The sequence below is a fragment of the Vidua chalybeata genome, chromosome W (genome assembly GCF_026979565.1).
Source record: "Vidua chalybeata isolate OUT-0048 chromosome W, bVidCha1 merged haplotype, whole genome shotgun sequence".
Lineage (NCBI taxonomy): Eukaryota > Metazoa > Chordata > Aves > Passeriformes > Viduidae > Vidua > Vidua chalybeata.
The window spans coordinates 457293-529381 of NC_071569.1; the positions used below are offsets into that span (position 1 = coordinate 457293).

The 72089-nt window shown below is 45.5% G+C and overlaps 1 pseudogene; it reads right to left on the minus strand.

Moving 5' to 3' along the window:
- Positions 1-8659: 8659 nt before the first annotated feature.
- On the minus strand, positions 8660-49833 carry LOC128802365 (uncharacterized; annotated as a pseudogene).
- Between the last annotated feature and the right edge of the window lie 22256 nt (positions 49834-72089).

Here is a 72089-nt window from a genome sequence, read left to right on the forward strand (position 1 = left end):
CGTGTTTTTCACACTCCAGCTTGGGCTTTGGCCCATACTTTCTACAGATGGTAGGTGCTGATAGTTGTCATGTTAGTAGCAAGGGTCTTCATCATACATTCATTGGATGTTATCCCAACTAAGCAGGCAGTTCAATTACCTCAAGCATAACTATATCACCTATTTCTCTACTATGTCTAAGTTTAGTTAATAGCAGAAATAAAATCTATATATTTTTAGTAAAGTTACTTTAACATTATACATATAGCATCCATTTAAATATTTGCAAAGGCCAATATTATAATATGTATTTATAACAGTTAAGTCTCAAATAACTGCTACAAATTAAGTTCAAAGTTTGTCTTGAATGTGAGCTAAAGAATCTTGAATTTACAACTTATCTAATTACTCTCAGTGAACTATGCAGTTTTGCTATGTTATTAATATGTAGGAAGATACCACATTTACACAAACACCTTTGGATTTTTCTGGTAACCACCCTGTTAAAAATTGCAAATCACAAGTTACTAAGATTAGAAGGCAAATTTTAACACTGGCTGGTGCCAGGTGGGGGGGGCACACCCCCTGCAGCAGCTTTTAACAATTGCCTGTAGGATAGATTTAAGTTTGACTTAATAAAAGTAATGGGATAGAAGCATTTAAGGCTAAAACAATTAAAATTTAGTTATATAGTACTAAATAGCTGTACTGAAAGATTCAAAACAAAATACATTGTTAAAAAAGGCAAGTAACTGGAAATACAACCGGTTTGACCAGGGCTAGGTGTCCCTTAGGGCTTTAGATCTGTCTCAAGTGTCGCTTTGATACCTGGGTTGCTCCTTCCAATGCTTGAAAGTGCTTTTCAGCAAGGGACCATTGTGGGGGTGTCAAGTGTCCCAATGAATCCTGTACAAAATTTGAATGCATGAAAGTTCCCCACTGTGTTAACACATCCCTCACCCACAAAACTAGGGGGACAGACAGCACAAAAGGTTTAATTGTGGCTATCCGTCCATCAGACTCTGTTATTTGTACTATGTGTTGGCTTTGCAAACCTTGATTACTCACACCCAGGCACGAGAGTACCTGCGGCACAGTCGTTAATGGCCAATAAAAGGCCCATTGGCTTTTTGACATAACAGTCGCATTTGCTCCTGTAGCAAGGAGCCCTGTTAGGACTATGTCTTTGTCTTTCAGCCACTTTGCATTGGCATGTGGGATGCTGAGATGTAATGCATTTTGTCAAAAAAATCTGCGGGACTCCTGTAGAACCAAAACCCCCCTCCCTCTGTTCAGCTATCAAGGGTGCCAATATAGGTGCTGCCAGGGAAAGTATGAGTTGGGCTATATGGCTCCTGGCCAGGACTATACAGGTGCGGGGACTGCTGGGCTCCAGGACGGTTTGGATGGGTGGTGATGAAGGATCTCTGAAGTCAGGTCTTTAGAACATGTGGTTTATTATAAAGGGTGAAGGGCCCTGCTTGGAGTTGCTAGCTGCAACTCGTGGCAGGCCCAGGGAGAGCGGGGGGAGAGAGCAAATTCCGGGTGAGCGTCCCAAGAGGAAGGTCCAAGAGGGCGTCCGGTCCCTCGGCCACACCTTATCAGGGGGCTTCAAGGTGGGCTGGAACAGGACTTGGGCCAATGGGGTTACAGATACCTGATACTTCAGGGGAGGGTTACAGGTGTGGAATGAACCATACATTGGGGGGTGAGAGAGAACATTCCATTTGACCTTTGGATCTATCTGTAGGTAAAGGGCATTGTTTCATCAGAAGGGGGGATTGCTTTCAACTTGGCTGTATTATTGTTTTCAAGTTGCTCAGTAATTAGGGTTTGGTATTTCAAATCTTGTTCTCATCTCAATATCTGTATTTTCTGACTGTTTTGCCAGGCCATCATATTTATAGGGCTTTCCTATTTCATCTTCCCCAACATCTCCCCTGTTCTGATGAACAGCTAAGATATTAGATACTGTCTTACTCATTATCTTCTGCACACACTGAAGTATACAGGGTACTGCTACTAAAACTACAATTATCACTATTAGAATAATCAAACCTACTTTACAGAGTTCCTTTAGCCAAGGTGCAAAGCTCCAACCATCAAACAAATTGTCTAGCCAGGATGGGTTATCTGTTGTAATTTGGTTAGCTAAATCCCTCAGATTTTGTAGCTGTTTATGAATGGAAACAGAATGATCAGACAGATTCATACAACATAATCCTTCAAAATCTTCACAGCCATGTCCATGTGCTAGTAAAAGAAAGTCAACAGCAGCTCTATTTTGTAAAGTGGCATGTTTCACTGCTTCTTCATCTGTTAGCAAATCACTGATTATAGTAGAGGTAGCATTTACTTCTTTACTGAGCCAACTCCCTAACTTGTTTAACTGTTTCAATGCAATCAAGGAACTTACCTGAGGTAGAAAAACACTTATGAGAGTTGATTTTCCTGAGTTCCAAGGGTGAAAATCACTATCACAGTCACTCTCATATTGATGTCCCCAGGAGGATCTAATCCTCCTGCTTTTCTTTTTGACTACCCTTTTTACACTAGGAGCAATTATTATAAGTTGCCCCATGGCACAAGGGCCACCATCTATTTTTGAAGGTATACCTTGCCAGGCCCTGTCTCCACAGATGAGCCAAATTCCTTTAGGAAATCGAATGGGAAGTTTGTTAAAACGATCTGCGTGAGGCTCATCATATATGAGAAGCTTAGTTCGATTGCACCAAGAAGTTATATTGCTATAAACTGGGTGATAAGGGGTAACGTTTAAATGAGGGCCGTCTTCACCTAGGAAATGAACGAAGTAGCAGGTGTCCATAGTTAATGAGCCTAGGATTTCTAGCTCTTGAAGGTCAGACTTATCAATTTTAGAATTATCAATATAAGTTTGGTGTCTCTGGCTAGGAGTTGGAGATACGTGATGATCGTCATATGGCCAGTATTTGTCAAGAGTAACATTATCAAAACCTTCTGGAAGAGGTACTCCAACTAAACAGGTTGAAAAAGGTTTTTCAGGGCTTGTGTCGGATAGACAGATGGTATCAGAGCCTGCAGACTTGGCTAAAGCAACCCAGACATTCGTCTTTGGTTGACTTACAGGTAAAGCTTCACTACAAAAACTAAAACAAAAGAACAAAAGCAACATGCACGCACGCAAACTATAAAACTTCATTCTTTTCTTGAGCTGTTCCTGGCAGATCACTTTCCCCTGATGATTCTGCGCAGCTCAGGTCTGGGTGCTTGCTTCTTGGTTTGTACTTGTGGAAGTACTGGCTGATGTGAGGGTGTCAGCGGGCTTCGATGTGTGGTAGGGCTTCACGTTCTTTGCTGGGACCCACTTAAGTCCTCCACCTGTGGAAACACACGCAAACCCCTTTCCCCATGTTATAAGATTGTATGGTCCTTCTATTTGTCCTGAATCTAAGTTTTTAATCAAAACTGGGGGGTGCTCTTTTAGTTTTGCTTTTTTGTTGTTCAAAAAATGTCTGTAAATGGGGGGGTCAGGCTCTTCTGCAGAGCTATTTAGAAAATTGTAAACATACAGAGCCTTATTCAGCCTCCTTTGAGGTGCAGCCTGGTCTTCTCCCCCTTTCTGTTGATCTAAAATGTGTTTCAAGGTTTGATGTGTTCTTTCTATTATACCTTGACTCGTGGGAGAGTAGGGAATGCCAAATGTATGGGAAACACCCCAGTCATTCAGGAACGCAGCTAATTCTTGTGAGGCATATGAAGGACCATTATCCGTTTTAATTTCTTGGGGGACACCCAAATAGGAGAAAGCTTGTGAAAAATGCTGGCAGACATGCTTAGCTGTTTCTCCTGTATGTACGGAGGCAAAAACTGCATTTGAAAATGTATCAATGGAGACATGGATATTTTTAAATTTCCCGAAAGAGGGGTACTTAGTAACATCTGTTTGCCATTTCTGTAAGCTCTCTAACCCTCGTGGGTTGGTGGCTCCTGAAGAAGGGAGAGGTTGAACATGCTGACAGTTTGGGCAAGCCCGTACAATATTTTGTGCTTGCTCTAAGGTAATGCGAAAATCTCGTTTGATTGCCTGTGCATTTTGGTGCAAAAATGCATGACTCAATTTGGCTTGTTCAATAATGTTAGGTAAAGTGGTTGCAGCAAGCACCGAGGTGGAATTTTCAATGCCTGCTGCACCTTCCTCATCAGACGTTGCTGATGCCAATGCATCAGCTCGTGCATTTCCCTCCGCCATGAATCCTGGAAGACCAGAATGAGCTCTGATGTGAGAAACAAAATAAGGATTAATTCTGTGTGATAAAGTTTGATAGAGACAGGTGAGCCAAAGACACAACTTGTCGTTGTTCACATCCTTTAGAACAGATCCTTCAATTCTCTTAATAATATTAGCAACGTATACCGAATCAGTGATCAAGTTGAAAGGTTCTGGAAAGAGCTGAAATGCTCTTACAACTGCTGCCAATTCGACAATCTGAGGGGAACCTTCAACTTTTTGAACATCCTGTTCCCAGGATTTAGTATTTTTATTTTGCCATGTAACAACCGAATTGTGCGTTCACCCTGACCCATCAGTGAAGATAGTGACTGCATCTAAGGGTTCTTCACTGATCAGGGGTTTTTCTTTGTAACATAATTTAGCTTTGATCATTTTGTGTGCTGGATAATGAATAGAGCAAGTGCCTGGGAAAGCAAGGCATACAGCAGATCTTCTGATTTTTGCATTGCCCAGTTAAAATAGGTTTTCTTCATGGGCAAATAGATAATTGCAAATTCATGACCTGCTATAGAAAGGAGCCTTGCTCTGCCTTTGATGATGATTTGAGGCATCATTTCTAGAGGTGTGAGGATTGTCTTTGGCGACCTGTAAGAAATAAAAACCCATTCAATTATTAGCAATGGATCTTTGTGAGAAGAATCTCATTGAAAAATGAGACCGCACAGTCTCAGCTTTTCTCCTAAAATCGCAAGGAAAAAGGGTTTATCAGGAGCACAGCGATGTGCCTGCCTGTTCTGCAGAGCATCAGTAATGTCTTCCAGGGCCTTGTAAGCCTCTGGAGTGAGGGATCTAGGGGATCTGATGTCATTGTCCCCTTTCAACAAATCAAAAAGTGGAGAAAGTTCATCAGCAGTGATTCCAAGGACAGGTCTAACCCAATTAATTTCCCCTAAAAGCTGTTGTAAGTCCTGCAAGGTGCAAACATCAGTTCGGATTTGTATCTTTTGAGGAGTAATATACTGTTCTGTTAGTTTCCAACCTAAATATTTCCAGGGAGCAGTCTCTTGTATTTTTGGTTCGGATATCACCAGTCCAGCCTTTTTGATTTCAGCAACAATACAATTACGAGTCTCTTCTGTTTGTTTTTGTGTTGGTGCTGCGATGAGCAAATCGTCCATGTAGTGGAGAATAACTGACTGTGGGAACTGTTCACGGACTGGAGACAGCGCGCAGGCCACAAAATATTGGCAGATAGTGGGCGAATTTTTTATTCCTTGTGGCAAAACTAACCAATGGTATCTCTGGAGTGGTTCTTGTAAGTTTGTGCTTGGAACGGAAAAGGGAAAACAAGGAGCGTCATCTGGATGCAGTGGGATGTTGAAGAAACAGTCTTTTAGGTCAATGATTACAAGTGGCCAGTTTCTCGGGATCATAGAAAGATTGGGCAGGCCAGGTTGGAGAGGCCCCATGTTCTCAATCACTGCGTTGATCTTTCTGAGATCATGTAACAATCGCCAGGTGTCAGAAGTTTTCTTATGGATCACAAACACAGGTGAATTCCAGGGGCTGTTAGTGGACTTAATGTGGCCTTTTTGCAGTTGTTCAGCCACTAGATTTTTGAGGGCACTCAGCTTATTGTCTGGCAGGGGCCACTGGTCGACCCAGACAGGGGTGTCAGTTTTCCAGGTCAGTTTTAGGCTGCTGAGTGCTTTAGTGGCCCCTACGAAAAACCCAGTTCAATCTTTGCTCCCCATTCAGAAAGTAAGTCCCTTCCCCACACTGTGATGGGTTTCTGCACTACATAGGGACGGATCGATGCTCTCTTCTTGTCAGGTCCTGTAATGTTGATTACAGATTCACTTTGCAAGCATGGAGTGACACCTCCAATGCCTGTGAGAGTACCTGGGGGAATGACCAACTTCCAGTCTGTTGGCCAACAGTAAGAAGAGATCACAGAAACATCTGCCCCCATATCAATCATCCCCTTGATGTAAACTCGAACCCCACCATTTGACAATTCACAAGTTAGCATTGGTCTTTGCTGACTTATGTGTTGAACCCATAGAACTTCAGGATTTTCAGAAGCAATTGGGAAACAGCGTGGTGGCATTTGATCCATAGTCCCCATAGGCAGTGCTATAGCAATAGCTATAGGGGTTCTAGGTGGAATATGCAATGGGGGGTAGCAGGCATTGGCTAGCACTAGTAATTCTTCATTGCAGTTAACAGACATTACACAAGGCAAAACAAGCAGTCCCAAGATGCTATTCCTTTCTTTACCAACAACTAAAAAGTCTTGTCTTTGTTGTGAAGGCCCAGTAATCCCTGTTGAAATATAGTCATAGCCATCATCCTTTAAAAAGGTTGTTGGCTTGGAGGTTGCCAGAGTGCACCAGGTCCCTGGGGGTAATAGGCTTGGATCATAACTTGGGATTGTGCTGGTGATGAAGCGAAGAGCTTTTGGGTCAGGATATTCACAAATCTTGCCTCGGGAGCTTGGGGTGCCACTACTTGTTTCATCGCTCGATGGCGCTGCGCGCTCACCTTGGAGTTTTTTAGATTATATTTCCTACTTATATCATGTCTGGATCGACACTGCCAGGCAAGATGCTTTCCCTTCTTGCAGATAGAGCAGCGATCGGTGGCTTGTGCACTTTGTGTGACCTCTGGGCAATCCCTCATTATGTGGCCAGGTTTCTTACAGAAGTAGCAAGGTCCTGGAGGTACAGCAGCTTGCATGACAGCCACAGTGTTGTGTCTTTGCTGGGAACTTAGATACAAGGCAGTTAGGATTTCAGTAAGTTTTTGGTCTCGTGCTTCTGCTTGTGCCGCCTGTGCTTCTGCTTGCGCTACCTGTGCTGTAAGAACCCTTTCAATTTTCTCTCCTAGAGTTTCTCCAAGTTCATTTACTCAAATTGTTGCTACGTGCTGTGGGCTCCCAATTTTGTTGCAGGCATCAATCATTTCAGGCACTGTAGGTCTTTCTTTTCCCAGGGCTTTGATAGCTCTCTTGCATTCTGCGTTTGCATTATTTTCAATGATGTCTCGTATCACTATTGGACGGGCTATATCATCGCCGCATTGTCTTTCTGCTGCTTGGATCACCGGGTCCACAAATGAGGTGAATGGTTCAGATGACTCTTGAATAATTAGATTGTAGGCTTTTTCAAAACTTCCTGCAGGCTGAACTTGCAAAAAAAGCTTTGCGAGCCATCTTTTTGATGTCATCTAACACCATTCTGGGTAAATTCACTTGATTTTCATTCTGGTCATCAGGTGGGTCACCTACTAGCTTAGACAAGGTCTGCATCAGTACATTGTCTATAAGTGTTTAGTAACCCTGTAAGCAGTCTCTTCCATTTGAGTTCCCATAGCATATACTGTGAATCTGTAAGAATTATACCAGCAAGATTTTTACAGTCATTTGGTGTGAGTGTATGTCCTTCCAGGGTACTTTTCAGCAGTTGTCTAAAATATGGAGAGCAGATACCACTGTCCTTTATTGCTTTTCGCAATTCTTTCACCTCACGAGATGGGATAGCTGTCCATGTTCTGGGACCACCGGCTTGCTGGCTGAATATCACAGGCATTGCTATAGGGTTTAGACTTTCCTCTTCGCAAATTTCACGTGTGATTTCATGCCAGTCTATCAGTTGAAGATTATCAAAACTTTTCTGGGGATTTTCTAAATTTGCGATTGATGGTGGTGACTTTTCAGGATTAAGAGGGTTGGCATTTGCAAATGCAAAACAGTTCTCTGTCTGTCCTGTATTTGTCAAAGTGGCTGTCACATTCGACCCTCCCCCTTCTCGTTGCACGGTTTGTGTGCTTGGTTGTGGTCCAGTCCTGCTTGGGTCGGGTGCAGGATGCGGCAGCAGCGGCAGGGACGCAGGGGGAGGAGGCACGGTACTCGGTGGCGATGGAGGCAGGTGAAGGGCGGCTAGAGGCTGCGGTTGCGCAGGAACTGCTGGTGGCTGTAGCGTTGGGGTTTCCAGAGGCTGTGCGAGGTGCGCTGCAGTGGGGGCTAATTGTGATGAGGCTGTAACAGGATCCGGCTGGGCTGGTGGTGTGGGCGGATGCACTTGTAGATTCGGTAAACCCGGAAGTTGTGGCGGCGCGGGCTGGTGTCCTGCGGCTGGAATTGGGAACGGTGGTGCTGGCATGGGAGGGCACAGTGATGTCGGCTGGGGGTAGACTGCAGCATGGAGCGTGTGGGAACCGGGAGGCTGCATCAAAAGCGTGGTGGAGGCGGCGTGGGGTGGCAGCGGTGTCGCGGTGTGAGGCAGGTCTTCTGAGGGTCGCAGGGACTGCGCATGCGGGGGGCGTGTCACGAGATCCGCGTGGTGAGGCATCATGGCGGCTGCCTCGGGGACCGCAGCAGGGACCGCGGCTGTGGCCATAGAAGGGAATGCCACGACGTCGTTGGCTGCAGGGGATGGCAGCGCTGCGCTGTGGAGCCCCGGAGCATCATTGCGCGATGGGGACGGATCGGGCTGTGGCGGTGCCGCAGTGCTCCGAGACGGCAGCGGCGCCGCAGACAGGAGTGCACTGGGAGGTGCAGGGGCGGAGGGCTGGGCTGCTGTCACGCGCCCGGTGGTGGCCGTGGCCCCCGGCGTAGCCGCAGTGGTGGCAGGAACGGGAGGGCTGGCTAGGGATCACCGCGGAGCAGGGACAGGGTGCAGAGGGCCAGCCGGCGTCTGTGCCGTGGAACTCAGCTGCTGGTAGCTCGCAAGCTGGGCTGGGGCAGGGGCCAGGGCCGGGCGGTCGGGGAGGCACGGGACCGTTGCACTGGGGTGTCGGAGGGGGGTGGTGACAATGGTGGGGAAGCCACAGCGCGGGAGGCACGGGGCGGCTTGGTGGGCTGGACCGCTCTGTCCCGCGGCGCAAACGATGCTGTGGCGGGACCGCGGCGTCCTTCTGGCGTGTTTGCAGGGGCGAAATCTGATGACTCGAGAGCGGGTGCTGCTGTTGTGGTCAGCACTGGAGATCCAGAATCGGCGAAAGCCAGTGGCGGCGAAAGAGCAGCGGGTGCAGACGAGATGCCAGGCACCGCCAGCGCTGCAGCGGCAAGGGGTACCTGCGCTGCTTGCAAAAGTGTGGCCGCCTGACTCTGCAGGAGGCCGGCAATGGCGGTGGCCACAGCCGCGCAAGACATGTCTGGAGGAGCGGCAGAACTCACGGGGGGGAGGGGGGGTACAGCCAGGGTCGCGGGGAAAGGGGGGCGGGGCCGCTGCAGTGCCAGCAGCAGGAGGTGTTACTGCGATTACATTGGTGGGTGGGCTCGCTGGGGCGGAAGCGGAGGAGGGGCCCGACATGATGGCTCTGGAGCGGGAGGGGCAAACCGCAGCAACCGGAACAGCAGGGGTGAACGGAATTGAGGGTGCGGGGATGGAGGGAGCGGTGGGAGGGGCCGCAGGGTCCGGTGGGGGGGCTGGGGCAACGGGTGCCGCGACCACGAGGGCGGGGGGAGGGGCCGCGGACGCCAAAGCCGCGTGGCGTGGGGGGGAGGCGGGGGGCGTGCCCCGCTGTGGACTCGCAGCAGCGTGGAGGGGATTTTCAGGGACAGCGTGGCCAGGCTGAGCGGCTGCAGCGGGCTTCTGCTGTGCAGCATACAGCTCAACCAAGACCCTGCACACCGGGAGAAGCTCAACGGCAGCCAAATCTCGGTGTGAAATATTATTAAAGAGTCTATTTCCAACTGAGTCCCAAAAGTCTCTGGTAAAGACGGCTGAACAGTCCGCATTCGGGAAGTTAACTAGAGTCCATTCTAAAAGGTTTTTTAGCTCTTGCTTAGGTAAAGTACTCTTACTGCAGCATAAAGAATGCTTAAGTTCCTTATAGAGCTCCCAATCAGGGGCAGAGTGGGATTGTCCCATTTTTACACCAGTGTAGCTCACCTCGATATCGCAGGGGCAGGGTCTTCACTCAGAACTCCGATGTGGGGGGCTGGCCAGGCACTCCAGTCGGCTCTCAGGACTCTGCTTGAGGTCCCCCTCAGAGCTCCGGTTTCAGGTGTCGCTCAGGAACGCCTTTCCGTGCTCGGGGCCTCCAGACTCCGCTCAGAGCTTCAGTGCGGGCAGTGCAGAGCAGTGCTCGCCCGTGCTCAGTGCACATGGCAGGGTGCCACAACGAGGTTCCTCAGAGAGCTCCAGGTAGCTGCCGCGCAGCAGCGGCCGCCTGTGCTCGAGGATTGCCAGGCGAATTCTTCCGAGAGCTCCAGGTACTCGCTACATGGTAACGAATCCCCATGCTCGAGGATTGCCTCGGCAAAGTTATAGAGCTCCGGTTTTCACGCTGCCCAGCAACGATACGCCGTGCTCACGACACCGATTAGGAGGCTACAACTGGTTATTTAGTTACTGTCCATGGAGAAGTCTCCCACAGGTAGAAAAGCTGAAGAGGCCTTCAGGCACATGTGGTTGCCGGTCTGTGGGGGTCGGTCTTCTGCGTTGGGCGCCAATCTGCAGGGACTGCTGGGCTCCAGGACGGTTTGGATGGGTGGTGATGAAGGATCTCTGAAGTCAGGTCTTTAGAACATGTGGTTTATTATAAAGGGTGAAGGGCCCTGCTTGAAGTTGCTAGCTGCAACTCGTGGCAGGCCCAGGGAGAGCGGGGGGAGAGAGAGAGCGAGTTCCAGGTGAGCGTCTCAAGAGGAAGGTCCAAGAGGGCGTCCGGTCCCTCGGCCACACCTTATCAGGGGGCTTCAAGGTGGGCTGGAACAGGACTTGGGCCAATGGGGTTACAGATACCTGATACTTCAGGGGAGGGTTACAGGTGTGGAATGAACCATACATTGGGGGGTGAGAGAGAACATTCCATTTGACCTTTGGATCTATCTGTAGGTAAAGGGCATTGTTTCATCAGAAGGGGGGATTGCTTTCAGCTTGGCTGTATTATTGTTTTCAAGTTGCTCAGTAATTAGGGTTTGGTATTTCAAATCTTGTTCTCATCTCAATATCTGTATTTTCTGACTGTTTTGCCAGGCCATCATATTTATAGGGCTTTCCTATTTCATCTTCCCCAACATACAGGGGTGCTCCAAGCCATGATCTTTATTTCCCCAACTGAATCAGAGTCAATAGCCCCAGGGACTACAAACAATCCTGTTATCAAAGTGGATGATCTGCCTATAATCAAAGCATGCATAAGTTGTCCCGGTAGTCCGAAAACTCCTGTGGGAAGCAAATTAACAGATGAATCAAGCAACCTTACTGTGTTGGAGGTTGCCAGGTCCATTCCTGCGCTGCCTGGGGTGGCTGGCTGTAGGTCAGTGATGGTTGTCTGGTGGGTGGGGGCAGGGCAGGTTGCAAGTTGCTGCGTCAACCGTGGGATTTGTGTCCTCACGCGTCGCCATCCCGTGTTGCGAGATAAGTTTCCCTGAAAAGGCTGGCCATTCTGGTGAAAGAGCGGCATAGATTAGCGAAGTGAGGGCCTTTCTGACAGCGAGGGCATATACCCGAGGCTTTGGGTTTTTGTGCTTTTTGGCAGTCTCTTTTAATGTGCCCAGATTCCCCACAGTCAAAACAAACCATCTACTTTCCAGGGGTCAATTTCAGAGCAGCAAAAGTGTCCGCTATGCCTTGACCCACGGCTTGATATGTGATTGCCGTGGTGTGTTGTAATGTTCCCAATCGGTTGCACACTTGTATCATTTGGAGTAAAGTGGCTTCAGGTTCAGAAGGCAGGGATTTCAAAAGGTGCCTACAATCTTCATTAGCATTTTCTACGGCAAATTTGAGGAGTATAACCTCTCTTGCTTGATAATTATCTTTGTCTCTCCAGTGTTTGTTTTAATCTGTCCACAAACTGCATATAGGGCTCTTGTGGACCTTTTTTGGTATTTATGAACGACTGTTGTGGGGTTTTGGCATCAGGAACCTTAAGGAATGCCAGGCGAGCTGCCTCTGTAATACCCTCTAGGGCTTGTCTTGGTAAGGTGGCTTGGCCATTAGGATCGGTATGCACACCCTCCCCTGCAAGGTGGTCAATAGTTAAGGCAGACAGGGGGTGGTTTGCGCACCCTGCATACGTTGTAATTAAATTCTCCAGTCCTTTCTTCCACTGCGCCATGAATATTGCATATTGTGTCGGTGTGAGCAACAGATTTGCCAAAAACTTAACATCATTAGGAGTCATGAGGTGAGTAGTAAAAGTTGCTCTTAATAAATTACTAAAGTAAGGGGACCCCAGTTCATATTCCGCCATGGTACGGTGCAGTTCCTTAATTTCCGAGTGACCTAGGGGCTCCCATTGTGGATTTCCCCCCCTCGGGCTGAGTCACATGGGGGCCATAAAGATTTCTGCCGCAGTATCAAAGTGTCTATCCTTAAGGGCTTTCTTTTTTATCCATAACCAATTATTATGCATATCCAAAGGGAATAAGTCTGGGTCTTTTTCGGGGCTGGGGTCGAAACGGTCTAGCTCCTCTTCACTGCTAGAGTCAGTGTCTGCTACATAAGTGATAAGTGTCCGATGGCTCTAGGATTGCTGACAGTGTGGCAGTAGGACTGGAGGTGGCAACCAGACTCTGTCCCTGGCCCTCATTGGGGAGGGCGTGCGGACGGGGGACATAGAGCAGGACCTGGGCAGGTTTCGATCCAGCATGGTTGCTGGGACCATCTCAGCAATAGCCTTGCAGGCTGCCTCGCTCCCTCCCTCTTTTTTAATTGTGTCCATGACCGCCCTCCAAGCAGGAAGCATTCGTAGCTCTGGCTCGTGGCCAGGCAGCATAGCCAGTTCATAGAGCTTTACACTGACCTTGTCCCAGAAGCAAAGAGTAAATATAGAAGAAGGGGTAGCGTCGGGGAGTATGCGTGATACCCACCGTAAAAGTGACTTAAGGTCCTGCTTTAAGATGGGGGGACGAGCATGGTTTCATAGACTTCTTTCTCATTGGACATGTTTTGTCCCATAGATTAGTTCCCCTGGTTAACCTGTCAGTCGCAGCAGACAGGTGATTGTGGGCCCCAAATGCAGATCTCTCACCATCACGATCAGTTTCAGGGACTCGCTGACTGCTGCCAGTCAAGACGGTCATTTTCCTCACACGGAGGTACAAATTATCAGCAATGAAGAGAGACAGGGACAACTGACTGGTGGTAAGAATCCAAATTTATTGTTGATTACAATGTTATATACTATTTTAGGATGACTAGTAATGTTTTACTACAATGATTGGGTTAATCATCACATAAACAAACTTAAACATTTTACAACATCTCTTGCTTGCAGAAGTCTTGATGCAATTTTCTTTTCCGGTAAACCCTGATTTAATCTTCATCTTAGTCTTGATTTAATCCACAAAGCTGTTTGCTCTTGCCAAGACATCCTGTTTATCAAATCTCTTATGCTAAAGTACTGTCTGTCTTGTGTGCCCTAATAGAGGACAAGAAGGTGATCAGGAGTAGTCAGCATGGATTCACTAAAGGAAAATCATGCTTGACCAACCTGATTGCCTTCTACGATGAAACCAGTATCTGGATGGATAAGGGAGAGCAGTGGATATTGTCTACCTGGGCTTCAGCAAGGCTTTCAACACTGTCTCTCACAGCATCCTCATAGGTAAACGCAGTGAGTGTGGACTGGATGAATGGACAGTGAAGTGGATTGAGAACCGATTGGACGGCAGATCCCAGAGGGTCGTAATCAGTGGCACAGGGTCTAGTTGGAGGCCTGTCAATAGTGGTGTCCCCCAAGGTTCAATACTGGGCTCAGTATTATTCAACTTATTTGTATGATCGGAATCCCTGAACGCGGGGGCAATCTTACATAAGACAAAAGTAAAAGACGAAAGGCGCTATTCTTCTCGGGACTAAAATCCAATTTATTCAGGAGTCACCTTGGATCCATGTCACCAGATGACACAAGGAAAAATGATGCACCACAGCTATGGTCATGATGAAGAGACTATTTTGTCTGACTTCAACCTTTTATAGTTCTCAAAAGGTGCCAGTGGATTGAAGGGTGAACGTGCCACCTCTCCAATGACACTGGACAAACTACCAGTACATCAAATTTCTCCGCCTCTATGAAAGAATGCAAAACAATAGGTTGTTTACAGAAAGTTGTGTGAGAAAGTTCTCTACAAGAATGTAAACTCAGAAGGCTTTAGAAAACTCTTAAAAATCAGGGCAACATCTCACCCTTCTCAGTTCAAAAAAAGAAAAAGGAAAAGAAAAATGAACAATGTTCAGTGTCCATTCATGGAGGACTCATCAGAGTGATCACTCGCGTTGTCTGCATCCGAGCCATCACTCAATGATTCACCCACTTGATGCCTTTCAGGTTGGTCATGGCTTCCATGTTGCACTTCGGCCAGATTCTGTCTCTGCGGTTGCAGGTCAGGGTGAACACACTTCGAAGGTACCCAGCGTGCCCCAGTATCTGTGGACACACAAGCATACCCGCGCCCCGAAGCGATAAGGTCATAGGGACCTTCCCACTGTTTGGTGACTAAATTCCACACTCGAACCTTCGCTCGAGGCTGATGTGCCTCATCCGCAGCCTGCAATGAGAAATGATGATTCAAAATGACAGGGTTATTTATTTGAGTTCTGCGGCACCGTAAGATGATTGATGGTGTACAAAGCCTTTTCCAACCGACTGTGCGGGGTTTCACCCTGCATTCCCATTTTTGTTTTTGAAGAACCCGCTTCAGAGTACCATGAGCACGTTCTACAATAGCTTGACCAGTCGGGGAATGAGGGATACCAAACTTGTGTGACACACCCCACAACTGCAAGAACTGCCGCACCTTTTGCAATGCGTAAGCAGGACCATTGTTGGTTTTCACAGCAGAAGGTACACCCAGAACGGAAAAGGCCTGCCTCCAATGGGCAATGACATTGCGGGCCTTCTCTCCAGTGTGAGCAGAAGCCCACATCGCAGAGGAGAACGTGTCCACCGTGACATGCACATATTTGAGATGGCCAAACTCGGCAATCTGGGTGACATTGGTCTGCCAAAGCTCCAAGGCTCTAAGGCCTCTGGGGTTTGCCCCTGCTGGTAAAGGTGGAGCAAGCGCATGGCAGTCGTCACAAGAGTCGACAATATCACGAGCCTCAGTTGGCGTCAGCTGAAACTGCTTCTGCAAGGTATGTGCGTTCTGATGGAAAAACCCATGCGATGCCTTGGCCTGTGCGAGTGTATCAGGCTGAGGTGCTACCCACGATGGGTTAGCCAACTTGTCAGCCCTAGCATTATGTTCTGGTACAAACCCTGGCAAATTGGTGTGACTCCTCACATGCAAAACGTAAAATGAATGAACCTGGGCCTGAATGGCACACCACCAGGTCTTCAGTAAATGAAACAAGGCAGGATTATTGACCTCCTTCAAGACCGAATGACCCAATTGCTGTGCAATGTCAGCCACATAGGTGGAATCCGTGACCAAATTGAAAGGTTCCTGGGAAAATCTCTCAAATGCCATGACAGCAGTCCTCAATTCAGCCAATTGGGCTGACCCATCCTGATGACCTTCCAGAACCTGCCACTCAGATCCATCCTTCCAAGTAGCAATGGCCTTTCCTGTCTTCCCTGAACCATCAGTAAAGACGGTGGGCCCTTGCACAGGTTCCTGTCTATTTTTGGGCCACAAAGAAATTTGTGTGGATTTCGCCACCTGCAGTAGCTTGTGGCTGGGCAGATGATAAGTGATCTGCCCTGTAAAATTTTCCAGAGCACATTGCAGGGACACGCTGTGTGCAAAGCTCCAGTCAAAGTCCTCCCGGCATACCGGGAGTATGATCTTTGCGGGAGCGGCACCCATCAATTGCAAACACCGTTGCTGGCATTTGATTATCAAACGAGCAAGAAACTCAGCCAATTCAGTCGCCGTCTTCTGCAGCTGATGGGGCAGGAAAACCCATTCCAAGATGTGCAAGGGATCAGACCATTTGTCAGTCCATTGGCCAATGATACCTGTGGGATGCGAATCTGGAGTGGTAATGAACACAGTGACATCAATGGAGAGATCAATGCGATAAACTTGGCGGGCAGAAACAGCCCGCTGAACCTCCTCCAGCACCTGACGCACCTCAGGGGTCAATGTGCGAGGCGACTTTAGATCAGAGTCTCCTTTCAACAAATCATACAGAGGAGACAGCTGTGTGTCGGTTAGTCCCAGGTACGGACGTAACCAAGTGATGACACCCATCAATTTCTGGGCATCATTCAGTGTCTTCACCAAATGCACAAATTGCACCTCCTGGTGTCGGATCGTCCGTTCCAGAATTTTGACCCCCAAATGCTTCCAACGAGGTTGTTGTTGAACCTTTTCTGGAGCCACCTGCAGTCCATGCACATGCAAAGCATCGAGCAACCGAGGCTGAATCCTCAGCAGCTCATCCTGGGTGGAAGCAGCCACCAAAATGTCATCCATATAATGATACAGACGTGCACCAGGAAACTGCTTGCGAACTCCAGACAAGGCACGAGCCACATACCATTGTCATATGGCCGGGGAATTGCGCATCCCCTGGGGCAAAACTCTCCATTGATATCGCTGTGCAGGTTCAGCATTGTCAATTGCTGGCACCAAGAAGGCAAATTTCGGTCTGTCATCGGGATGCAAAGGAATTGTAAAGAAACAATCCTTCAAATCCACGATGAAGATTGGCCAATCTGCAAGAAGCATGGTAGGCGATGGCATGCCCGCCTGCAATGTTCCCATGCTTTCCATCACGGCATTGACCTTTCGGAGGTCTTGTAACAACCTCCATTTCCCAGACTTCTTCTTGATGCAGAAGACAGGAGTGTCCCAGGGACTGGTAGAAGGCTCCAGATGACCCTAGTCCAACTGCTCCTGCACTAAATCTCGAAGGGCGCTCAATTTATCTTGAGGGAGGGGCCACTGGTTCTCCCAAACAGGTGTGTCCACCAGCCACCGTATAGGAGGCATAGGACACTCTGCGCCCTTCATCGCAGTGGCCCCCATCAAAAACCCATCCTGATGCGCACCCCCCATGCAGACAGAACATCCCTCCCCCAGAGGTTAGCAGGGGTAGAAGTAACATGCGGCCTAACCCAGGCCGTCTGTCCCTCTGGGTTCGTGACCAGCACGGACCACTGGCTCACGTAACATCGCGCCATTCCCCCCAGTCCTGCGACAGATGTCTCCACTGGATTCAGGGGCCAGTCCAGAGGCCAGGTGGCAAGGGAGAGAACTGTGATGTCAGCGCCGCTGTCAAGAAGCCCGCGGAGGCGAATCTCCGACGGCGTCGCACCAGGGATGGACCGAGTACACGACATCTCGGGACAGTCTTTGGTCAGGACAGCGGTCTAGTGAACTTGAGGCGGCCCAGTGGACCCAAAACCTCCGGCCCCACATGGCCGATCAGCCATCCTGCGAACAGAAGACTTAAAAGGTACAAGTTGAGCAAGCCGTGTCCCCTTCAGGATCATGACGGGGGGGTGGGTGTGGAAACCATTGCACAGATCTGCCCTGTGAAGTCTGCATCAATGAGACCCAGGTGCACAATGATGCCCTGAAGGGTGGCACTAGACCTCCCCATAAGGAAAGCACTCATGCCTTCACCCAAGGGACCAAAGGCATCCAGGAGAACCTTGTGTATCTTAGACGATTCTAAAACAACTGTTGCTACTGTGCAGACATCCACGCCTGCTTAGCCGCAAGTGCTGGCTACAAGCTGGCTGAGCAAACCTCCATGGGCTCCGGGGTCTGGAGATGAACTTGTGTCTGGGCACGCTTCCCCTTCGCGCTCCGCTTCCCGTTTCCCGGGCCTGGCAGTGCCTGGCTATTAGCATGAACAGTTGCCTTGCAGGCGTATGACATATGGTTGGGCCTTCCACACTGGCCACACAAGAACAGGGGAAATTTTCCCTTCTGCACTTTCTTCCCCTGCTTGGTGCTGGTCCGAGCATTCCCCCGCTGCTGCTGCCAGCCCTGCGGCACCACCCAGACTGGCTGCGCAGCAGTAGCCCACGCAGCCATCTTTTGAACCGAGGGGCTGAGGTCTGCACAGGCCTCTGCCATCTGTGAGACAGTAGCCGCACCAGGAAGAGCCCGTATGACCCTCTTACATTCTGCGTTACAGTTACTCCTGGCCAGGTTTGCAAGCACAACTCTCCTTGCCTCAGGATCTGCCAACTGCCTCTCCACAGAGGCAGTCAGCCTCCCTGCAAATTTCATAAAAGGCTCATCGACCCCCTGAACAATGGTCGCAAACGGCTCCAACAGAGCAGCCATTTCCAGAGTCTGAACCAGTGCTGCCAAGCCTAGCGTCTGGCACTGGTCAAGCACAAGTAGACCATATCCGGCTCGCCCTTGAGGATCAGCATAATTGCCTGTGCCCAGCAACATGTCAGCGCCAACCTCGCTCCTGGGATCCTGCGGCCCCTGCGTAGCATTCTTTTCCACTGCGCTGGCCACCAAACGAGCCCACCTGAGACCACACCTTTCGGGACATCGCCTCCCTAGGGTCGGAAAAGAGCCCCTGCTGCCTCACCCACAAAAACAGCCTTTCAAAATCACTCCAGGAGATGGAAACACGGTTCCTCTCCAGGACATCCCTCCAAAGATCCAACATCAGAGATTCCATCCCGAAACCGATAGAGGTTTCCATCACTAACACAACAGGCAAAATGCCAAAGAGGAGGGGGGGTAAGCACACTGTCACCCGACCTAAGCTGTAGTACACGCCGGCGGCCACCAGATGTCACCAGCTGACACTGAAACATAAACTTTAAGAGATTTAGAGATTTTAGAGGAGCTAAGATTTTAGTTAGAGATAAGCCTTACTAGAGTTAATTAAAATAAAAGGACTCTGTAAGTAGGCCTTGATGAAGTTAAGAGTTAGTAGTTAACTAATAATTGATTGCTTGTCAACACAATGTTTAGTTAGCTGGGTTTATAATGAAGAATATAGAAACTGACAAATAGCTCTTAGGAACATAAGACAATTGTGGGCCTCCTCTGTTCTGAAACCGATTGAAGACAAGGAATGGGAGTTCAACCAAGGTTCATTTGTCATATTTGCGTTGAAAAGGTAGAAAGGTCAAAATGAGGAAGACTTCATTTACTGCCTCATTTTGGGACCCCTCCTCATGAAAGGGACCACCGACCCATTTCAAGGAACAAACTACGCATGCTTAATAGCTTTTGAAATGATTAGCATACGAAGCGAGGAATGGGATGTACCAAAATTATTAATTGTATTTGTATTTTGGGTATTCAATTCTTTTGTGGATAAAAGGACTCTGTAATCATTTGAAAGGCGCGGTGTGTATTTGGGAGCTATCCCACATGCTGCCGGCATCGCAATAAACATACACTTTCTAACTTTAAACTGTTAGAGAGTTTTTGTCCGTCACAGTTGGATATCGGTGCTAGATCAATATCCATATTTCTTTAATAAATCAACACAAGGAAAAACAACACACCACAGCTATGATCACGATGAAGAGACTCATTTATTTCCTCTGACTCCAATCATTTATAGTTCTCAAAAGGTGCCAGTGGATTGGAGGGTGAACGTGCCACCTCTCCAACGACACTGGACAAACTACCAGTACATCAAATTTCTCTGCCTCTATGAAAGAATGCAAAACAATAGGTTGTTTACAGAAAGTTGTGTGAGAAAGTTCTCTACAAGAATGTAAACTCAAAAGGCTTTAGAAAACTCTTAAAAATCAGGGCGACAGATCCAGGCGACGCCTCAGGGGGTAACAGAGGCCGAGGCATCTGGTGGCGTCCAGAAGAGAAAAAGAGAGAGAAGGTGTCGTCCAGGGGGGTTTTGAACCCAGGGAAAAGGGGGGGCGGGGCCAAGGGGCCACATCCATTGGGATACAGGTGAGGAGAGGGAGAGGGGAGGAGCAGACTAGGGAGAGACCACCACACCTGAGGCTTAGGGGGGAGGGGGGGAGACCATGTGATACCAAACACCCAGTGCAAAACAACAACAACTAAATAAACTATTTAATGCAATACAACACTTATTAATCAATTACTTGGATGAAAAGTGTGTGGCAGGACCTTTTACCCCTAATGCAGCAAAAGTTATCTCTCTATAACACATGACTAGGTTAGGCCAGAATGATTTGTCATGTGATGAATTATCTTGGCTGAGAACCTCCTTAGCCAGCAATAAACATCCTGGCTTGAATGGTGAGAAAGGAAAACCTAAAAATAGCGATTGCAGAACACAAGCATTTTTACAACTATAAAAGGCCACTATGATTTTCGTGAAATCAGAAATCTCTTATACACTCTGTGTGTGGAGAGCTCTCCTTGATGTTAAGATGTTGGCATCAAGTTACTTCCCTGGGACTGAGAGAAATTAGAAGATTCTCTGCACATGTCTCATTCATTGGTAAGTGACATTGACTCCTAATCTATACTATTTCTTCTCTAGCTGTAACATAAGGTACCTTTATTATCATCATGCACTCTATGTTTTTATCTACTTGCAGTTCTTTTGTGCTATCCTGAGTAGTAAGTAATCTGTTTAAGTCTTATGTCTGTTTCCTTGTCCTATTCAAATAAATGATTCATGTTGTAATAGACCTGATTGACCATTATCAAGAACTTGCAAGCGAAAGTGGGTTTTGGGGTGCTGGCTGCCTCAATAAAGCTACTGCCTACTGCCAGAAAACTGGAAAGGCAGGGATTTGTCGAAGGTCTCCCTTCTCCATTCATAACAGGTTTGAAACCCAGCAGGAAAATTAAACCTCCTCAAAATTGCCCCTTTCCTCCGCCCCCTCCCAACAGTAGTGGGAAACACTAGGCGAAAATATAAATAGAATCACAATTTTAGTGAGAATTTGCAACAACCAAAACAATATTAGTAAAAGTGTACAAAAGGGAGACTGTTCCACCCACAAAAGGGTATTCACTGAGCAAACAAAATCACTTCCCAAAGACAGTGCCTGGTGTGGTTTTACAGATAAAGAAAAATGGCAACTGGTGCTGCACTAGATCACGCAGCTCATCATGGCATACCCGGGAAAACAAAGGCAGCATGCTGGGGAGGATTGTGACTTAACTTTTCCCCCCAGCACAAAAACAATGGAAAAAACCTGGTGGGACCTGAAAGGGTTCTGAAAACAGGTCAGAGGACCCTTCTCCTGGGTCTGCTGGGAGGCAGCAGCACAGTGGCTGAGGCTGCAGCTAAGGCCACTACACACAGCAACTGCAGCTTGTGGTGGCACTGGGGTAGCTGCTGTTTGCAGCAGCTCCAGGGCATCTAGGGCTCCAGCTAGCAGCTGTGGCAAGGCAGCTCCAACAGTTTTATCTCCATGCTGAGCAGCAACACAGTCCTGGGACTCCGATCTTGCACGCCCTCCTCCCAAGAGCCCAGCAAAAGATGATGCTGCTTCCCTTTCCAGCCACAGCATATTTCCTGCCAAGACTATGCCCCCCGCAACAGTGATGTGGGTGGTATCAAATAGACAGCACTGAAATCTCTGCCCCCTTGTTTGTGTATCCAGGACAGTATGCACCCCTTATTTTAAATAATCTACCTACGCCTAGATTTTATATCTTTCAGCTATATCCATATCCATATCTAACCATACACAAACACAGGTATTATTTCAGTAGTCACTGGCCATCTCCCCAAGATGTTTGTTGAGTTCATTTAGTCCATGGCTGGTGTATCTGGATGTCACAGTAGAGACAGACAAGACACCTTTTTCTCCATGCTACAATAGCCCCCCTCCCCTTTATTCTTCACAGCTAATATTTATATGGTTTTCTAAAAGTATTGCTCTTAAGTGAGATCAGCTCCTTGGTTAATTCAGCTCTTCAGTGATTTCAGCTCTTTGCTTGCTAAGTGACATGGGCAGATGCAGGGAGAGAGAAGAAAAGGCTGTATGAGGTTCCACAGCGGTGTCTTTATTGGCAGCTCCTGCAAAGGGTTTCAGTGACAGCTCTTCTGCTGAGCTGGGCAGAAATGGGGGTTTATATAAGGTACAGGGGTTTTGGAAATAGTCCAATAGTAAGGGTCAAGGTGAATATGACCTATAGTCTTACAGAGAGATAACGAGGGTCCAAAGGAGGAAGAGGGGCTACTTTTGTCCAGTCATCATGACTAGGCATTTCTTATCTTAGGCAAGTGACCGCCTGTAGTGGTGTGGGGCTACACAGAAGGAGCAGAAAGCTTTGTGAATCAGAAGTTGGAGTTTCATTTCGGGAATGTGAAGTTGGAGTTTCTATTCTGTATTTTTACAAGTATTTACCCTTCCCCCTGAAGCTATTCCCATTGGATTTCACCTGTAATGTGTTCATATTGGGCATTGTTTTATTGGTCTCACCTTATCTCTTATTTTCCCCTATAAAAACTGTAATCTAACCCCAGACCGGGGTCACTTGTATGTGCGGCGTTCGAGCAAATACAACCTACTTCGGACTGCACAAGTGTCCAATCTCTTGAGTCTCTTTATCTCGGTCATGGACGCGCTCTTGAAATAGCTCTGTCTGTATTAAATGAACCACAAAGGTGGTTGTTGCTTCTCTCCGACTGCTCCCGGAAGTGCCTGGCCAGCGCCCCGGGAAAAAGGAGCCAGGCGGAAACAAAGAAGTCGGAGAGAGAAAGCGAAAACCGCCAGGGAGGCCTTGCAGAGCCTCTGGCTGCTACAACGCCACTTTCTGTATTTAGTAAAAAGGCGTTCCCAATAGTTCTTTTAAAACAATGGACAAGGCATGAAAACATAGCTAATACAATGACAATTACAATGAAAATCCACAAAATTCCCTTAACCAAAGATGCAACCCATCCTGTTAATCTCCATTGACTGCAAAGGTCATTGACCCAGTCTGGGTTGTTTTCTACTTTTAAGTCCTTCACAAGTTCCTCAAGTTTCTGGATGTTTGCGTGGATGGATTCTGAGTGTTAAGAGAGACTGAAGCAACACATCCCTTCAAAGTCTTGGCAGCCATGTCTGTGGGCTAACAGTAGGAAGTCAATCGCTGCTCGATTTTGAAGTGACGCATGTCTCGTGGTTTCTTCTTCCTTTAAAAGATCGCTCAGGGCGGCAGATGTAGTGTTGGCTTGCTTACTGAGCCAGCACCCTAAGTGATTTATTTCACCAAGGGCTTTAGCTGCAGCTACCCATGGTAGGAATAGGGAGACAGCAATCTTTTTTGGTTTCTTCCAATCGTGTAATTTGGGATCGCAATTTTCATCAAATTCCGTGTAGGATCTTTTGTGGCATTTTAATTCGCTTTCTTTTTTCCAATTATGTAACAAGGTAATATTGTTGGGGAAGATGAAACAGGAAAGCCTTATAAATATGATTGCCGGGCAAAAGATTTTGACAATGTAGAAACTATAAGCTAGATTGAAATGAAAGCAAGCTTTGAGATACCAAGCCTTAGTTACTGAACAACTGGAAAACAATGGTATGGCCGGCTGAAGGTAATCCCCTTTTGATGAAACAATACCCTCTGCTTGCAGACAGGTCCAAGGGTCAGAGCAGACCCTACTAGCTTGGCAGAAGGGGTCCAATAAGTAGTTTTTAGGGTTTAAAATGTAACACAGTATCATAACGTCATGATTCTTATAGGCTGTATGTAAATGCTGTAGGATTTGTATCTTGTACTAGACTGGTTAGTGAAAATTAGAATATTCAGCACAGAAGAAGATTTATTGTATTGTAATGGGAACTTTGCTCTCTTACTATTGCTCTTATGTCGGAACCCAAAATGTCCCTCAGACACTCTTGGATGTTCCGGGCCCAGGTCAGAAGCATTTAAGACCCTGGAATGCAGCCGGAAACCCCTGTGGCTTTGAATCTGATCCATGGAAAAATTTACCAACCTTGCAGGAAGAACAAGAAATCACAAGAGTTTAGATATTATAGTAGAAGTAGTCACAAAATGAAAGGAAGACCTTTTGAGTGCTGTACAGGGGGGTTTTAGGCCTTTTACAGAGGGGTCTGAGTTTTGTACATGGGGGCCAGAAGTTCTAAGATGTAGGGATTTGGGTGTGCCCTGTCCTCCTTCTTTCTCCTTCCTATCCTCCATGTTCATGGTGATGTTGGCACTCACAGATTGGTTTAGAGTAGAAAGTCACCATTCAATATAGGTAATAGGCATTGGGGAAAAACTATAAACATTTAACATGTTATATATGATATAAAAGACCAGCCCCCTGGGCGGTCAGAGAGAGGGTGTCAGAGACAGTGTCAGTGTGTGTATGTGCCTTTGCCTGACCTGCTGAAAGAACCACAGCAGTTAAGGAAGAAAATCTTTTAGATAACATACAATAAACTACCTTGAGATCGGACAACTGAAGACTACTGAGTCTTTCTTTGAAGGCACGGGTTGGAGGAGAGACTTTTCCACCTCCCGGGGTCACCCCAATCTCACAGACACTGCCAGACATTTTCGAGCAAGCAAAATTGAGCCATGCATTTTTCCATCAAAATGTATTTACCCTTCCCCCTGAAGCTATTCCCATTGGATTTAACCTATAATGTATTCATACTGGGCGTTGTTCTATTGGTTTCACCTTATCTCTTATTTTCCCCTATAAAACCTGTAACCCAACCCCAGAGTGGGGTCACTTGTACGTGCGGTGTTCGAGCAAATACAACCTACTTCGGACTGCACACAAGTATCCAGTCTCTTGAGTCTCTTTATTCCGGTCATGATCGCGCTCTCTAAATAGCTATGTCTGTATCAAACGAACCCCAGAGTTGGTTGTCGCTTCTCTCCGGCCGCTCCCGGAAGCGCCTGGCCAGCGCCCCGGGAAAAAGGAGCCGGGTGGAAACAAAGAAGTCGGAGAGAGAAAGCAACACTTGGGGTTCCTCTAGAGCATTGGGCAACATTTTTGTCTACTCGTCCCAAGTATCTACAATGTTGGGTCTCTTACTTGTGGTGCGGAGGAGCTCTGAATTATAGACAGGCCAGTCAACTGCTACGAATGGAATCCCTACCAAACATGTGGAAAGTGGGTTATCAAGGCTTCCCATGGATAAGCACATGTTATCCTGTTTTAATGCTTTCGCTAAGGTTACCCAAACATTGTGGCTAGGCTGTGGGCTAATCTAGCTGAAGGCATACGGTACAGTGAGGAGCATCTAGGCAGCAGTGGGGACAGCACCAATGGAGATTTTCATCTTTGGACAAGGATGGGGCTTCTGATAGGGAATATAAGCAAAATTTTTTATCTTTATGGTGGGAGGGGAGGGTTTTCTCCCTTGTTCCTTTCCTCCTTTCCTTACCCCTGCTTTGTTTGTTTGTTTTTTTTTTTTGTTTTTTTTTGTTTTTTCTATAAGCTAAGAATGGGGGAGTGGGTATAAGGTCAGGGGTTTAGGGGTTTTTGGTAAGAGTTGAGAAAGGGGAACAATAGGGTTTTTTTGGGCAAAAAGGGGTAATAACATGTCATTCAGAGAACAATTTGTGTTCAGGCTGTGTCTGGCTTATGGCTTGACTGCTACAGCAGAATGTTGTTCCACTTTCTGTTTTGTCTGCTGTCGCGTGATGGGACGGTCTTTTCTTCGGTATGTGGACGTTCAGCGATGCCTTCGTCTCCAGGCAGAACTTGTCTGATTTTGAGGAGGTCTTGTATTTGACTCAGGGGAATTCTTGTCACTGTTTGTGGGAGTAGTGTTTGCAGTGCCTAGGTATGGCTTTATGTTTTTTCCTGGGTACCATCTTGGACCAGATGGTAGTATAACACACTCATATCCTCTACCCCAAGTAATCAACTGGAAAAGCCCAGAAATTTGATGTGTTTCTGGGTCCTTCACTAGCACAGGTGGTTTCTCAGTGAGCTTTGCTTGGGTGGTATTTGCGAAGTGGCGAAGTATTGGGGGATCAGGCTCTGATGTTGTACCATTTAGGAAGTTGATGATGTAGAGAGCCTTGCAAAGTCTTTCAGCTGGAGATATGATTTTTGTTTCTCTCTGCTGCTGACTGAGGACTCTTTTGAGGGTTTGATGTGTCCTCTCTACAATTGATTGTCCTGTGGGATTTGCAGGTATGCCTTTCTTGTGTTCTATTCCCCATTCACTGAATAACTCTTAACTTTCGAGAGGTATAGGCAGGTCCATTATCTGTTTTTATTTGTTTTGGTACTCCCAGGGTAGCGAATGCAAGGAGGAAGTGCTTTATGGTGTGCTGTGTAGTTTCTCCTGGATGAGCTGATGCAAATATTGCTCCAGAAAATGTATCGACGTATACGTGCATGTATTTTGACCTTCCAAAAGGTAGGAAGTGAGTTACATCTGTCTGCCACAGCTGGCATGACTTCAGGCTTTGGGGATTGACTCCTGTCCCCATAGAGGGTATCTGGTAATTTTTGCAGTTCGGGCATGTGGTGACAGTAGCTTTTGCTTGATCTTTTGAGAGCTTGAACATTCTGATAAGGGCAGGTACATTTGGATGATAAAATGCGTGTGACAACTTTGCCTGGTCAAAGATGTCCAGGACATTAGCAGTTTCTATTGCCATGGCCAATGCGTCCGCTTTCCTGTTCCCTTCTGTGATGATACCTGGGAGGTCGGTGTGTGACCTTACATGCATTATATGGTAAGGTTTCTTTCTGTGAGAGATTAAGTGTGTTAATGCTGAAATCAATTGGTATAACTTTGGATTGGAAACCTCTTTGAGAAGAGCATGTTCTGCTCTCATAGCTATACCAGCAACATACGCGGAATCTGTGACCAGATTAAAGGGTTTGCCTTTGAATTTCTCAAAGGCTCTGACAACATCTACTAACTCTGCAATCTGTGGAGTTCCCTCAACTATTTGGATGTCAGATTCCCATTTTTGGGTCTTAGGGTCCTTCCAGGTCATTACAGATTTGTGGGATGACCCTGAGCCATCTGTAAAGATTGTTAGAGCTTTGAGAGGTGTTTTACTTTGGACTAATTTTGGGGTCAGATTAAAGGCTGCATCACGATTAAAAAGTTCATGTTTTGGGATATGGATGGAAATTTGGCCTCTAAGCTGTCTAGGGCGAACTGGAGATTTTCAGTGGTCTGGAGCAAATGTTCCAGGTCCCCAGTAGTCAGTGGCAAATATATGCATGCGAACTCACACCCTGCAAGAGAGCGGAGGCGAGTTCTGGCCTTTTTTATTAAATGTCCCATGAATTCTTGGAAGGTGGTAATTGTCTTTGAAGGTTGCTTGTTTGTAAAGATCCATTCTAGTACCAAGAAAGGGTCTCAAAGTTGAAGATCCCATTGGAAAATCAGTCCATAGAACCGGGGTGCTTTTCCCAGAATGACGAACTGGAAAGGCAGCTTGGGCTCGAAGTGATGGGCTTGACATGAAGACAAGACGTCTTGGACCTTGGTGATGGTGTCTCCGGCTTCTTTTGTGAGCGTGCGTGGAGAGTCTAGGTCTTCGTTGCCACGGAGAAGGTTAAACAGGGGAGCGAGGTCCTCTGTTGTAATTCCTAGCAAAGGGCGTACCCAGTTGATGGATCCGCACAGACTGTGTAGGTCTCTCAGGGTTTTTGGGTCATCTCGGATGGCGACCTGCTGGGGAACGATGGTCCTTTCATGGATCTGGAATCCAAGATAAGTCCATGGATTGGTGTACTGTATTTTGTCCTCACGGATCTCGAATCCTGCTTTTCATATGGGTTTGATTGTCTTTTTAACTGCTTTGCCTAAGTAAGTTTTTTGTGATGCACAGACCAGGATATCATCCATATAGTGGTAGATGATTGCATCTGGAAATAGGTTCCGAACAGGAGACAGGATGTGAGCAACGTACCACTGGCATATAGTAGGCGAGACATTTAGTCCTTGGGGGAAGATAACACCAATGATATCTTTTGAGTGGAGCCTCTCTGTTAAGAGAGGGAACGGAGAAAGCAAACCGTGGAGCGTCCTGGTGGTGCAGTGGAATGCTGAAGAAGCAGTTTTTAATATCTATGATGGCAAGTGTCCAGTCTCAAGGCAGCATTGATGGTGAAGGCAGGCCAGGCTGGAGGGGGTGCATATCCTCGATGACCTCATTGATTTTGAGAAGGTCGTGGAGGAACCTCCACCTATCCGTCCCAGGTTTTTGCAGTACGAAGACTGGAGAGTTCCGAGGGCTGGTGGTCTCGACAATGCGACCCTTGGCGAGCTTTTCTTCCACAAGGGCTTGTAGTGCGTGCAGTTTTACTTTAAAGAGGGGCCACTGATCGATCCAGATCAGGTCTTGACATTTCCAGGTGAACTGAGGGGTATCGGGTATTGCATGCTCCTCAGTGGCCCCTGTCAGAAATCCCTGCCCCAAAGGGTGATGGGGGCCCTTACCACAAATGGGCGGATGGGTGCCAACTTGCCTTCAGGCCCTTCGACAAGGATGTTGTGCTTGCTTTGCAGAGACACTGTGGCTCCACCAATCCCTGAAATCATGCCTTCTACCGGTTGTAGTTCCCAGTGTGCTGGCCATTCTGAGCGAGCGATGATGGTCACATCTGCACCAGTGTCCAGCATCCCTGACTGGTGGCTCTTCTCTCCTCTGCAGGATAGACCACACTCGATGGTAGGCTTACTTGGACCCACAACTTGTGCCCACATTGCTGTAGGGTTGAGAGGAAGCTGCTCCCTGTGATTCTTTGGGAGTAGAAAGGCTTGTGCGATCAGAGTTCCCTTTGAAAGAAAAAATGGTAAGTCTGTGCAGCACAGCTGGACAGAGATTTCTTGTCCTGGGTGCACTGTTTGTACTTCTGGAACAACAAAGATTTCCTCTGGGCCATGGAGAGTGTCACCTATAATTAAGATGTTAAAAGGACCACCTTTTGGCCCATGCTTGCCTGTGGGAACACGATAAACATCCTTATTATAAAAGTCAATGGACAAAGCAGTTCCCAACTGGTGCCGTGTTCCCATCTGTATCGCTCTGTGTGTTGGATCCTCTCCATGTGACCTGGAATCCCCTGGGATGACGCGTGGTTGGGTTTGGATGGCTTTTGATTTGTTGTCTTTGCGTGGGGCCTGGCGGCACTCTGCTGGAAGTTTCCTGAACACTGCTGCTAGCGCTGCTGGCTCTGGGGTTTTTGGTAGGTGTTACAGGGGTTTCGGATAGGTGACCTGTCTGGACACTCCTTTATAAAATGTCCAAATTCCCCACAGTAATAGCAGTTGGCCTGGTCTTTGGAAGTTACTACTGCAAATGCACCAGAAACTCCTTCTGCAATTCCCTTAGCAACTGCTTGGGCCACTGTGTTTTCAGTGGACATATGACATGTACAGCTTTCCATCATTTGGTCTATGGTAGGTTCTGTATCCCAAGGCAGGGCCCTCAGAATTGTTTTACATTGTTTGTTTGCATTCGACAAGGCAAGCTTGCACAACAGTTCTTTTCTTGCCTCTGTGCTCTCTATCTGTTTTTCCAGAGCATCCTTAATTCTGTCTACAAACTTGATAAAGCTTTCATCTACTCCTTGTTTAATATTAGAGAAGTGTTGGGTAGGAATAGAGTCATCTGGGGTAAGAAGTAAGGAGGTTTTTGCTGCAATAGCCAAATCTTGTAGTACTGCCTTGACGGAGTCCAGGACATCCCTCTGGCTGACCTGGCTGTCTCGAGACCCTGGCAGGGGGCTCGGAGACCTTGGCACAAAGTCAAAAGCACCTGTGGCTTCGATTCTAGCCTGTGGAAAAAGCTGCCAACTCTGTATGAGGAATTACAAGCCACAGGGGTTTGAGTAGTGTAGTAGCTGAATTGACACCGGGTGAAAAAGTAGAATTTTGGGGTTTTTAGAATGTGATTCAGGGGTACAAGATGGAGGGATTTGGGCATGTCCTAGCCTTCTTCTCCTTCTTCTTGTCCTCCATGTCTTGCTGTGATGGTGATATTTTTCTGTTGGTTTAAGGTAGAGACACACTGTCTAACATAGATGATAGGTACTGGCACAATATTGTAAATATGGTACACATAATTTTGAGTATAAAATGTAAACACCACCCGAGGCAGGATGCAGATTGACATGGCCTCCTTGCTAGACAGAGCTTGGTAGGTCAGAGAAAGAATGTTATAGGTAAGGAAAAATAAACAACCTTGAGAAGCTGATCCTACGTATTTCAGACTCCTTTGGCTGCACGGGCTAGGAAACAAGGACTTTTACAATCTTGGGGTCATCCTGACATCACAGACCCCGAGACTGCCTTAGGTAAGGTGTTGGCTTGGTCAGAGAGTTTCTGTAAATCCCCTTCTCCAGCCATCTGTTAGACTCTAAAATCTAGCCTATTTGCATCTTGAGTATAGGTGTCTGATAATGTTTTTAATTGTCTTTTCCAATGCCTTTCCCATAGCATATATTCTGCCAGGGAAAGAAGGCAGTGGGCAATGTTTTTAACATCGTGAGGTACTAAAACATGTGCTGAGACGTGATCTTCTAGGAAATTTCTAAAAATATGTGAACTTCTACCATGTTCTTTGTCTATATTTCGTAGTTGTACCAGTTCTTTATTTGTGTTAGGTTCCCATGTTGTTTTAGTGGTGGCCCCACCTCTTTTCCCCATTGTATAAATTGCTGGGAAGGCAGAAATTCACTGAGCTTGTTCCCAATCCCCTGCCCGAGTCGCTTCCATTTTGATTAAAGCCCATGGATCAATGTCCTCTGTGTCAGAATCGGACTCACTGTCCTCAGATGAGGAGTGAGAGTGAGAAGGAGGTGCACTATGCTTTTTTGGGCGTGTTGGAGCAAGAGTTTGCAGGGGTGTAGGGGACTGGAGAGAGTGTGAGGGGGCACATGGCTGAGCTTGGCTAGAGGGAGGCAGCAGTGGAGCGGCAATGGCAGCGCCACGTGTGGCACAGCCTGCGCAGCACTGAGGCGCGTGGAGAAGTGGGTTGCCACTATGTGGGATCTTGGAGGTGCTGTTTGGGGGGCACTGAGGGTGGGTGGGTGGTTGCAACAACTGGGGATGCGGGCAAGGGAGAAGCAGGGGAAAGGAGGCAGTGGGGTTGGGGGGAGCTGCTGCTGCCACAGCAGGCACGACGGGGCATGCAGCAGGGATGGTAACAGGTGTTGGAGTGAGGCGAGGCGGACCCAATAGAAACCGATGCAGTTTCACCCAAACATTGCGGAGAGGGTGGGTAGGCGCAGCACGATTTCCATGTTCCCCGTCCCAGGAAAGGTGGCCGAGGGTAAAGCAGTCCCAGGGCTGGAGTTTGGACCGGAGAAAGTGGAGAATAGGATTCAGAGACTGAGAGAGGAGTGTTATCTGGCAAATTAGCATTTGAAGAGACAGTGTCTTGTGAGGGAGATAAGGTTGGAATGCCCTCAGCAGGGGAAGGCTGCAGAGAAATTGCGCTCTTTATATTTGTCTTTTCGACTGCTTTAGTAATGGAAATAAAAAGAGGTAAAAACCAAGTTACAGAAAAGTCTTCATTAGTTTGGATAGTGTATATTCTTGTCCCTACTGTGTCCCAAAAAGAATCTAAACCAATAGTGCGTGTGTTAGTGTCCGGAAACTGGGAAATAATCCATTTTATACATTTTTTCAAGTTAGCTTTTGAAAGATTGCCTTTAGAGAAAGAGAAGCTGTTAGCAGATAGGATTTCTAGGATTTGTAAATAGAAGTCTCTCTCATTCTGGGATCGTTTTAATTTACTAGGTTTTGATCCCATATTTCCCGATTCCCCACCAGCAGAAAAAAAGAGGGAAAAAAAAGGAAAAAAAAACCACAAAAAAGGACCCAAGGTAAAAGCGTGCAAAAGAGGCTGTTTAAAACTTACACTTCTTCAGCTGAATGTGGGTCAAGGACTGCTTGGTGGGTGGTCTACTTTGTCCGACTCCTGAGGATCTTGTCCCAGAGGGCAATATGCAGGTTCGTCGGACGCCTCTTAAGATAACTTCTTCTATAACGGAGAACTTATCTTCAGGAGGTTGTAGTGAGCTGCGGCAATGACTATTCACGATGAATGCTGCTCTCTATGGTGCCAGGATATCAGCACGCCAGTTTGGTTGCCACGTATTATGGCCTGGGGTTCCCGGGTTCCATCTGACCCCAGCTGCCATAGGTGTCCCGGATAGCACTGGGCTGATAAGCGCAACCTGTCCGGGTCCCTCAGGCAAGCTCCCAGCCGCAGGCAATCTTAGCAAGCAGCTCAGCTCTTAAGTGAGATCAGCTCTTTGGTGAATTCAGCTCTTCAGTGATTTCAGCTCTTTGCTTGCTAAGTGCCACGGGCAGACGTGGGGAGAGAGAGGAGAAGGCTGTATGAGGTTCCACAGCGGTGTCTTTATTGGCAGCTTCTGCGAAGGGTTTCAGTGACAGTTCTTCTGCCGAACTGGGCAGAAATGGGGGTTTATATAGGGTACAGGGGTTTTGGAAATGGTCCAATAGTAAGGGTCAAGGCAAATATGACCTATAGTCTTACAGAGAGATAACGAGGGTCTGAAGGTGGAAGAGGGGCTACTTTTGTCCAGTCATCATGACTAGGCATTTCTTATCTTAGGCAAGTGACCGCCAGGGAGGCCTTGCAGGGCCTCTGGCTGCTACAGCGATTGAACATATGCGTACCTTCTCCCCTACGTTAGTAAATCAGCTAGGCATTCTTCAGAGCAGCATTGCTCTGCTGGGGATCAAATTTGATCTGCTTTCAAAATTTCTAGTGTAAATATTGCATTATCTAAACGTTCTTGAGGAGCCATTCCCCCCCTTCTTTGTTTTTTCAGCTACGTGTGTGTTGCATTATGAACATGAAGGTGACAAAAAAGCAAAACAATACATGTGGTGAAACAATAAACTTACACAAAGCAGAAATAAGTCAGGTAATACACATAATTAGTAGCACACGAGAGATAGGATCATGATTTAGAACGATACATCATCAATTCCTTAAATACTATACCATCACCCAGAGTCTGCAACAGCTTTCAAGCCTCGCTTCACAGTGAGGACCTGGAAAACCATTCCTGAGAAAGGTTTCCAAGTTTACCTCAAAAGGAGTTCCAGCTGTATAAGCTTAAATTGACAAGTCAAAATGACCTGAGTACAGTTTTGGTGCAGGAAACATCTGGGTTTGTTGGCATACTTCCCAACCAGGTAGGGCCAGGGCTTGGCCAGAGCCCAGGTCTTAACTGGAAGGGTCTCCCTAACATATCCTAAAAATAAATCTCTCAGTAACAGCAATTAGGAAAGTGTCTTAAAACTATATATGTCTTGCAGATAACTACACAAAGATATGTTAAAGTTTGTAAAGCTTTGTCATTTATCCTAAGCAAAATGATCAATAGTACCATGAACAAACTGCAAATAACTAAAGTAATACATATGTGTAACCTTAAATAATATCTTATGGATAATGCTTGTTATAAAAAGTCAGTGAATTCACATTATGAGATTAACAAATTAATCAGAGTCATTAATACACTAGCAGTAACTAAAGTGAAGTTGGGATGATATTTTTCTAGACATTTATGCATATACGACATTTAAAGTAAAATAAAAGTAAGAAATAAAGCAATAAATAGCTTGCAACTAACAACAGCCATTGTCTGGAATTATTACTCATTCTTCTGTACTACCTATGGAAGATAAAACAGCAGATGTTGTTATAAATAATTATGTTAATTAACTAGTGCAAAATATTTGCGCCTATAGAATCTTTGATGAAATCATGGATCTAACAAACTGTATCTTCACATATTTTACAGAAGTTATTACCTTATATCTCAAAACAGGTGTTTACCCATGCTTCATCATAGTTGTTTCAGTCAGTTCCATCTTATCTCTATAATAAAATAACTATACCTTGCAATTTAAATGAGCAGATTTCAACAGAAGTTAGCTTCATGTAAACTTCACATTACTCATCTCTGTAGCAATAGGGAACAAAGAGAAACGGACCCCCGATGCATCCAAAGGAGATCCCTTTATTGTAGAAATCACCCCCTTTTATACCTTTAGTTTCCACCGGACAGAACCAGAACTTAATAGAAGATGGGCACCCATTGGCTGGCTCAGCTACAGTCTGCTGTCCACGCATCCTATCACCCAATCAGCTTCCCGTTCATATGCTGTCCATGCATTCCTCCTCACAACTGCCTCTCACCCTCCAACCGACTTCCAACCATCCAGCCTGCAGGTGTGCCTTCCCCACAGGGCCTTCTGGTGAACATAAGCCTTAACAACTTTTATAAATATAACCCCATATCCCACACATCTCTATATCAAAAGAATTCCATCTTGTAATTTAAACAAGCATATTTCAACAGAACCTAAAATTAACTTCACTGAAACTCAGCATCACTTAACTGTAACAGAAAATGCACCTAACAGAACTTGAAGTTAACATTAATGAAACTGAACAGAAATTGATCTTAATAGAACTTTACAGAACTTAAAATAACAGAACTTAAACTGAACAACACTTAACTTTGCTTAATCTTACCAACACTTTATCTTGAGAGAAATTATTCTTAACAGAAATTAACTTAATAGAACTTGATTTTAACAGAACTTAAATTTAACAGTACTTAAACCTAACATCACTCAAATATAACAACACTTAGGCTTAATAGAACTTAACATCACTTAAATGTAATAGAACTAAAGTCAGAGTTGAGAGTGTTTTAAAAGTTCCAGATACAACAGAGTTTAACTCATTTTGATTCTATCATTACAAAAAAGTTACTGGAAATCTGTCATACAACAGTTAAACATCAATGAACAGCATGCAGATAAACAACTGTTCTGTAACTGAAATAGCAGCAACATGGATTTACTGGAAGGATTATAAAGGTGTGACAAGTATGTTGTGATTTTATGTAATTTAGTTTTGAGAATATCTCATGGTAACTGCAAATAGTATTGAAAATACTTTTTTGTAGTGAGGATTTTTCTGGTGTAAGTATAACTTTGTCAGGACTTTTTAAAGTGCAGCTTTACTCAGAAAAATTAAAACGGTGTAGATTTTGTCAAAGTGCCTTTCAAACCTGCTCCATTTGCAGATGCTTGTACAATAGATTTGAGCTTGGCCTAATAAAGGTAATGGGATAAAAATATTTAAGGCTAAGACAGTAAGAACGTAGTTATATAATAATGTCATGAGTTTTATACAAGTAACTTGGTTAGGTTAGTGGGTGTATAAGTCTGGCAGATTATTCTTATGGAGTGAGTTACTGCTCACTGCAGTTGTGGTCTATCAATGTACTTAAATGGTTTTGATATCGAGTCAAATTTCAATTTATATGTGGTAAGGAAAAAAACTACACTTGAATCACTAAATAGGTGTATGTAACCAAAATGCTGTCACATGTATCTTTATGGAAAAAAGATTCACAATAAAATTACCTTATTAAAGTTGTGGGGTAAAAGCAAGCAAACTGGTAAAGTTAGCATAAATTTGTCTGCCTTTCCAGTGGAGTTTCATGTACTAATTAAAACTAAGTCTCAAATAAGTGCTGCAGATAGAATTCAAGGTTATATGATCTAGCTAATTGCTCCCAGTGAATCAGGCAGTGCTGACTCTGGGCTTGAAAATTAATTGCTGTTCTGTTAATATCGATCTAAAATATTTGCAAGGAGGGCTGTCCCCGATTTTTTTTCATTTGGCATTTAATTGAAGGCATCCACTTGATTTGCAGAAAAAAAACTTAAACTTGTAAAAGTTGTAAAGCCAGTATGATTTATTTCAGCGCTGGACACATCTGGGATAGTTTCCCCAAAGGACATGCACACCCCTGAAAATTCTCAAGTCTATTTTATCCCCTAACCTGTTGCATATTGTGAAAAATGCCAATCACTTGTTTTTTTAAATTTTAAAAGTTTAATAGCAATAAAAATTAGAGCAATAAGAATTTAGACAATCAGAATTAGGACAATAAAGGACAATAAAAAGCAAAGAATTACGGATGTCGGGGTGCTTTGCTCTGCCCCAAAGCACACCTTGCTAACAAAGGATTACCCCTCAAAAGCAATAGCCTGTTGCATATTCATATATCTCATACATGATTCAAAAATTCTTTTCAAAGGATGTCTTCTGCCCCCCCCCTTTCATCTTGTAAATCAATTTCTTTAGCTCCTAGAAGTCTAGAAGAAGTCTGAATAGTCTCGATAAGGAGGCAATAATTTTTCTCTTGCAGTTTTGGTGTCTTATTGCTGTTATCTGCACGCAAATAATTTCTTGGTTATCTTAAACATTCCTTGAGCTAGTTACAAATAGTATAATGCATCACATAGTTTCTATTTTAATATTATGCTATAGCCTTAAAACTATATTTATCACACTACTTAAAAGAGATTAACACAGCATAACTTTCCAGCATGACACATATAATATTCATTTTAATATTTGCAAAAAGTCAATCATAAAATATGCATCTAAAACACATATGCATAAAAGACATATGCATATGTATTAAACTGTCTTATCAGTTTTTATGAGCCTGCACAGTTCTTCAGTCACGTAGTTGTAGTGTGGTGCTTGCAACCCAGATTCAGTTTTTCCATCTGCTTCAGCCCCAAGGTCGGTGGAGCCCCCCCTCCTTATATCTTTTTAGCTTGGATGCTTGCATTCCTTTCTAAGGAGCTTTGAATCTCCTTTGTTCTCTCTGTAGGCCTTTTTGTGAGCACAAGTTAACAGACTAAAAAAGTTTAAACAGCAGACTCCAGCTAAATCAAAAATTAGCTTGTACCCCAAGTTAAATTTCCAATCCCCTATCTCATTCCCCCCTTTTCTAGAAAACAAGTACATTCTTTTACTTAGTTGTCCTGGTTCAGGGAAAATTTGGGAGAGAACACCCAAAGGGGTTCCTCTAGGAAGCAAATTCAATTGGCCCTTCCCCCCAACTGGTTCGGGAAAAATACCTCCTTGGAGAAAAGTGGAAAAAAACATTTATTAAACAAGAAAACCTAAACAATATTAAACAATAAAGCTTCCTGCCACTCCAAAAGAGAGACAAACTCAGAAAAGTCCCCTCCCTGGGCTGCAGCTCGGCTCACTCAGTCTCTTATCAGTCCCTCTGGTGCTGGAAATGCCGCGGCCCAGGCCCAGCCCGCTGGGCCACAGGTGCAAGCTGCTGGTGCTCTTCTGGGTGTTCAGTCCAGAGCAGGTTTGAGCAGGTCCAAAGAAAAGGAAAAGCCACAGTCCAGGGAACTTCTTCGCCTCAGCTAGCTAAAAACTAACTAAAAGCAAAGGAGAGCTCAGTCTCGCTGTCTGTCTGTCCGCAGACAACACAGTCCAGGAGCAGGAATGTGGAGGACTGAGTGCCGTTTCTGAAAACAAACTCTGCACTTCTTCTCCCCCCTGCCTTCACTCCTGGAACAAGTCTTAAAGGTGCAAAACTTATTATTCAGCATAAACAGAACAGACAATTGGGGATAAAAGCATCATACAGTCAACCCAGGAAATTAGTACAAATTTCTACGATTATAGGTGTCCTTTAATGCTTTGCTATGTACATTTGATAAGGAGGTCAACACTGCTACTTGCTGTAGTATTCTCTAATTCTAAAATAGCACTATAAAAGATAACTCTAAACACACTCTAATATCAATAAAACTACAATGGGATGGCACAACATATGGAAAATCTTAGATGCAGTTGGTGCCTCTCTAAAGATTACATCTGACTAGTGATGATTTGCATCTTGTTTTATTCTTTCCAGAATTCTGCTTATTTATTTTGTATCATGATGGACCATAAGTAGATTTTTTTCTCTGCTTTTTTGGATATTTTTAAAAATTTCAATTAGGTCTTGGTGTTTAATTAATTGTCTTACCAATGTAAGGTCCATTCCAATAGGAGTAGGAGATAACTTGTGATGCATTGTGTAATTGTTTCTGATCAGCTGGTGGGATGCCACTGGTGCCAAATATGAAAAATTACGACACATAATCTTAACAAAATTACAAATACAAAAATTAGAATTATTTTTACTCGGCAAAACTACATTGTTGTTATTGATTTTTACAAAAGTACAAATAGTTCTTAAGCATATACAACTTTTACTAGTATACACAAGCACAGTTTTCTGATTAGTAACTGGATGAATCTCGAAGTGGCAAGTAGTTCAGTGTCAAGACACATTTTGAACATCAATAGTGTTGCTTGCACAGATGAATCCCAGTTGTTCCCAAGTAACACAAGATTCTAAGTTTACTGTTTGCCACTTCTCATTTACTTTTCGTGCCCACACTCTATGTTCTGAGGGATAGAGCACTGTTTTCTCATTATTTAATCCTAGTGCGATGATGGGGTGGATAACATAAACAGTGGCATTACGTATAGTAAGCACAAAGGCAGTGGCCACATTAGAAGCAGGATCATAGGTAAAATTTACCATAGTCTGCCAGGATTGAAATTTTCTTTCAAAATCAATCTCATTATCCCAAATAATTTTTCGAATTTTAACTGGAAAATTACTTTCACCCTCTTCCCATATGATCAAGGCTGCTGTTGCCTGCATCCATAACTGTGCTTGTATACACCTGAAAGCTAAAGATACATTATTTTGAGCCCTACTAAGTGCCTCCACTATTAACTTGTGGTCTTGGTCTCTGGCGTTTTCCCATTACAGTAGCACTTTTGAAATCTGCTACTGGTTAGTTCTTAATGCCAATAAAGATGACTGTAGGGGCTGTTTTCGTTTTGTTAGTTTACTTGTTGCAGTGGCCAACTTGTTAATTAATATTTCTGAGTCAATTCCATTTAAAACTTTCAATCTTGTCCTTAACATCTTAGTTAAATCTTTTCTTATTCTGCTCCTGAGGTGTATTTGTCTTTTTAACCATGTTGTCCAGCTCTCGAAGGATGTCCTCAGGAAAGAGGAACAGGCTGGTTGGATTTCTGATATGCTGATTTGCATCAGCAATTCAACATGCTTGAGAGACCACTCTGGATTAAACAACAGTTGTTGTTGACTCATATTCCTTATTATGTATGGGCCTATTTCATAGACTTTAGGTTCAAGTTTGGTTTGGGTTTGAGCTGCTTGAGTACTGGTGTGAGTTGTATGAGGCCTTGCTGTTGTAAGAGATATAGCATCTATTTTAAATTTGAATGAGAGTTCAATAGCATAATGAGTTTAGAGACAGGTCACCTCTACAGGCTGTATTAATGTGAAATTATGTGGTATTCACATTCTCTGAACAGAGAGAGACATGATTCTCTCTCACAGGATTTTTCCTGGGAAGTTGTGAGACACAGTGAGAAAGCTCAGAGAAAGAAGAAAACAATTCTTATCTCTAGTCACTGCTCCTGTTGTTTGGCACATGTGGAATGTGTTATGGAGATTGTTTACTGAAGAGTGATTTGTTAATTGGACACCGGTGATGGTTGTTTGGATTGATTGGCCAATTGGGTCAAAGCTGTGTCGTGACTGTCTGGAGACAGTCACGGGTTTTTCTTTAGTATCTTTTTAGTATGATATAGTTCTAGTATAGTATAGTATTAATGTAATATAATTTAGCTTAATAAAAGCAATTTATTCAGCCTTCTGCAACATGGAGTCAGAGCGCGTTATTCCCCGCGCAGGGGGGTCGCACTGCCTGGATAAAATTATACTAACAGCTTGATTTGCTTGGGCTATTACAAACCTCCCGGTGCTTGTATGTAGGAGAAGCTGAAACACTAATTTGATTTGGTCTCTTTTGGGTGGTCCTATTGACTATCTGGCATCTTACCCAGATTTTCTTTCTTCTGATCTCTTGAAGTGTCTACAGTCTCCATTTTTGCTACTTTTGCTTCCCATATACTTGATTCTCATGCATTACTACAGTTTATAGGTTTAAATCTTTTACATCAGAATGTTTTCTCATGTATCTAGTGTACCGAATAAAAGCTTGGGACTAAGACCACTCAGCATAATTTTGGATAGAGGTACTTTCTAATTCTAAGACTTCAGTTTCCATTACACACAAAACAATTCTGCAAATGAAATTACTAACTACTCCCAGCCGTAATATACTCATTTAGTCTGAGTAAGTTTTAGTTTCAGTCCTTTGTCTCCTGGTGTCACTTTCTAAAGGGCTTCTGTTTCTGGGGTTTTCTTCACTCGAGAGTGGTGGATCTAGGCACCTTGTTCTTTGATGTTAATCATGGTGAAAGTACTAAAAAGCACCTGGAATGACCCTTGCCACCGTGGTTCTAAAGCCTTTTCTGTAAGAGACTTAACATATACATAATATCTAGGCTGTATGTTATGTACTGGTCTATCTAGCTCCTTGCTCTGAGTTCTAGCCACGTTTTTCAATTTCTCTGAGCTGTTTACTTAAAGCTATCATATATGTGGCCAATGTCACCTCTCTAATGTGGGTGGACATCCCCTTTTGTATTCTATATGGTCTTCTATAAAGCATTTCAAAGGGATTCAATCTTTCTTTGGCTCTAGGTTTAGTTCAAATTTGCAAAAATGCTAGTGGAAGAGCTTGGGGCTAGGGTAAATTAACTTCCTGCCCCAGTCTTAATTTGCTGCTTAATGAAATGGTTCATTTTCTCTACTTGGCTACTCGACTGAGGGTGGTATGGAGTATGAAGTTCCCAACAGAGTTGCGGTAAAAAATCAAAACCTTACAATTCTGATAGATTTGTAAGATTTGGTATGTATTTTCTAGTACAGCACCGGGCGCATGCCCGGGTTTTCCCTCAATGGGCATGCGAGCCCCTTGAGGATTCCCGATCCTTTGTATTACCCCCTACAATTTACATATACATAGGATCTCACAATAGGTTCATGCATATTCATTCTGCTGATTTCGTGTTACAATTTGCAGTTGGCCCTTTGTACAGAGAACTCTCTAATCCCTTTGTTTATTTCTTGCAGACTTAGCTTTGGTTTTTTCTTCTTAGTTTTCAGAGTTCAAGGGGTCCCTCTTATCTCTTCACCTTGGAGATTACATTCTTTCTTCTTGGCTGGGATGGTTTTACAAGCACAGCATAGTTAACAGACTAAACAGCATATTTTACCTATGTTAGCAAGCTACTACGCAGCACAAGTTCCTAATGCCAATAGAGATGACTGTAAAGGCTGTTTTAATTTTATTAAGCTACTTGTTGCAGTAGCCAGCTTGTTCATTAGTATTTCTGAATAAATTCCATTTAGAACCCCAAATCCTGTTCCTAATATCCCAGTTAGATCCCTTTTTTTTTCACTCCTGAGGTGTATTTGTCTTTGTAACCACATTGTCCAGCCCCCAAAGGATGTTCTTAGGAAAGAGGAGCAGGCTGGCAGGATTTCTGAGATGTTAATTTGCATTAACAATTCAACACGTTTAAGAGACCACTCTGGCTTGAACAACAGTTGCTGTTGACCCATATTTCTCACTATGTGTGGGCCTATTTCATATACCTTGGGTTCGAGTGTGGTTTGGGTCTTAACCGCTTAAGTACTGGTGTGAGTTGCATGTGGTTTTGCTGTTGTAAAAGGTATAATATCTATTTTAAATTTAAATGAGAGTCCGACTTCATCATGAGCCCACAAACAAATCACCTCTACAGGCTGAATTAATGTGAAATTACACCAACAATATGATTTACTTGGGCTGTCACAAACCTCCCGGTGCCTGTATGCAGGAGAGGTGGAGACACTAACTTCATCTGGTCGCTCATGAAGTGGTACCATTGATTACCTGGCATCCTACCCTAATTTCTTCTCCTCTGATCCCTTGAAGTGTCCACAGTTTTTGTTCCTGCCACTCCTGCTTTTCATACACCTGATTCCTGTGGATTACTACAGTAGATAGGTTTAAATCTTTTATCTCAAAAGGTTCCCCCATGGATCCAGTATACTGATTAAAAGCCTGGGACTAAGACCATTCAGTATCAATTTGGATAGAGGTAATTTCTAATTCCGAGACTCCAATTATAACTATATACAAAACAATTCTGTAAATGAAATTATAAGCTACTCCTGGCCGCAGTATACTCATTTTGCCCGGGTAAGTTTTAGTTTCAGTCCTTTGTCTCCTGGTGTCACTTTCCAAGGGGATTCTGGGGCCTTCTTCACTCGAGAGTGGTGGATCCAGGCATTCTGCTCCTTGACCTTGATTGCACTGAAGGTAGTGAGAAGCACCTGGAATGGTCCTTCCCACTGTGGCTCCAAAGTCTTTTCTGTAAGAGACTTAATATATACATAGTCTCCAGGTTGTATGTTATGTACTGGTCTATCTAATTCCCCGCTCCGAGTTCCAGCCACATTTTTTTCAATTTCTCTGAGCTGTTTACTTAAGGCCACCATATAGGTGGCCAGTGTTACCTCCCCAATGTGGGTAGACATTCCCTTTTGTATTCCATATGGCCTTCCATAAAGCATTTCAAAGGGACGCAGCTTTTCTTTAGCTCTAGGTTTAGTTTGAATTCGCAGTAGTGCCAGTGGAAGAGCTTGGGGCCAGGGTAGATTAACTTCCTGCCCCAGCCTTACAATTTGTTGCTTAATCAGATGATTCATTTTCTCCACCTGGCTGCTAGACTGGGGACGGTATGGACTATGAAGCTCCCAATCTATGCCCACGTGGCTACTAATCTGTTGTACTATTTTGGAAATGAAGTGTGATCCCCTGTCTGAGGATATTGTGGCTGGAACTCCGAAGCGTGGTATTATTTCTTGTAATAAGACCCTGGTCACTTCTCGAGCTTTGACAGTTCTGGTGGGGAATGCCTCTGGCCATCCTGAAAATGTATCAGTCAACACTAATAAATACTTATACCCCCCTTTCCTTGGGAGTTCTGAAAAGTCAATTTGCCACTGCTGTCCAGGTCCATGGCCTCTCCCAATCTGACCGAGTTTTGGTCTGGGGATATTCTTGGGTTTAGTCTGGAGGCAAAGATCACATTGTCGGGTTACTTGGATAATAGTGGCATATAGATTCCTGGCAACGATCCTTTCAATCAAATAAGTGTTCAGGGCATCTACTCCCCAATGTGTTTTCTGATGCTCCTTCCTTACTAGTGACCACAACAGGTGGGAAGGGATTACAAGTTTCCCTTTAATGGTGGCCCACCCCTCTTGGTTATATTTCCCTTTTTGATCTTGGATTAGTTTTCTGTCTTTCTTCCTATATTCTGGCTTACCTTCAAGGGAAATTTGTCCATCTGCGATCAGAGCTCCTTCAGTAGTTACCTCACCTTTTGCCACTTCTTTTGCCTCTCTATCTGCCAGCTCATTTCCTTCTTCCAATTCTGAGCTCACTTTCTGGTGTGCCTTAATATGCATTTTTGCTACCTTTTCAGGCAGTTGAACTGCTTCCAGCCGATGGATTATCTCTTGTGCATGTTTAATGTTTTTCCCTTGTGAAGTCAACAGTCCCCTCTCACTCCAAATGGCCCCATGTGCATGCACAACTCCAAATGCATACCTCGAGTCTGTGTAAATATTTATTTTCTTTCCTTTGGCCATTTCCAAGGCACAGGACAGTGCGATTATCTCAGCCTTCTGCACAGAGGTGCCTGTTGGTAAGGGTCCAGATTCTATTACCTCTCTGCAGGTAGTGACTGCATATCCAGCATGTTGCTTTCCACTGGCAACGTAGCTGCTCCCATCAGTGAACCAGGTCTCTGCATTGACCAAAGGAGTGTCCTTTAAGTCTGAGAGACTGGAGTAAGTAGCCTCAATAGTCTCCACGCAGTCGTGGTGTACTGCTTCTCCTTGATTTCCACTGAGCAAGGAAGCTGGATTGACAATGTTGGTTACCACTACCTCTATATCATCTTGTTCTACCATGATGGCCTGGTACTTCAGGAACCTCTGTGGTGAGAGCCAGTGGCCGCCCTTTACTTCCAGCACTGTGGACACTGTGTGGGACACTAGCACAGTCATTTTTTGTCCCAGGGTGAACCTGCGTGCTTCTTGAATGTTCAGCATGACTGCTGCTACAGCTCTGAGGCAACCTGGCCATCTTTTGGCCGTTGCATCTAGTTGCTTGGAAAAGTAAGCAACTGCCCTCTGGTAGGGACCCAAGTCCTGAGCCAATATCCCCAGGGCAATTCCTTGTTTCTCATGGGAAAATAGAAAGAATGGTTTACTTACATCTGGAAGTCCCAAAGCTGGAGCTGACATGAGGGCATTCTTCAGTTGGTGAAAGGCCCGTGTGGCTTCCTTTGTCCACTGGAGCTCTCTATTTCCATTGACAGTAAGAGCATAGAGAGGTCTGACAAGCAGTCTGTAATTATAAATCTACAGCTGTCACTACCTTGCCATGCTTAAGAAGGTTTGGAGTTCCTTTATTGTCTGGGGTTTCGGGGTTTGGCATATTGCTTCCTTGTGAGCCTGCCCTAATGTCCGTTGCTCAGCACTGACCTCATACCCCAGGTAAATTACCATCTACTTCACCACCTGTGACTTTTTCTTTGATACTCTGTATCCTTGGAGCCCTAGGAAATTCAAAAGGCTTACCGTCCAGGCCACGCATGCTTCCCTCGTCGGAGTGGCTACTAGAAGGTCATCCACATACTGTAATAGCCTTCCTTCTTCCTGTGGAGCTTCCCAGGACTCTAGGTCTTTTGCAAGTTGTTCCCCAAACAGAGTAGGGGAATTTTTGAAGCCTTGGGGTAACACCGACCTTGTTAGCTGGGTTTTACGCCCGCTTTTAGGGCTTTCCCATTCAAATGCAAAAGTTTTCTGTCTGGCTTCGTGGATTGGGAGGCAAAAGAAGGCATCTTTCAGATCTAAAACAGTAAACTAGGTTAGCTCAGGTGTTAAACAAGTTAGTAGGGTATATGGATTTGCCACCACAGGATATAAATCTTCTGTTATCTTATTGACAGCCCTCAAATCTTGTACTATCCAATATGACCCATCAGGTTTCCGAACAGGTAGAATGGGAGTATTGAAATCTGATTGGCATTCCTTCAATAACCCTAACTGTAGAAAATTTTCAATTATTGGTCTAATTCCTTCCCTGTCTTTTTTTTTTTCAGGGGATACTGCTTAATTCTTACTGGTTGTGACCCTTCCTTAAACTTAATTACTATGGGGGAGGTGCTTTTCGCTCTCTCTGGCACATTAGAGGCCCATACCCCAGGAAATACTTGACTTAATACCTCTTCGCTAATTTCTTCCTTATTCTCAATGGCTGTTAATGTTAAACTTAACACCTCTATATACTTTTGATCATTTACCTCTGGAGTAACCTCCCCATTTTTGAATGTAATGGCTGCTTGTAACTGCTCCAACAAGTCTCTCCCTAAAAGTGCCTTTGGAGAATTGGGCATATACAAAAACTTGTGAATACACCATTGTTTTCCCAATTTATACTTCAGAGGTTTGCAAAAATATGCCTTCTCAGATTGGCCAGTTGCTCCCCGCACCACAACATAATCATTTTCCACAGGTATTAATGCTTTATTTAAAACTGAATATGTGGCCCCTGTATCCACTAAAAATTCCACCCTTTTTCCTTCTTCCCCCAGCCTCATTGTTATAACCAGTGGATCCGCTGGGGTGGAATCCCCCGGTCCTCCTCAGTTGTTTTGTACATGTGCAACCACCTTTTTGTCACCTCGTCATCGTTCTGGGCATTGCTTTATCCAGTGACCAATTCTTTTACAGATTGCACACTGGTTCCTGCCCAGCTGAGGTGGGCCTCGTCTGGGTGGTCCCGGCCTGCCTCTCCCTTGCCTTTCCTCTTGTACTACTGCCACCAGCTTTTTCATTCCCTGTTTATATCTTTCTTCCCAGTTGCTAAACACTCTCCATGCCTCTTCTAGCAAGGTTTCTCCCTTCTGGCCCCTGGATTTTCTGAAGTTTACGCCTAATATCTCCAGCAGACTGTCCCAAAAATGAATTAACTAGCTGGTTTATCCCTATTTCAGACCCTGGGTCTAACGATGTATGGGGATGCATTGCATCCCTTAAACACTCTAGAAACTCGGACGGAGTGTCAGAAGGCCCCTGCTTAAGGGAATATAAGGCAGACCAGTTTATGGTCTTTGGAATAGCTCTTTCCACTCCTGTTACTATCCACCCTTGATAATCAGTTTATTTCTTTATTTCTGCTGATATGTTGGGATTCCACTTTGGGTCTTGGAGGGGAAAATACTCTTCTACATCTAGCTGCCTGCTCTTGCAGTAATCTTCTGCTAAAGTTCTTGCTGTTTTTAAGATTAGCTGTTTCTCTGTTTCAGTAAAAGCCTCTAATAGTAACTGCATGTCAGCCCAATCTGGATTGTGTTGTTTGATAACATATTGCAGTAAGTATTGGATCAACACGATAATTTTTAGCAATCCTCTCCCATGCTTCTAAGTCAAGAGTAGTAAATGACACTTTAATCATTAGTTTCTCCCCTTCTGGTCCCACTGCCTCTCGCAGAGAGGCCTGTAACACTGCTTGCCTCCTAGTTCTGGATGAAATTGGGCTGTCAGGAGGGGGATGGGTCTGAGTGGATGTGCCTTCCCCATCTGAGTCCTCCTCCCTTTTTGGGAAGTCCTCCTCGTCTTTATCATCATCCCTCTCATCCTTCCATCTCCATCTCCTAGAAGGAGCTTTCAACAGATGAAATGTATTTTGTTCTTGCTCCTCAGCATGATAAACCTTATCTGATCTCATACATCGCTGTTCTATGCTGCATGCTAAACAACGTTTGATTTGCCCTCTCTTTGCTTTGTTTTCCTTTTCAAGAGCTAACACCAGTGGGTCAGAGGGAGCTCTGAGCTCACAGTCCCTCTGCCATTCTGGGTGATTTCTTAAAGCGAAAAACATATCAGCATACAAAACCTCATCCCATTTACCTTCCCATCTTAAGAACAGCATTAACTGCAGTAAGGTATTATAATCTAACGTTCTAGCAGGTGGCCACTTCGCTCCATCCTCCAACCTGTATAACGGCCACTGTGTGCAGTATTGAATTAAATATTTTTTATTTTCCGAGCCACCCCTGCTGGCGACTTCCTTCCAGTGGGCTAGGATGCACCCCAAGGGGCTAGCCCGGGGAACTTCTTTACTCTGATTAGTTCCCATTACCTCCTTCTCCTTGTCCTATCTCGTTTCCACCCAAATCTCTCTTCACAGAGTTTCACAGTCCTTTCCCAATTTTCCTCCCACACACAACCCCACGTGGTGGGTATCAAATGTGTTTTTCCGCACACAAGCTTTAAGATCTCAGGTTCTGAGTTAGCCTGATCAGGTACCTTCAATTTACACTCGGGGCATACGCCCTGACGCCTACTAGAGCAGCAATACCAGCGCCTCTCACAAACTCTGCACTGCAATAGTACCCATGCAGGGTGCCAACCTCTCGATGCACCAAAAGCCCCTGGGAACTGCCCGCAGAGGCAGGCTATCCCGTTTGTCACTTCGGGGACTTCTAAAGCCTCTACGGCGGGTTGCTCCCAGTCCAGACTTACAATATTACCAGCTGAAGTCCGATAAAGTCCCCCCAATTGAACTCGTCGGTCTCCTCTATCTATCCAATAATTCACAGGGTTCACAAACTCCCAGGGATCAAGTCCAAACCACTGGGGCAGAGGAACTCCCCGAATTCGTCTAGCCAGTGTTAAAATACACAAATCACTACTCCTAAACCCAGTAAATCAATAAGTGTCCTCCACTTGTCTTGCTTCTCCGCGGCTCGGCCAGCAACTCCCTCCGCCCCCCCGGGGCTTCGCCCGGCCGCTTCAGACGCGAGTACTTTCCCCATCCCCCGCAGCGGGTACACTCACTCGTTCGCTCGTTCACTCTCTTTATACACCACGCACTCAGACGATTACGATTACAAACACATTAACCACACAATGTCCGGACACCACAAGCACACAAACTTCGGGTTCACTCGACTTCACCCCCACAAGTCACTAGCGGCCGCTCTATTGGAACAGTGAACCCATCTCCAGCCCAGCCACCCTATCGGCTGGGTGCCTACAGGCACAGGAATGAGGCTCGGCATTCAAACGTCTTTGAGTGTCTTATGAGCAGTCCTGTCTCTCTATCTCTCTCCCCCCAGGGCCCTCTCAATACATACCGTTTATCCGCACGCCAGAATTCCCCCGGGGTGCACCAAGGAGGTCCACTCCCCCCCTCCGCCCCCGCAAGGAAAGAGAGACTCCTGCCTGCGCTTGCCAAATGAGTTGCAGTGAAAAATCAAAACCTTACAATTCTGATAGATTTGTAAGATTTGGTATGTATTTTCTAGTACAGCACCGGGCGCATGCCCGGGTTTTCCCTCAATGGGCATTCGAGCCCCTTGAGGATTCCCGATCCTTTGTATTACCCCCTACAATTTACATATACATAGGATCTCACAATAGGTTCATGCATATTCATTCTGCTGATTTGCAGTTGGCCCTTTGTACAGAGAACTCTCTAATCCCTTTGTTTATTTCTTGCAGACTTAGCTTTGGTTTTTTCTTCTTAGTTTTCAGAGTTCAAGGGGCCCCTCTTATCTCTTCACCTTGGAGATTACATTCTTTCTTCTTGGCTGGGATGGTTTTACAAGCACAGCATAGTTAACAGACTAAACAGCATATTTTACCTATGTTAGCAAGCTACTACGCAGCACATTTCACCTGTGAAAAACGCCAATCACCTGGTTTTTAAAATTTTTAAAGCTTAATAATAATAAAATGGTTATAAAAATAGTAATACAATTAGACTAAGAAAAAATTAGAGTTAGGACAATTACAAGACAATAAAAAGCAAAGAATTACGGACGTCCGGATGCTCTCGGGCACTTAAGCCAGGACAAGCATGCCTTGTGAACAAAGGAATAACCTTAAAAGCAATAGCCTGTTGCATATACAAAACACTTCATGATTATGCATATATTTTATTTAAAACAAGAAATTCGTCTGGTACTTGTCAAAAAGTTTCTGTTAATTCCCAGGCGCCTTCGAGTCTAAATCAGGCTTGAAGAAATTATTTTCTGTTGATAAGGAAAGCCATAAATTCCTCTCCTCTGGAAAATTTAGGGGTTTCTGTAATTGTTATCTTTGTGCGAAGAATTCCTTGATTATCTCATCTCTTTCTTGAGCTATTTAAAAAGTATCTTACATAGTATAGTTTCTATTTTAACATTGTGTTATAACCTAAAAATACATTCAACACACTACTTGAGAGAATTAATACAGCATAACTTTCCAACATTACACATATAATATTCATTGTAACTATTGCAAAAAGCCAATCATAAAATATTCATTTTTCACACACCTAAATCCAAATGGATTTTCTACCCTGTTAAATTTTATTCTGTTTCACAATCTATGCCTAGGTGGCTTCTAATTTGTTGCACTATCCTGGAAATGAAATCTGATCCTCTATTTGAGGACATTGTGGCTGGAACTACAAAACGTGGTATTATTTCTTGTAATAATACTCTGGTCACCTCCCGAGCTTTGACAGTCCTGGTGGGCAATGCTTCTGGCCACCCTGAAAATGTGTCTGTCAATACTAATAAATACTGATACCCCTCTTTTCTTGGGAGCTCTGAAAAGTCAATTTGCCACTGCTGCCCAGGTCTATGGCCCTTCCCAATTTGGCCAAGTTTTGGTTTGGGGATATTCTTAGGGCATCAATTCCCTAGTGGGTTTTCTGGTGTTCCTCCTTCACTTATGACTACAAAAAACGAGAAGGAATAACTAGCTCCTTGTTAATAGTAGCCCATCCCTCTTTGTCATATATCCCTTCTTGATCTTGGATTAACTTTCTGTCTTTATTTTGGCTTACCTTCAAGGGCTATCTGGAATTAGGGCTCCCTCAGAGGGAATCTCACCTTTTGCTGCTTCTTTTGCCTCTCTGTCTGCTCGGTCATTTCCTTCTTCTAATTTTGACCTCACTTTCTGGTATGCTTTGATATGCATTCTCAGGTAGCTGGACAGCTTCTAACAGTTTAATTCTCTCTTGTGCATCCAAATCGCTCCGTGTGCATGCACAACCCCAAATGCATACTTTGAGTTTGCCAGTTCTCAGTCTTTTGTGCAGAGGTGTTTGTTTGTAGCAGTCCAGACTCTATTACCTCTCTGCAAGTGGTGACAGCATACTCAGCATGTCTCTTTCTGCTGATGACATAACTGTTGCAGTGTGCAGCTACGCAAACGGAGCAAAAGGGCTTTGTGAATTTGAGATGGGAGTTTCTATTTCCTAAACCTAAAGCTGGAGTTTCTATTCTGTATTTTTACGTGTATTCATCCTTCCCCCTGGAGTTATTCCCATTGGATTTTACCTATAATGTATTCACACTGGGCATTGTTCTATTGGTCTCACCTTATCTCTTATTTTCCCCTAAAAAACCTTTGTCTGGACCCCAGACCGGGGTCACTTGTACGTGTGGCGATCGGGCAAATACAACCTACTTTGGACTGCACAACAAGTGTCCACTCTCTTAAGTCTCTTTATCTCGGTCTTGCTAGCGCTCTCTAAACAGCTGTGTCCATATCAAACGAACCTGCAAAGGCGTTTGTCGCTTCTCTCTGTCTCCGGCGGCCCCCGGAAACGCCTGGCCAGCGTTCCGGGAGAGAGTGTCCGGGCGAAAACAAGGAAGTCGGAGAGAGAAGAAAAGAACTAAAAGCGACACATAACTGTTTCTATCAGTGAACTAGGTCTTTGCATTATCGAGGGGGGTATCCTTCAAATCTGTATGACTGGAGTAGGTGGCCTCAATAGCTTCCAGGCAATCCTGGATCACTGGTTCTCTTGTATCCCACTAAGAAAAGAAGCCGGGTTTACAAGGTTAGTGACTAAAATCTCTACATCATCTTGTTCTACCATTATGGCTTGGTACTTCAGGAACTTTTCTGAGGAAAGTCAGTGTCTGCTTTTTACTTCTAGCACTGCAGACACTGTATGGAACCCTAGCAGAGTTATCTTCTGGCCTAGGGTGAACTTGTGTGTATTAAAATACAAGTCCTCCGGGCTTCACCCGGGTGCCCAGCCTCTCCGGGGGAAAACCCTCAGAGGACTGGTCCGTGGGGAGGATGTGGCGGGACCCGGATAGCTCCACCGTAAGGACGAGAGGGCTCCGAAGTGGCTTTATTCCTAGAGGCTTTATTTCAGGAGCATCGCAGGAACAGGAGGGTGAAACGAGGGGCACGAACTCTCCAGAAGGGAGCGAATTCCGGAAGCCCCGAGGAAAGGCGGGGCTGGGTATTAAGGGCAAAGAAGTGGGAGTGGTTAGGGTACAAAACAGCCAACGGGCAACGGGTAAAGGGGGGGAGACAGAGTGGGGTGACATACAGAGAACTAATCGGGGTACAGAGGAGGAGTGGTATTCTAACAGGAGCCAATGGGGGTAACAGAATAACTGAACTTTCTGGAACTGGGGAGTATGCTAAACATTGATGGACAGCTCTTCTGGGGTGGAGAGCAGCAGCTGATTTTAAACTGTTGCTGCCTTCCAAGGGAGAGTAGGAACCCCTCCCACACTTGTGTGCTTCTTTTTGGTCTTGCCTTAGAGTCTTTTGCCCAGCATCGACCTCATAACCCAGGTAGGTGACTGCTTCACTATCTGAGCCTTTTTCTGAGGTATTCTATATCCTTGTAAACCCAAAAAAGTTCAGGAGGCTTACCGTCTAATCTACACATGCCTCTTGGGTTTGGTTAGCTATCAGGAGGTTGTCTACATACTGCAGCATCTGTCTTTCCTCTGATGGAGCTTCCTAGGACTTTAGATCTCTTGAAGGTTGTTCTCCGAATATCCTGGGGCTGTTGTTAAACCTTGGGGCAATACTGTCTATGTGAGCTGAGTCTTATGCCCACTCTTGGGATTCTCCCATTCAAATGCAAAAATTTTCTGGCTGGCTTCATGGAGAGGGAGGCAAAAGAAGGCATCTTTCAAATCTAAAACAGTAAACCAGATTAGTTCAGGTGTCAAACATGTTAGCAAGGTGTATGGGTTTGCTACCACCAGGTGCAGATCAGGCTTTTTACTGCCTGACCCTAACTGGTTGTTTTCCTTAACTTGCACAGGAGGTGCATTCTTTGCCCTCCCTGGTATGTTAGAGGCCCATACCCCAGGAAACACCTGATCCATTATTTTCTTGTTAATTTCATTCTCATTTTCAATTTTGGTCTCACTAATTGTTAACATTAAGCTTAGTATGTCTACATATCGTTGATCCTTTACTTCTGAAATAATCTCCCCATCTTTAAATGTGATCTTTTCTTCCAGCTGCTCCAACAAATCCCTACCCAACAGTTCCTTTGGAGAGTTGGGTATATACAAAAACCTATGAATCCTCACTTGTTTTCCAAGTTTATATTTTGATGGTTTGCAAAAGTATGCTTTTTCAGATTGGCCAGTTTGCCCCCTTACCATAACATAATCATCTGTTATAGGCATCAAGGCTTTTTTTGACACTGAGTATGTTGCCCCCATGTCTACCAAAAATTCTATTTTCTTAGTCTCCATTTTATTACTTCATCTCAACTCTTTGCCTTAATTTAAAATTCTTGGGATATAAAAATAGGCTGAGCAGACTCAGCTTTAATTATTTCTGCTGTTGTGATAAGTTAGAAAAGACTCTTTGTTCAAGACAAAAAGGGGAAGCCTTGTGTAGATAACAGAAAACCAAAGAAGAAGCCTTGTGTAAATAACAGGAATCCAAAGGGGAAACCTTGTGTAGATAACAGGACTTGAGCTTAGGCACATATAACATATAACCTTATATGGAAAAGACCATTACAGGGCCGCGGACTTCCACGGAGGAAGAAGAGAGGAGCCGTCCTCAAACGACCACCAGAGAGTAAAAGAAGACCCCCTAGCAACAGAGGGCGCAAGCGCAGAGTACACCCAGAGATACCGCGGACACGGAAGAAAGAGAGTATAAAAAGACTGTGGGAAGGGGGAAACGGTGTGAGCCGTTGGCGGAGCGCTGACTCCCCGGCTGCACCCAGCGCTGTTTGCTTGCCATTGCTTGCTGTAATCAATAAATTTCTGATTGACTCTTGAAAGGCTGAACAAATTATTCGCCTCAATTTATAACACTGTGTTTCTTAAATTACTTGAAACTCTCTTTTCTAATAATTTAAATTCTATTACTTCTTTGCTTCTCGACACCAGTTGCTACTAAAATCCTTCTAGCTCTCTGAGTAGCCTTTGTTTCTTTAGAATAACACAAATGAGAAAGTGCCTGTCTTGGTCTCCTCCACCTAAATGTCTGTCTGTACCACAGCTCTTCACATTGAATACAGCAAAAACAAACCCAGGGTTCACAAGGGCAGCCCTTCAGACAAGTAACTTCTACCAAACTTGGTCTCTTCTGATTTCTATTTCTATTCATAGGACACTTCAGCTACTTATTTCTCACTCACCCTACCTAAACTTTGCTTTACAAAATCTCACAGTCTTTTCCAGTTCTTTTCCTGCACAATCCAATCTTCAATTAAAACATTGTTTCTACTGACACAGGGCACACTCACTTTGCTGCCTTGCAAAAGGCTGTCCCTGTTACAGCAAAAACTATTATATGTCCACAAACTCCCCCCCCCCCCGCCCCGTATATTAAATTCACAAGAGTCAGGGCTTAAGTTGCTGCAGGAGGGGAGTTCTTGGAATTCCTTTAATTCATTTTACCACAGTTAAACATAAATCACCATACTGTAGTTTTTCTGCATAAAATGCTACACTTGTTGCAAACAAAATCCTAAAATCTTCACAAACACTACCATACAGTCCCGAGAATCAAATTACCACAATGTGGGGGAAGAATCACACAAACTCATTGGGAAAGCGGGTATCTCTTAAAGTGCTCACTTTTCTCAACACAACACAACATACAACACTTCAGCATCCACCCATATCAGCTTCCTCTGGCCTTCACATACTCCAGACACAATCAAAATAACAGCACACAGTAAAATTATTAACTGGATCCAGTGATTTACTGGATTCACAAACTCCCAGGGGTCAAGCCCGAACCACTGAGGCAGTGGAATCCTCTCAGTTCATCTAGCCATGATTAAAACATGCACAATCTACACAAACCCATTAAAATGTGCTAGGTGTCCTCACCCACACTTCTCCACTTGCTCTGCTTCTCCCCAGCTGCCTCCCTGCGGGACACTATTTGCCCCCACAGCTGCCCTGGCCAGTGCCTCCCAGCTGCCTCCCTGGGTCCACTCGGCCACCTCAGACACAGGTAGAAGTCTCCCCCTGCTGTGGGTACACTCACTCACTCGCTCCCCCTTTCATATAACTGAGCCCACCAAGCCACTCACTCACACAATCACAAACACACTAACAATGTCCGGACACCACAAGCACACAATAGCAGTAAGTGGAATAGTGGCAATAAGATCCAGATTCACTCGGCTCACCCCCAGAGCCACTAGTGGTTGCACAATTGATCAGTGAACCCCTCCCCGGTCGCCCTATTGACCAGGGGACCCCTCTGCTGCCAGCCGCACTCGGCCAATGGCTGCTGGCAAAACCTCAAACTTTTACTCACGCAGGGATGAGGCCATGCACTCAGATGTCTCTGAGCAGCTTATCAGCAGCCCTATTCCTTTTCCCCCCGCAGGGCCCTTCTAAGGATACATATAGTTTTATCTGCACACCAGCAGGTCGTTGTCTGTCTCTGCAGGGGGCAAGCTGAGACATGGAGCTCCTCCAGAGAAGATCCCAGGGTGTGCCTAGTAGGTCTGGCCCCCCTCCCCCACCTGTTCCTGGGGGGACAAAGACCCTCCTGGCTGGCTCTCCACAAATGATTTACGAAGAAAAACTCTACAACTTGTACAAGTTGTAAAGCTGGTATGATTTATTTCAGCACTGGGCACATGTGGGATAGCTTCCCCAAAGGACATGCACACCCCTGAAAATTCTCAAGTCTATTTTATCTCCTAACCTGTTACATGTGATAAATTGAGGCGAATAATTTGATTCAGCCTTTTTAAGGTCAATTAGAATTTTATTAATTACAGCAAGCAGTAGCAAGCAAAACAGCGCTGGGTGGGTAGTGGTCTCCAAGCTGCCCCTCCTGCAGTGTCCCACACTGCAGTGCCCCACACCCCACCCCCTTATTCAGTCTCTTTTATAGTTTCTTGGAGGTTTCTTCATTCGTGTCTCTTGCGATAGCGGTGGGCGTAGCTTGAGCATCCCTCTGCATCGTGTCTGCATTGTATCGAGGCAGGTGATCGTTGGTTTCACAATCGGTTCTGGACAGTGATGGGCGTACCCGGAGCACTCCTATGTTGTCTAGTCCGGTGGCCGTTGCCTGGTGGTCGCTGATTTCATAATCAGCTCCGGCCATCCCCCAACATCCTTAGCCTGTGTCTGCAAGAGAAGCTAAGAAAAGCTCCCTATATGGTGATTAATCATACTTGTGATCTTGCGGTTTTGCAATATGTCTATAGCCTTGCAATATGCCTGTAGCCTTGCGGTTTGTAGCAGTTGCTTCTTTATTGTCTTTTTTTTTTAGTAAAACCCACAAGTTGCTGTTTCCCAACTTCACAGATGCTTCCCCTATCTCCTAACAAGCAAGCTAGTCCCTTATACTTTAATTTTATATTTCCTCCTTTAATATTCCAATTCTTTTGATGAACAAACAAGTTACCACAGTTTATCACAATCCCCCATTTTCTCTTTTACCATTTTGTTCATCAAATCGCTTTGCTGCTTCGTAAGCTAGAAGTAAAGTGTTCAGCATTGTCCTGACTAGAAACACCACTAGGACAGCAATAGAAAACTAATAATTCGCCAATAAGGGTGGAGTCCTAGCCTTGTTTTTGTTTCGTAATATCCTGTTTTCCCCTTTTTGGCTTGCTGCTCCCTTGGTGTTTCGGAGGCACTTAGACTGGTCCTTTGAGGGATCCTAGTACTCGGCTGGCAATAGCTGGAGCATTTCAGCATTTTTCCACTTAGAGGGGGCTTGGCCTTTTCCTCTCTGCCTCGCTCGCTGACTCGGGTGCTTCGAGCCGCGAGGTAAACCATCTTCTCGGCAGCAGCGGTACTCGCCTGAGCGTCCCCTTTTCCACTCCTGCCTAGCCTTGTACTGTTCCCAGTTCTTATCTTTGACCAGAGGTGGGTTGCAAGGAATCCCCTTCAGTTCCTTTTGACAACACCCTTTTATTATCTGAGCAGCAAATGGAGTGGGCTCGTAAGTATGAAAACAAAAAATACTCAGGGTATACTCCCTTGGTAAATATTTCCCACCACTCAGATCCAAAACTGACCCACCGATTTTCCAATTCTCCTATCCTTAGCACAGTTTCAGTTAGTTTTCGCTGAGTTTTATAGCACTCAGTACAAACCCCAATTGGTGGTCTTCCCCTCTGGCAATGGACCCACCACCGTTCTTGGCAAATTTTACATATAAAGCACACAAAAGGATAACAATCTCCACAACCTTCCTTATTACAAATCACTATATAGTCTTCAGCTAGTTTGTAATTGTATCCCTTTTGCTCCCCCTTATGGTTGATTTGTATAATGTCCACAGAGTTCATTAGTTTTTCTTAAGAGTCGCTTTCAAGTTCCCAGGCTGGCTAGTCACTCTCCACTGGTTATTTGTGGCAACCGGGCCTTTCACTCGGCTGGCATGAGTCCACCCCTTTTCGGCCGTCCTGACTGCTGTTTCTGTGATACTTGATCCCCTGGTTTTATCTTATGGATTGTGATATCCAGAGGTGGTCTCTGTGCCAACACTCCTTTCTTCCTCAATTCCTGCCTTCTGCTCATAATTTGGGTGATGTAGAATTTAATATGAGAATCTTTTAGGCAGGGGTGATCTGTGGGGGCTTCCATATCATAAGGCATTCCAAATAGCATTTCAAATGGGGAGATTCCCACATCAGTTCGGGGTTGAGTTCGAATGTTCAATAAGGCAAGAGGTAGGCACTTAACCCATGACATTTTTGTTTCCAGCATTAACTTTGTGAGTTGTTTTTTTATTTCTCCATTCATCCTTTCCACCCTCCCCGAGCTCTGTGGATGCCATGGGGTATGATATTTCCATTGAGTCCCCAAAGCTGTCAGGACAACTTTTGCAATTTTAGAGGTGAAATGGGGTCCCCGGTCCAAGTCTAATCACTCAATTAATCCATACCGGGGGATAATTTGCTCTAATAATACTTTTACCACAGTGTTCGAAGTAGCTCGGGCCGTAGGATAAGCTTCCACGTAATGGGTTAAGTGGTCTACCAGTACCAATAGATATTTATACCTCCCCACTTTTGGTAGTTCTGTAAAATCTATTTGTATATGTGAAAAGGGTCGTTGTGCCAGTTCCCTTCCACCCATTGGTCTTTCTCTTAATTGTTGTTTATTTATTCTTTGACAGGTTAAACATTGTTGGGTTACCTGTTTTGCAAGATTATAGACCCCTATGCACATATATTTAATTGCAAATTGGTCAACCAGGGCTTGAGTTCCCCAGTGGGTTTTCTCATGGATTGCTTGCAGGACCCTCATTGCCATTCCTTTTGGGAGTACCTCTCGCCCATCCGGTAGTATCCACTTGCCTCCCTCTTTTTCCTTCACCCCCATTTGGTTTAGTTTTTGTTTTTCTTGTACCGTGAAGGCTAACACATGGTTAATGGGTCCATGGAACCGGCAATGTTTCTCTTGGGGGTCTTCACAGGCGCACTCATGATTAATGAGTCCGTGGAACCAGCAATGTTCCTTTTGGGGGTTATCACAGGCACACTGTATCGAATCAATTCCGTATGCATCCCAACAAGCCCAACATGGTTCTTCCTCTAAGTCAGCTCCACAAGTGGAGCAATCTTCCCTTCGTGTGACCACCCCCTTATATGGTTTTAAACTCATTAGAGCTGCCTTTTTCACCTCCTGGTCGGCTAAGTTATTTCCCCATACTGAGTTTCCCATCCCCACTTGATGTCCTTTTACATGAACAATAGCTATTCTTTCCAGACCTCTCAAGGCCTGGAGCACTTTCCGAATTAATTCCCCATGTATCAACCTCTTTCCCTGTGAATTGATAAGTCCCCTTTCTTCCCAAATTTTACCAAATGTATGAACCACCCCATAAGCATATTTTGAATCAGTATAAATGGTCCCAACCTTTCCTTTTAGTAGTTCTAAAGCTCTGAGTACTGCATACAATTCACATGCTTGTGCTGACCAGCTGGGACTAAGAGGACCAGATTCTATTTTCTTAAGAATCTTCCCATCCACAATAGCATACCCAGATTTCCTTTTCCCTTCAAGGACCCAAGAGGATCCATCTACATAATATCGATATCCTTCTTCTAATCCCTCCTCTTCGAAATCTGGTCTTATTTTTGTTTGTTCCTCTATTTGCAAAAGACAATCATGAGTTAGTCCCACTACTGGTTCCCCATATAAAAACTGAGCTGGATTTTGTAAGCTTGTGGTTTCAATACTTAACTTAGGAGAAGAAATTAAGATGCCTTCATACTTTAGGAGTCTGGCATCTGTTATCCATTTATCCGCTTTTTGTTGTAGTACTCCACGGATGTTATGAGGAGATAGAACCTTCAGTTCACTCCCAAAAGTTATTTTTCCTGCTTCTTCTACCAAAAGGGCAGCAGCCACTATCGATTGCAGACAGGTAGGCTACCCTCGACTAACAGGGTCGAGAAGCTTTGAAAGATATGCCACTGGTTTCTTTCCTCCAGCCCATTCCTGGGCTAACACCCCGTATGCCACCCCTTCATTGACATTAATGAATAAAAAGAATGGTCTTTTTAGATCCGGGAGGCTGAGAACCAGGGCATTGACCAATTCAATTTTTAATGATTTTAACCGGGTCTCATCCTAGGAGCTCCATTTTAATAGCCCGTCTGTTGTTAATTTTTCATACAGAAATTTAACTTTCCCACTAAAATTTTCAATCCATTGTCTGCAATACCCAAAAAGTCCCAGTAACTGTCGAACCTGCCTTTTAGTTTTTGGAGTTTCCAGGGAAAGTATTCCTTGGACTCTATCAGTATCCAATTTCTTAGTCCCCTGAGTCAGCCAGTGTCCGAGGTACTTAACTTCCTCTTCCACGAATTGTAATTTCGACTTTGAAACTTTGAGTCCCTTAAGGCTTAAATAATTTAGGAGTTTTATAGTTTCTTCCCTTACTCTTTCTTCTTCTTTCCCTGCAATTAATTAATCATCTACGTATTGTAGAAGCACAGTCCCCTCCCCCTGTGAATATTCTGCCAATATTTGTTCCAGAGCTTGCCCAAACAAATTTGGGGATTCGGTAAACCCCTGGGGAAGGACTGTCCACCTCAATTGTTATTTTTTATGTGTATCCGGGTCTTCACATTCGAAAGCAAAATAATCTCTAGAAGTTTCCTTAAGGGGACAGGCCCAAAAAGCATCTTTAAGATCTATTACACTATACCACTGGTTTTCTGGGCCAAGTTGGCTTAAAATAGTATGTGGATTGGCTACGACCGGGAATCTTTCAACTGTTCTTTTATTGATTTCCCGCAAGTCATGCACCAATCTGTAACTGCCTTTCGGTTACTTTACCGGCAGGATGGGGGTATTGAAAGGGGACATGCAGGGTTCTAAAAGTCCCTTTTCCAAAAGTCTCTTTATTTCTGTTTTTAGTCCTTCCCTCCCCTCCTTGGGTATGGGATATTGCTGAATCCTGACAGGGATTTCTGGGTTCCTGATAGTTACCTCAAAGGGTTCAATATTTAATTTCCCCACACTGTCGGGGGTATACCAAACTTCTGGGTTAATCTTTTTTTCATCTTCAGCCCAGAGAGGATATAGTTTTACTGTTAGTTTTCCCTTTTTTGCCTCTATCCCTATCCCCAACTCGACCATCAAATCTCTCCCTAATAGATTATAATCTGCTTCTGGAACTAGTAAAAATGACCCAATTCCTAATTTAGAATCACTTTCTAAGAGTACATCCTTAATTACAGGTACTCCAAAGGGTTCCCCTTTGGCCCCAATCACCTGTATTATTTCAGGTGAAACCTTACACCCTTGGGGAAGGGTCTGGACGGTTGATCTCTCCGCCCCTGAGTCCACAAGGAACTCATGTTCTTGTTGCTGGGGACCTATTTTTAATTTTACCAGGGGCTCTGTTCTTTCTCTTGTCCCCAGCAGATAGAGCCCCCGACCCACCTAATCTTCTTTGAACTGTTCCTCATCAGCAATCCTCTGCCGACACTCTCTCCTCATGTGTCCCTTCTTCCCACAATAGAAACAGACAATGCTCTCTCCACCTCTCGACTTCCCTTCAAATCGACTTCGCTGCTCTCCACCTCCCGACTTCCCTTCAAACCGACTTCACTGGACGTCAGTCTGACCTCTGGACTGACCTCCAGTTCTTCTTTGGGGATTCTGTTGTCCCTCCCTTACTGCTGCCAACATGATTTTAAACTGCTTTTTGAAACTCTCATCTTCTCTCCTAACATACACCTTTTGAGCCTCTCGCAACAACTCATCCAATCCTCTCGCTTGCCATCCTTCTAATTTCTCCAACTTCTTCCGAATGTCTACCCAAGAATTGACTACAAAATGCACCTTCAAAAGTGTCTCACCCTCTGGGGTATTGTAGTGGGGGTGGAGGTACTGGAGGAGGTGGTGGTGTATAGGGAGGAGGGATAACTGAGGGTATTTCCTCCTCCTGCATGCTTTTCTTTTTCCTTTTACTATTGAGAGCAAATAGCTTTGTTCTTGTCTCTCCCACTATCCAAAGAGCTGCATATTCGCTCTCCTCTTGGTTAGAGGGCTCTTTGGAGTTAACATATATATTTAGAGCTTGACAGATCCAATCCTCAGACGACCCAAATACGGGCCAATATAGTTGGTCTCCCCTTATTTGCTTACCTCCCCAAATTTCCATACAATAATGGATCATTTTAACCTTATCTTTTCCTTTTCTAGAAGGAAAGGCATCCCAACACTTTACCATTAAGCCTAGTGGACTTTCCTCTGGGGATCTGAGGAAGTTTTACCGAAATTCTCCCACCCATGGGTTCAGCAGATTTACTTTTTCTCTGACCCATCTTCTAGAGTACCTTCTCACACTCAACACAAACAATACGACAGTCGCTTCCCCCAATTCGTGGCCCACTCCGTCGCCGGATATGGGAAACGCACTACTATGGGGTCCACACTCACTTGGGGAATCTGAGCTGCCAGTTCCCCTCTCACACACACGTTCGCATTCGCTACACTCCAGGACTCCCACCCCTGACCGAGCGACCGAGCGGACCGGACTACTCACATCTTTCTGGCGCCTCCGTTTCTCGACCGGGGCTTCGCCCCGTGTGTCTTCTCACTCTCCTCACTCACCCCGGAACTATACACCCCTAAACGACTCTTAATGACCCCGTTTCCGGGGTCGAGGCTTTGTCCCTTTCACACGCACTCCGGAGCCCGCTTGTATGGGGCCCACCGAGCACACACACTTATACCAAATTAGTAAGCCGAAACTTGGGAAGTTTCTCCGGGGATCCCCCGCCCCAGGAACTTTGACGCAGTCCACCTCCACTTCTGGGTTAGGCCCGCTTGCTCTCCTCCTAACCCAGGAGCCTCCCCACCGAGGGTAACTCAACGCCGAGGGGGTGCAGCTCTCCCCCTCCTACGTCACCCAACCCTGGAAAAAAAAGAGGCCCACCACCCACCGGGAAAAAGAGGCCCACCGCCCACCGGGGGCTACTTATGCTTCCTGCGTGTTCACTCTTCCGCGGTTCTTCGTGCACAAAGATTAACGGGGGTAACTTTGCTTGCTACTGAGCTTTAGGTTCGTCGGTAAAGGCCCAAGGAGGAAGCCCCCCCCCAAGGGCCACCGCAAAAAGGCGGTGGGGCGCCTCACCCTAGTGGGGCCTCCCTCCCGGGTTTCCTTTATCCGAGTCACGGCACCAAATTGTGATAAATTGAGGCGAATAATTTGATTCAGCCTTTTTAAGGTCAATTAGAATTTTATTAATTACAGCAAGCAGTAGCAAGCAAAACAGCGCTGGGTGGGTAGTGGTCTCCAAGCTGCCCCTCCTGCAGTGTCCCACACTGCAGTGCCCCACACCCCACCCCCTTATTCAGTCTCTTTTATAGTTTCTTGGAGGTTTCTTCATTCGTGTCTCTTGCGATAGCGGTGGGCGTAGCTTGAGCATCCCTCTGCATCGTGTCTGCATTGTATCGAGGCAGGTGATCGTTGGTTTCACAATCGGTTCTGGACAGTGATGGGCGTACCCGGAGCACTCCTATGTTGTCTAGTCCGGTGGCCGTTGCCTGGTGGTCGCTGATTTCATAATCAGCTCCGGCCATCCCCCAACATCCTTAGCCTGTGTCTGCAAGAGAAGCTAAGAAAAGCTCCCTATATGGTGATTAATCATACTTGTGATCTTGCGGTTTTGCAATATGTCTATAGCCTTGCAATATGCCTGTAGCCTTGCGGTTTGTAGCAGTTGCTTCTTTATTGTCTTTTTTTTTTAGTAAAACCCACAAGTTGCTGTTTCCCAACTTCACAGATGCTTCCCCTATCTCCTAACAAGCAAGCTAGTCCCTTATACTTTAATTTTATATTTCCTCCTTTAATATTCCAATTCTTTTGATGAACAAACAAGTTACCACAGTTTATCACATTACATATGGATAAAAGTCATATGCATATATTAAACTGTCTTATCAGTTTTTATGAGCCTGCACAGTTCTTCAGTCGCGTAGTTGTAGTGTGGTTCTTGCAACCCAGATTCAGTTTTTCCATCTGCTTCAGCCCCAAGGTCGGCGGCCCCCCCCCCCCCCCCTTATATCTTTTTAGCTTGGATGCTTGCATTCCTTTCTAAGTAGCTTTGAATCTCCTTTGTTCTCCCTGCAGGCCTTTTTGTGAGCACAACAAGTTAACAGGCTAAACAAGTTTAAACAGCAGACTCCAGCTAAATCCATAATTAGTTTCTACCCGAAGTTAAATTTTTAACCCCCTGTCTCACACTTGCAATTTTTTTTTTTTTTTGGTATATAAGTTTTTAATTGTTGTGGCAATAGCTAACACCATTATAAGTTAGCAAAGAATCAGTGTTAATTTAGTGCAATCAGATCTTTAAATCAAAATTCTTTTAAAGGGAGTATATATTCCACATGGCAAGTTCGATCAATCATGCAATATATCAGCATTTCTGTTAAAGAAGTTGGATCTTGCTATGCTACCAATATGCAGGAAGACACTACATTTACACAGACAGCTTTGCATCTCTCCAGTAAGCAATCATGTTAAAAATCACAGCTCACTGAAAATACAAGGTGTGAAAAATGCCAATCACTTGGGTTTTTTTAATTTTAAAAGTTTATTAGTAATAAAATAGTTATAAAAATAGTAATAAAATTAGAGTAATAAAAATTTGGACAATGAGGATTAGGACACTACAAGACAATAAAAAGCAAAGAATTACAGACGTCCAGATGTTTTTGGGCACTAAGCTGCCAAAAACCTGCCTTGCGAACAAAGGAACAACCCTTAAAAGCAATAGCCTGTTGCATATTCATATATCTCATACATTGTTATGAACAGTTTCCACGTGTTCCCCAGAGACGCGGGCAGGGCTTTCCTAGTTCCCATGGCAACACTAAAAGAAAACTACTAACTCTAGCCAAGTACCGATATTGAAATGCTAATTAGCCAATTGCTCTGTTTGTTTTCTCTAAACTACCTGGCCTCCCACCCCTCCACGCTGCCATTCTGGGACTAACATGCAAATAAAAAACCCTTAGGATCATGGGAGTATTTTTAGGAGATAAAAATGAATATAAATCAAAAACTGAACACAATAGAGGAGTCTAGATAAATGCCCTAGCTGAGGAAGAGGGAAACACATCCCCTGACTGGCTTTTAACCGTCGCCATCACCTAAGAAGGAACATACTATATTAGGCTCTGAGAAGCAGGGCGATAGACAGACAGAGAGCCCTGGTGCTGCCACCACGGAAGGAGCGGGGACAGCTGTTGTTCTGGACTTCAGCAACAGACTCTGCACACCACGCCTCCTCATCCTCGGGCCACCAGTGTGCCACAAGGAAGGAGAAAGGACAGCTGCTGCTCGGGACTCCAGTGACCGGCTCTGCGCGCCTCCTTCCTTCCGGCTGCCTGGGAAAGCTACAACCGCGGGGGCGAGCTCTGCGTCGAGCCCCCTGCCCAGCTGATCTTTTTAATAAAGAGCTGAACATTAATAAAGGCATTAGCCCTGTTCATTTCAATTTGGGGGCTCGTCCGGGATAGCCACGCCCAAAGAGGACCCCCGGACAGCTGGACAGCTCGACCACCTGCTTCGAGGGACCCTCGGGAGTTGCTGGCTACCTTCGGACCCTAGGATCAGCGTGAGACGACCAACGCAGAGGAGCATCGGATGGGTAAGAAAAACCGGGAGACGAGCGAATGAGTGAGTGAGTGAGACGGGGGCCGGCAGCTCAGACCCCCGAAGTGAGAGGGGCCCGCTAGTACCGCGTTTCCGGACTCCTGCGAAGGGGCCGGCCGGGAACGGGGGGAAGCGAGTGGAATAGAGGAGCGACTGAGGCGTCTCCTTAGAAGTAAGGCAGGCCCTCCTCCGAGCGTGTGGGGGTGCCCTATGGGCAAAGTAAGTCCCTGGCAATCAGGGCAAGGGGAATATCCCCAGCAGGGCAGGTGGGATGTGGAGGTCCTGGAGGACATGTCCCCGGCGCTGGCAGGATGGGATAGGACGGCAGGTGGGATATCACTGGCCGGTAGGGCGGGCTGTCCTAGCAGGCAGGAGTGACATGTACCTGGCAGGCAGAGGGCATGTACCTGGCAGACAGAGAGCATGTGCCTGACAGGCAAAAGGCATGTCCCTGCCAGGCAGGACAGGACAACAGGGCAGGTGGAATGTCCAAGCAGGCAGGAGCGTCATGTCCCCCGGGCAGAGGGCATGTCCCCGCCAGGCAGGACAGGATAACAGGCATGTAGGGCGGGATGTCCTAGCAAGCAGGAGCAGCAAGTCCCGCCAGGCAGAGGGCATGTCCACAGCAGGCAGGACAGGATAACAGGGCAGGTAGGATGTCCATGGCAGGCATAGATGGAGGTCCCCATCAGAGCAGATAGGGGAATGTCCCTGGAAGGCAGGGCAGGATGTCCCCGTCAGAGCAGGCATTAACCCGAGTAAGCAGAAAGGCAAGAAGGCAAAAAAGCCTAGTAGGGTCAGGCAAGGGGGCTTGGCCGGAGTTCGAGTGTAAGGCTCGGCAGGACGTTCGACCTTACCTCGGCAGGGAGATCAAGCTTCCCAAGCCTAGTAGGAGAGTCAGGCAAGGGGACTTGGCCGGAGTTCGAGTGCAAGGCTCGGCAGGACGTTCGACCTTACCTCGGCAGGGAGACCAAGCTTCCCAAGCCTAGTAGGGTCAGGCAAGGGGGCTTGGCCGGAGTTCAAGTGTAAAGCTCGGCAGGACGTTCGACCTTACCTCGGCAGGGAGACCAAGCTTCCCAAGCCTAGTAGGAGAGTCAGGCAAGGGGACTTGGCCGGAGTTCGAGTGTAAGGCTCGGCAAGACGTTCGACCTTACCTCGGCAGGGAGACCAAGCTTCCCAAGCCTAGTAGGGTCAGGCAAGGGGGCTTGGCCGGAGTTCAAGTGTAAAGCTCGGCAGGACGTTCGACCTTACCTCGGCAGGGAGACCAAGCTTCCCAAGCCTAGTAGGAGAGTCAGGCAAGGGGACTTGGCCGGAGTTCGAGTGTAAGGCTCGGCAAGACGTTCGACCTTACCTCGGCAGGGAGACCAAGCTTCCCAAGCCTAGTAGGGTCAGGCAAGGGGGCTTGGCCGGAGTTCGAGTGTAAGGCTCGGCAGGACGTTCGACCTTACCTCGGCAGGGAGATCAAGCTTCCCAAGCCTAGTAGAGTCAGGCAAGGGGGCTTGGCCGGAGTTCGAGTGTAAGGCTCGGCAGGACGTTCGACCTTACCTCGGCAGGGAGACCAAGCTTCCCAAGCCTAGTAGGGTCAGGCAAGGGGGCTTGGCCAGAGTTCGAGTGTAAGGCTCGGCAGGATGTTCGACCTTACCTCGGCAGGGAGACCAAGCTTCCCAAGCCTAGTAGGAGAGTCAGGCAAGGGGACTTGGCCGGAGTTCGAGTGTAAGGCTCGGCAGGACGTTCGACCTTACCTCGGCAGGGAGACCAAGCTTCCCAAGCCTAGTAGGGTCAGGCAAGGGGGCTTGGCCGGAGTTCGAGTGTAAGGCTCGGCAGGACGTTCGACCTTACCTCGGCAGGGAGACCAAGCTTCCCAAGCCTAGTAAGAAGGTTAGGCAAATGGCCAAGTAAGAGTTTGGGCAGGACTTAGCAGGGGTACAAGGCTAGAAAGTCCATCAAGGAGTTCAAAACTTAATCCAAAGAGAAAAAGTACAGAAGACAATAGATGAGAGTGTGACTAGTGATTGTCCTGGCCAAGAGACAATGTAAAGTGCCAAGAGGGGAATTTAGTTAAAAGAGATTAAGTTTAGTCAAGTGATTCAAAATACGAAGTTGGGAAGGGTCAGATGAGCTTTAGCTGCCTGTCAGTATATTCCATTTTAGATAGAAGCACCCTATTTTTTTAGTTCTGAGGCCTGAAATTGGGAAGAGGTTATAGCAAAGGAGCAAATCCTTCCAAAGCAAAGAGAATTCCCCTGACAGCCCCTTGATATAGAACAACTATCTCATGCAGCTTGCTGGCTGGAGAATTTTATAAATAATGAGACTGTGAGAATATGCAAGTTACAAAGAAATAGAGAGGAAAACAAAGGGAATAGAGAGGGGGAGACTAGAAAAATAAAGGAATGGGACCCCCTCGATTGCCTGTCCCCTTCTGCTCCTGTTACTTCCCCAACAGTTTCCCCAGTTGGTCCTTCAGCCCCTCCTATTGAGTCCCTGATTCCTTTCCCCCGTTTTCCCACCTCTGTTTCATCGCCCCTTCCCTTAGTTTCCTCAACCATCTCCCCAACTCCCTCTTCCCCTTCTCCAGCTGGAGTTTCCTTGCCTCCTCCCACCTGGGAGCTGAGGCCACCTTTGCCCAGGGTTGGTTCATCACCTGGCATGCCCCCTGGCCTCCAGTGTCTGTCTCCACTGAAGACCCCGTTGGAATATCTAGCCAGTTGGACCAATTTCTAGGGCTGAGTATTTGTACCTGGGGAGACCTGAGCTATTCTAAGCATTCTGTTCTTTCTGAGAAAGGTCCAGATGATCTGAGCGGCAGGGGTGAAGAGATGGGAAAGAGAAAATAGATTGGGGCCCCCAGGGAACCAGGGGATGCCCTTGGTGGACCCCAACTGGAGTCCCAGCCAACAAGAAGGTAGGCAAAACATGAGAGACTATAGGTCCCTCATGATAAGAGGGATCAAAGAGTATCCATAGGGGAAGCAACACGAAATTGGCCTTTGATGGTACTCAGGAGAAGGATGAGACCCCGGCAATTTGGCTTAACCAACTAAAACGAAATTTCCAGTTATTCACATATAGACCCAGATAGCCCAGAGGGTCAAGTCCTCTTAAAGGTCTAGTTTGCCACCAAATCCTGACCCGATATTAGACAAAACCCAGAAAAGATAGAGGACTGGCAAGCAAAGAACATCAATGAGTTGCTCAAAGAAGCCCTAAAAATGTATTTAAGTGGGAAAGTAATCGCAGCAGCAGCAGCTATCCTGATAAAAGAAGCCCAAAAATTGATCCTGCAAGGGAAAATTAAAGTACAAACATATACTAGTGATCATAGATCACCTCACTCACTGGGTGGAGGCTTTCCCAACCAAAAAGGAAACTGCAGGAAGTTGCAAGAATAATCTTAGAAAACATCATACCACGATATGGGCTAGTCAATAACATTGACTTGGACCAAGGTCCACATTTTGTTGCTCAAACTTTACATCAAGTAACAAAAGCCCTGGGGATAAGGTGGAGGTTGCACACCCCATGGCATCCTCAAAGCTCTAGAAGGGTGGAAAGGATGAATAGAACTCTTAAAAATGTGTTAACTAAATTAATTGAAGAAACAAAGATGAATTGGCTCAGGTGTTTACCTCTCGCTCTCTTGTGCATCAGAACCAGACCTTGGTCTGACACAGGGGTCTCTCCCTATGAAATAATGTTTGGACTCCCTTTTTTTTTTTTTTTTTTTTTTTTGTTTTTTTTTTTTTTGTTTTTAATCACCCCTTTCAGTACAGCAGATTATCTGGAAGGGGAGGCAGCAACTCAGAAATATTTAGAGGTCATAGGAAAATCCCTAGAAGGCCTCCGAAAGAAGGGGTATCTCTCCCAAACTTCCCCTCTAGACACCAATGCGCACATCAGTCCTGGGGATTGGGTGTTGATAAAGTCCTGGTACACTACCACTCTATTAACCCCCAAATTCGAAGGACCTTTCCAGGTACTACTCACCACACACACTGCGGTACGGACCCAAGAAAAATGCTGGACCCACGTCACCAGAGTCAAAGGACCAGTGCCACCCCCGGATGCCGGACCAGACCCAACAGCGTCACCCGCCTCCTCTTGTGCATGGACAGTAATTAAGAAACCAGAGGACCTAAAATTAACTTTAAGGAAGACTTGCTAGAGACTGATATACAGTAAGGTGTTAAGAACTGTTTCTGAGTTAAAGTACCATAGAAAAGGTTTAAGTACTTGGTAATTGTTTAATAAGACTAAGTGTCCTTTAGCCAAAGGAGTTACAACTTGGTTTCTAAAGAACACTAGAATTACCCTCAGGCCTGAATAAAAGCATACAAATGCCAAAAGAAGTTAGCCCTCAAAAGACTGTAAGTTGATGCGGGCTTAAGCCCGATCAAAGAAGTAGAGGAGGGATTTGTTATGAACAGTTTCCACGTGTTCCCCAGAGATGCGGGCAGGGCTTTCCTAGTTCCCATGGCAACACTAAAAGAAAACTACTAACTCTAGCCAAGTACCGATATTGAAATGCTAATTAGCCAATTGCTCTGTTTGTTTTCTCTAAACTACCTGGCCTCCCACCCCTCCACGCTGCCATTCTGGGACTAACATGCAAATAAAAAACCCTTAGGATCATGGGAGTATTTTTAGGAGATAAAAATGAATATAAATCAAAAACTGAACACAATAGAGGAGTCTAGATAAATGCCCTAGCTGAGGAAGAGGGAAACACATCCCCTGACTGGCTTTTAACCGTCGCCATCACCTAAGAAGGAACATACTATATTAGGCTCTGAGAAGCAGGGCGATAGACAGACAGAGAGCCCTGGTGCTGCCACCACGGAAGGAGCGGGGACAGCTGTTGTTCTGGACTTCAGCAACAGACTCTGCACACCATGCCTCCTCATCCTCGGGCCACCAGTGTGCCACAAGGAAGGAGAAAGGACAGCTGCTGCTCGGGACTCCAGTGACCGGCTCTGCGCGCCTCCTTCCTTCCGGCTGCCTGGGAAAGCTACAACCGCGGGGGCGAGCTCTGCGTCGAGCCCCCTGCCCAGCTGATCTTTTTAATAAAGAGCTGAACATTAATAAAGGCATTAGCCCTGTTCATTTCATACATGATGCATAAATTCCTTGCAAATTAAGTATTTTTCTGGTTTTTGTCAACTTCTTCCCTTTAATCCTGGTGGTTCTGTTATGAACAGTTTCCAGGTGTTCCCCAGAGACGCGGGCAGGGCTTTCCTAGTTCCCATGGCAACACTAAAAGAAAACTACTAACTCTAGCTAAGTACCGATATTGAAATGCTAATTAGCTAATTGCTCTGTTTGTTTTCTCTAAACTACCTGGCCTCCCACCCCTCCACGCTGCCATTCTGGGACTAACATGCAAATAAAAAACCCCTTAGGATCATGGGAGTATTTTTAGGAGATAAAAATGAATATAAATCAAAAACTGAACACAATAGAGGAGTCTAGATAAATGCCCTAGCTGAGGAAGGGGGAAACACATCCCCTGACTGGCTTTTAACCGTCGCCATCACCTAAGAAGGAACATACTATATTAGGCTCTGAGAAGCAGGGCGATAGACAGACAGAGAGCCCTGGTGCTGCCACCACGGAAGGAGCGGGGACAGCTGTTGTTCTGGACTTCAGCAACAGACTCTGCACACCACGCCTCCTCATCCTCGGGCCACCAGTGTGCCACAAGGAAGGAGAAAGGACAGCTGCTGCTCGGGACTCCAGTGACCGGCTCTGCGCGCCTCCTTCCTTCCGGCTGCCTGGGAAAGCTACAACCGCGGGGGCGAGCTCTGCGTCGAGCCCCCTGCCCAGCTGATCTTTTTGATAAAGAGCTGAACATTAATAAAGGCATTAGCCCTGTTCATTTCATACATGATGCATAAATTCCTTGCAAATTAAGTATTTTTCTGGTTTTTGTCAACTTCTTCCCTTTAATCCTGGTGGTTCTGTTATGAACAGTTTCCAGGTGTTCCCCAGAGACGCGGGCAGGGCTTTCCTAGTTCCCATGGCAACACTAAAAGAAAACTACTAACTCTAGCTAAGTACCGATATTGAAATGCTAATTAGCTAATTGCTCTGTTTGTTTTCTCTAAACTACCTGGCCTCCCACCCCTCCACGCTGCCATTCTGGGACTAACATGCAAATAAAAAACCCCTTAGGATCATGGGAGTATTTTTAGGAGATAAAAATGAATATAAATCAAAAAACTGAACACAATAGAGGAGTCTAGATAAATGCCCTAGCTGAGGAAGGGGGAAACACATCCCCTGACTGGCTTTTAACCGTCGCCATCACCTAAGAAAGAACAGACTATATTAGGCTCTGAGAAGCAGGGAGATAAAGAGACAGAGAGCCCTGGTGCTGCCACCACGGAAGGAGCGAGGACAGCTGTTGTTCTGGACTTCAGCAACAGACTCTGCACACCACGCCTCCTCATCCTCGGGCCACCGGTGTGCCACAAGGAAAGGAGAAAGGACAGCTGCTGCTCGGGACTCCAGTGACCGACTCTGCACGCCGCCTTCCTTCCTGCTGCCTGGGAAAGCTACGACCGCGGGCTCTGCGTCGAGCCCCCTGCCCAGCTGATCTTTTAATAAAGAGCTGAACATTAATAAAGGCATTAGCCCTGTTCATTTCAGTTCCATAAAGACAGAGAGAAGGTGGAAGAATGTCTTTTCTGATAAGGAGGCAGTAATTTCTTTAGGTTTCCTGTTACTGTTATCTCTGTGCAAAGAGTTTCTTGATTATCTTATCCCTTTTCTTGAGCTAGTAAAAAATATCTTACATCACATAGTTTCTATTTTAACATTATGATGTAACCGAAAACTATATTTAACACACTACTTAAAAAGGATTAATACAGTATTACAAAATAACCCTCCATAATACATATAGTATTCAATTTAATATTTGCGAAGAGCCAATCATAAAATATGCATTTTTCACACAAGGTTAATTTTAACAAATGTATTTCAATGTGTCTTCTAGGCATTCTAATAGCGGTGTGCCATAGCTTCAACATTTTGTGTAGGGTATGATCCTGCCATGCGATGCAGCTGGCCTGTGGCTCTTTGCAAGTGTCAGGTGGGGGGGCCACACACTCGAGACAGGTTGGTGCTGTCCCCTGGGCTCAGGAAGAAGGGGGAGAGCTCTGGCAAGCCGGGGGGGGGGGGGCTTTCAAGCCCGGGGTGCCAAAACCTTCCATGGGGCCAACTGTGGGCAGGGGGAGCTCTGCGGGGGCTCTACTACTGCCAGCAACACCGTGCACCAAATTGAGGATTGATCCATTCCCTGGATCTGTTCCATGGATTCGTTCCCAGGATCCGTGTCCGGGTTCATTATCAGTATCTTTCTTAGTACTCCTGTTGCAGCTGCACACAGGAGTTTTTAACATCAAGGTCTCTCTCATTTAGGAAAGAGGTACAGGTTTTTTTTAACCCATAATAAAAGTTGCTCCAATGTCTAGAAATTACTGTGATATTTGCAAGTTGTACTGACACTGCTGGAACACCTCCCTACTACTCACAGTTCCATGGTTTTTTGTCCAGCGAACACCACTGATCTAACTTTATCAGCTGTGTTGGCATTTTGCTTTCTGTCGGATTGTGGTTTGCAAAGAAAGTCCCACGTTGTTGTAGCAGGGCTCAAACTTCGCTCTTCCCCCACAGCCCGAAGGTTACAAGGGTCTGCCCTGCCAAGCCACAGTCCTCCTCCTAATGGTATTCTTATCTCTCGTCGTTCGTAGGCAGAGGAAGATAGAATGGGTTTATCAAAACAGGGGGTGTTAAGTGGAGGATCTCTCATGAGCCAGGTGGTGGTGGTGGCA